The sequence below is a fragment of the Silene latifolia genome, chromosome 1, assembly GCF_048544455.1.
Source record: "Silene latifolia isolate original U9 population chromosome 1, ASM4854445v1, whole genome shotgun sequence".
Classification (NCBI taxonomy): Eukaryota; Viridiplantae; Streptophyta; class Magnoliopsida; order Caryophyllales; family Caryophyllaceae; genus Silene; species Silene latifolia.
Window position 1 is genome coordinate 16264911 of NC_133526.1, and position 72089 is coordinate 16336999.

Consider the following 72089-nt stretch of genomic DNA (forward strand, 5'->3'; position numbering starts at 1 on the left):
AATTTCTCTTCTTAATTCCATTTGTTTACATTTGCTCTTTTCTCTTAAGTTTGTTTAGTTGTTTATGTTAGAATTCCACTCTTTGTTGTTTGATTGTTGTTTTTCTCTCTCTTGTTCATCTTTTCTTTGTTCACCATTGTTGTTTGCACCCAAAGATTAAGTCTTTGAATTTCTTGTGTTAAAGATTGAATCTTTGAGTTCTTTGTGTTAAAGTTTGTGTCTTTTGGTTCAAATCCCTTTCCAACTTAGATTAATTTGTCTTTCCTCATAATTTTGTTGATTAATTGCATGATTAGTAGTATAATTTATTCTTCCACCATGTTTATGCTTAAAGAATCCATCTTTATTATTTTTTTGCCTTTAGCACCATGATTAGTGAGTAGTCTTTTACTAGGACTCGGTTTAACCCAACATGAGTAATTTCACCAATTGATTCACATAAAAGCTAATTGTTGGGGGAGATTGGTAAGGGTAGTCTAGACACTACTACAAATCCAGACAACTACAACGCCCCTTTAACAACGATTATTCACGAAAATCACAATAGACGTTGTAGAATGTATGGCGCGAATTTTACTAAAATGAATTACAACGGGTATGGTTATAAAAACCGTTGTTGTAAGTTTTAACAACGGGTAACACGTGCACAACCGTTGTTAATAATTTGGCGCAAAATTGACGCAAAGTTAGTGAAAAGTAATCACAACGGTTATTTTTGAAACCCGTTGTTAAAACTTATTTGACAACAGGTGTTGTTTTACAACCGTTATTAAAACTTATTTGACAACGGTTGTTGTTTTACAACCGTTGTTAAAACTTATTTGACAACGGTTGTTGTTTAATAACAGTTGTCAATACCTTCCATACTATAAACCACACAAACACAAGTCTGCTACAGCCACAAAACACAAACCTTAATACACAAACACAAACACAGCAGACAAACACAAACACAAACACAAACACAAACACAAACACAAACACAAACACAAACACAAACACAAACACAAACACAAACACAAACACAAACACAAACACAAACACAAACACAAACACAAACACAAAACACACACTTTCTCTCTTTCTCATCGTCTCTTTCTCTCTTTCTCATCGTCGCTTTACTTCTCGCCGTCACTGTTGATTTCATCGTCTAATTATCGTAAATCTCGCCGTCCTTTGTTGGTTTCATCGTCTTTCATCGTCATTATTTTCTTTTTCTAATTATTTCATTTGCATGTGTATGTGTTTTTATCGACCATTATGTTATTTCTTTAAGTATTATTCGCTTAATTAGCTAGTAAAACAAATTAAATAAACTAAAACAAAGAATAAGCAAGATGATAGAGAGGAATGCATGATAAACACAATTAATATATATATATATATATATATATATATATATATATATATATATATATATATATATATATATATATATATAGTAATAAGATCATCTAAGTCCATGTCTTACACTTGAGTCCATGAGTTCCATTGTCTACCCTTAGATCATGTTATTGAATGGCTTAGATTAAAAGTAAAAAGCAACTAATAATAATATTCTAATGGCTAAAATAATTACCTCTCTCCTCCTACCACTCATAGGGTGGGTATTAGCATGCATGCAGCAGGTTGTCAATCAAAACATCACACACACACACGTCCTAAAAACTTCCCCCCACTTACCATCTCTCAATTATTCAAAATTAATTTTCCCCCAAAACATTTCCCCCAAATTAAACCACATTCATTTCAAGACGAAACTGCTCTAAAAATCCCCCAAATTTATCGCTTTTTTGCTACCTTATTATCGTTTTTTTCTCCATTTTCTTTGCTCACTTGCAAACCGCCATTGTCGTCCTTTCAATCACTTCAGAAGGTAATTTTTTTTGGGGTTTTTATAGTTTTATGATTTTTTTCTGGGTTTTTAGAGTTTTATTATTTGTTCTCTTCATTAATTTAGACGTTTTTTTTAATTTATTGGACATTGTTATGCTATTGGACTGTATTTGATCACAGTACTTTGTCACCATTGTTGATGTACTGTTCTATTTGATCACTGTTTTTGGTTTCTTCATTTTGATTAGCCAGTTATTTTTAGCACATTTAGGACATGTAGGACAGTTATTTTTTATCACTGTATTTTGTCAACTAACGTTTTGAGCATATATGTTCATATTCATTAAGATTAGTCATATTTTTTGGAAAAATCCTACTTTTGTTGCTTACAATTACTCTTTCTTTGTTAAAATTACAGTTTATCCATTTTTTGTTGGAGAAATCCCACTTTTGATTCCCTTTTGTTAGAATTACACTTTTGATGCTAAAATAACACTTTATGCTGCTGCACTCACACTTTTCTTTGCTAACAATGTAGTCTGTTAAAATAACACTTTATCTTGTTAGAATTACACTTTTCTCAGCTAAAATCACACTCTTTTCTGTAAAAAATGTCAGTGTTGCCTGTTAAAATAACACTGTATTTTGTTAGAATTACACTTTTGTAAGTTAAAATAACACTTTATTCTGCTACAAATCCCACTTTTGACCCTTTTGTTAGAATCACACTTTTGTTGCTAAAATAACACTTTATGCTGCTACAATTAGACTTTTGTCACTAAAATCACACTTTTTTCTCGTTAAAATGTCACATTTGTTGCATTTAAAATAACACTTTATTTTGTTAGAATTACACTTTCCTCTGCTACAATTACATTTTTGTTTATTAAAATAACACTTTGTCTTTGCTACAATCACACTTTTCTTTTCTTGATAGTTTTCATTTGCTGTTAAAATAACCATTTATTTTATTAGAATTACGCTTGTGGTCGCTATAATTACACTTTATGTCTTTGCTACAATTTTAAATTTTCTTTTTGTCTAATTTTTTTTTGTATGTAACAATTAATTTTGAGTAATGTTAACGGATGTCGGTGGAAATGAGGGTAAATCGGCCAAGTCCAAAAAAAAGCAAAGGTGCTTAGGTTAAGTTGAGTAAGGAGCTTGTTGTTGCCAAACCAGCCAAACCAGCCAAACCAAATAAACCGGACACGAAGAAAATAGCAAAGGTGGTCATCAAGTCTTCGGCCGAAGCAAAATTGGTTGAGCTCGTTGAAAAGCTTAATGATGCACAAAGAGATGCGGTACGGAGGATTGGTTTCGGTGGTATTCTGGAGCTTAAGCTCAAAACATATCCGATGGGTTATGTTAAAGATTTTCTGAAAGCATTCAGTGATGAATCGTATATTTTTCGGGCCAAGGATAAGGAGTTCATGGTCACCAAGCATGACGTGTATGACTGTTTTATGTTACCACTTGGTCCTAAAACTCTTGATCTAGTACCTACGGGCCGCCAAAAGGATTCTCAAGCGCCGGAGAACAAGCAATTGAAAGATAAATGGCGAAAAGCGTACAACATAAAAGGGGTTAAAGAAGGCATTAATTTAGGAATTGTCTTCCAAGATATTTTAAAAAATAAATACAAAAAAGGAGGTCCGCAATTCTGCAGGCTGTTTGTTCTGCTCGCAATGTCATCATTCCTAACTTCAACATCATACAGTGGGGTTGACTTCAAGCTTTTGAGAGCTGTTGAAGATGTGGACTCGATTACGCAGTACGATTGGTGTACTTATGTCTTTGGAAAATTTGGTGAAGGTCATGCAGACATCTTGGTGAAAATAAACGACGCCGCTTCTTTGGGTGTATCCCCTTCTTAATGATTACGTACTTTCAACGTTTCGATTTCCGTGGTGAGAGTTGTCCCCACACCCCGCCCCTCATTAAGCATTGGGACCGTGAGACGCTTTACGACGGACTACATGGTGAGCTTGACAAGAACCGTTTGGGTCGGCTAACTTGGTCCGTGGTCAAGTATCCTCGGTGCCTTCAAAAAGAACTGTTAAGCATTGGTGGGGTGCCTAATGACAGCCAAGTGTTGGCCATTGGAAATGTTTTTAGTGATGCGGCATTACAAGTGACTTCAACTTCAGTCAGGAAGAAGTTCATCGAGATTGAACTCCCTTCTGGTGTTGATGATGACGAGGAGTTGAAAGTTCGGGCTGTAGATGTAAGTGCTATTTTAATGTTTTAAAGTTACTTTTTCTTTCACTACAATTACACTACAATTGTAATTGCGATATTAATCAGTAATTGCTTAAATTACAAGGTTGTCAGTTAAAATTATACTTTTTAAAGTTAAAATTATACTTTTGTATGTTACAATTACACTTTTGTCCGTTAAAATAATACTTTTTAAAGTTAATATTTTACTGTTGTAGCTTACAATTACACTTTCGTCCGTTAGAATTATACTTTTTGACCTTAGAATTACAGTTGTTAAGGTTAAAATTATACTTTTGAATGAACACTTTTGACTGAACAATTGTCCAATTATCTGTATTTTAATGTAGGATGTGCATGAGCTTTACTTGAAGATGCAAAGGAATGCTACTGTCTTCTATTCATGGTATGCAGATGCAGCCATGACGCTCAAAAGGTTAACAGGAGGGATGAACCATCCTAGTGACCCTGTCACTACACAATGCACGCAATCATTCTTTCAAAGCCAAAGGATGAAGGATTATGTTGTGGAAATGCAGGAGATAGCTGAACGAATAAATCGTTCCGTGAAATCGGACTGTTCGCAACAAAGTCCAGGTGATCAGTATCAGAATGATGAGGTAGATGACGACGGGTACGAGCAGCATGTTGGTGACGATGATGAAGAGGAGGACAATGGTGATGAGGACGAGGGAGATGACGAGGATGTTGATAATGGTGACGATGAGGAGGATGGTGATGACATGGAGGATGATGGATCCGATAATGATAAAGAGGTGACTGTAGATGTTGGTACAGACCGTGAAGGCACGGTGGCCGCCTCAATTGTTTCGGATGAAGCAGCTAGTGAGAAAGCACTGGAGGTGTCTACACAACAGATAATGGAGGCCGTGCAATTTTACGGCTCGGCTGAATTTACGGACTCTGCTCACGGAGACGAGTACAGTAAGGACACCGACGTGGATGTTGGTAGTACTCGTGAGATTTCCGTTATTTACAGAAGGAGGAAGGACAATAGAAAGCAGGTGGTTGTTAAAGAACCACCAAAATTTGACCGGGAAATTCTGGAAGATATATATTCAAAAGAAGAGCTTGATGAGGCTGAGAAGAAGTTCTATGCGAATGCTGCGCACCGAAAGGAAGAAGAGCGGACGATGGATCCGGACGTGCATGTGGCGGGGATAGTGAGATAGCCGACGACAATAAGAATGAGGCCGACGAAGAGCGGACGATGGATCGGGCGTGCATGTGGCGGGGATAGTGAGATAGCGACAATAAGGATGAGGCCGACGAAGAGCGGCGATGGATCGGACGTGCATGTGGCGGGGATAGTGAGATAGCCGACAATAAAAATGAGGACGATGGGCCCACCGACGCCGATCCTCCCGTCACTCAACTGCGATTTCGTCTGCGGAGATTATTGAAAGCGGACCGCCGAGCGAAATGTCGGCGAGAGAAGACCATGGAATTGGAGAGGTAAGAGAATTGGTGAATGTGGCCTCCGACGCTACGGGAGCGGTTGTGCATGTGAGTGAAGTTTTGAATGCCGAGGCGGACAAGGATGATGACAAGATTGGGAAGGGTAATGTTGAACCTGGTCTCCAATGTTCAAGTTCAATAGTGGTTTCTGCAACACTAGACGATCTTTGTACAAGTGGACTCTAAATCTTTGGAATTTAGTGGGCCGATGCTGGGAGACGAGAAGGCGGATAATGCTTTGGCGGAAGTTCGAACACGAAGTTCCCCCCTGCCACTCGCCTCCTGTTCTCTCTGCCGAGATATGTGATGCGAGAGCGCGCAGCCAACAACATTATCAAGAGGGTGCGGGAAATGGCGGAGGCGCAACCACCGCCGAGCGGTTGTTAAAGGAAAACGAGCGGCCGGAATCAGATATGCGTTGCGAGGCAAAGGAATTTATGGACGTAGAATGGACAAGTATCATGTATATTCTTCTCATGGACGTAAACGCGTGCCCAGGAGCACCCAATATCTGTGCATGCTGAAAATGAGGAGGGTTGGAATAATGATGAGCCAAATTTGGATATAAGTTCTCGGACAGTGGTAGAGAAGGTGGTGGATGGGGCTCAAGATCTGCAGATCACGGAGGTAATGCCGTGGATGAAGTTATTTAGTTAGAATTACATTTTTCTCTTTTAAAGTTACACTTTTGTTATTTACAAGAAACACTTTTTTTTGGCTTAGAATGACACTTTTCTTTGCTGCAATTAGACAATTGTTAGTTAAAATCACACTTTATTCGGTTAGAATTACAATTTTCTCCACTAAAACTACACTTTTTTAAGTTAAAATTATACTTTTGTAGCTTACAATTACACTTTTGTCTTCTAGAATTAGACTATTTTTAGTTAAAATTACACTTATTTGTGATAAAATAACACTCTATTTTGTTTGAATTATAATTTTGTCTACTAAATTATACTTTCTTCTCTCGCCACGATTACACTTACTTACCGATGATGAAATAACACAATTTTTATTACGATGCGGCGATTGAGGATGTTGCCGGGAAGTCTTCGGAAGGGACTATCGAGAGAAGAGAGGTAACAGGTGACGTAGTACCGAGAGCGAGAGAACGCCGACATTCCTATCCCGGTCCCGTCGTCCCTCACAAAGTGATCTGAGCTACCATCCTTTTTTACTTCACTCGAGTGAGCCCTTACCATGCATGGATCATGTCATTGAGAACCTTGGGTGTTCTATTGATTGTGGGGCACCTAATCCGATTTGTGCTTTGCGACGAGAAACCTAGCATTCATCGTCGGAGCTCCTAGTGCCAATGTTCAGTGACAGGAAATATGTGATTGACTATGCGTTCAATCAGTCGGACGTGTTTAACGAGTTGTAAGTGTATTATTCTTTACAAGAGGCTCTTAACATTACTAATTATATATATATATATATATATATATATATATATATATATATATTTGTTGGCTAATTACATTTTTTGTTGTAGGGAACGATTGGTCCAATTCAGCGAGTTTTATTTCATTACCCGGGAAGATATTGCAACTTTGAACCCTCGGGAGCAAATCATGACAAGTGTTATTGATGGTTGGTGCTTGCTACTCAACCACATCATGAAACCTTCCGACATATCCCGTTCTTTCTTTGGACTAAGTCACACTGTAAGTTAAAATGTTACCTTTGTGTGTTAAAATTACACATTTGTCCGTTAGAATTATACTTTTTAAAGTTAAAAAGTTTGTTTTGTATGTTAGAATTGCACATTTGTCCGTTACAATGATACTTTTTGCCGTTAGAATTACACTTTTGATTGTTTAAATTATACTTTTAACATCTCCCTTCTGAGTTTATTCTAACACTTTTTTTGGTTAAAGTTTCACTTTTTTTTTTATAAAATAGCTCTTTTAATTATCTGTTCACGCATTCAACACTTTTCAAATTAAAGGACCCCGCAAGGTATATTTGGAACGCTCAAAAGCTTGGGAAAGTGTTGAACAAAGACGAAGACATTTATGGTGGCTGGGATACCTGGCTGAAACACCGTCGTGCACCATTCCAAATAGATACGGACATGGTAGGTAACAAAACATGTAATCTGTCACATGGTTTTTAAGTTTTCCTTTTTCGATCTTAGCAACACACGGTGCGATCTTTCGCCCGTGTTATTTGGCGACGGTGATCACTACAGCTGCGTGTGCATCAACTTTCTCACCGAGCAGATTGACTACCTCGACAACCGCAAGTACGATGACCCAATAGAAACGCTCCCTTACGGAGGGATAGCGCGTATTTCGGTAAGTGTCCGATATCCAAAAGTCACCAATTTATATGGGTCGTACTACATTAACACACCGACGTTTTTTTTTCATGTCCAGGCAAATATAATGGGGAAGTATTTGGTGTCTAAAGGGCTGTCTAAGGGGGCAAAGGTCAGCGGGTTCAAGATTGTCAACATTGAGTTCAGCTGGCAAGGTCAAGGGTATTCGAGAAATGACTGTGGTGTTTTCATGATGCTACATATGATGTTCTACCGCGAAAGCCCTTTTCAATGCGACCTCGGGAAAGAGGATGCTATGAGTTTGTACCGTGCTGAGATTGCTTTAACACTCGTCCTCTCGTGACATTAACGATCGAGAAGATATCCTGACGAGGGTTGGTTTTTTCAAAACGACTGCTGGACATCCGTTGACAAGAAAGTTGAATGCTGTTAAGAGGAAAACAGATGGTGACATAGGGCCGGAGTCCACAAAACGTGCCCGCTTAACTGATTTTGAAGAGCCCGTTATGGAGGTGACGCCTGTTGCCATGCGCATTCCATCTGGTAAAGCGCTATCCTCTGTTAAGAGCCATCCCCGTGGAAAGGGGGACGGGTTGGGCTGCTCTCTCGACTGTGGTAGAGGTGGTCTCAACACAAATGTGGTGTCGAAGCTGCTCCGGGGCAATCAAGCGTTAATCAAGGATATTAAAATCAGGAGGAAGCATGTTGCCGACTATTGCTTGTTAGATGACCACACTTATGATGAACGGTCCGTCATGTCGGCTTAATTAACTACTTCTTTATTCAAGGATACTCAGATTATTTTTGAGATTTATTTTACTTTAATTAACGACTTCTTTAATATTACGGAGTGCAAGAATATGGTCCGTACACCCGTCACGCAACGCTTCGGAGAAAAGACATTATGTCCTTGATGCCTGAAAACCTTATGTCGTTAAATGTGATCGAGTGCTGGTCGATTTTGATGAACCATTTGGAGAAGGAGGAATATGGCGACCAAATGAGGAAGTCATTCTTTGCTATACGTCACATGGTAATTCCATGCATCATTGCATAATATTTATGTCCACTTCTATTACACACATTTGTGACTTAGAATGACACTTTTCTTAATTACAGTGTTTTAATGTGAATGTTTCACTTTAGTTCTTTTAATCCACAAAAGTGTCATTCTAACCGTGTGAAGTGTAATTTTAAGGGACAATAGTGTAATTTCGGGTGACAATTTAAACACATTAATCATGTTCACTATTGCCTTTTCAAGGAGTTACTGTTGAGTATGCTCGGGACGTTTGAGCAACCAGACACACAATCGACAAAGAACTATGACGACTTGCACTGATCCGGGACACCTTCATCGTCGACAGTGACCGCACCGTTAACTTGAAAACCGACTTGCTATTTGTCCCGTTCTGCATTGACGACCATTTTGCATGCGTATGTATCAATCACAAATCAAATACAGTCGACTTGTTGGACGGGCAAAGGCATTCTAACTTGAAGAAGTCGCAGTTTGGCAAAGCAGCGCGTTTAATTGTAAGTTATTGTCGATCGCTTTCTTCCGAATGCTATCTTTTTTGTTCAATCAGTTTTTTTAAGGTAATTACGTACATTTGCAGTCTAGCGCAGTGAGTGATTATTTAGAATCACGGGATAAGGAAAAGAAGAACACTAGGGCACGGGAAATTCCTAATTATGTGTTGCGCCAGATACCTTTCAGCGGGATGTCACCAACTCTCAACCAACCAGAGTCGGGTCTGTTCACCATGATGGCGATGCTCTTATACGAGGGTCTTCCTTTTCAGCATGAAGATCTCGAGAAGAAGAAATCACGGCGCTATTTGGTGATCCAGCTGGTAGCAACCCTCGTTCTGGCAGACATGAACATTTTGCGCGAAGGTGTGCTTGAGAAGGTCAAAGCTTTTGTTAGCACGAAGGACAAACTGTTGAAGGTATTACAACGAAGCGTAGACACCCGTGCCAATGTGAAAAAATAACAACCTTAATTTAGTAGTTCTGTTTTTGTGGGAATATTCCCTTGGCTATGTAAACACTTATTTCATACTTTGCATTATTTGCATATGTTAGCAAACTTAATGTAGACAGTTAGTTTTTGTGTAAATAATCTTACGACATTCTATAAAAGAATGCCTTTTCCTCTCAAGCAAGATGCAGCCTCAACTGTCTTTCAATGTATCTACTTCAACAATATAGAGTAATATGTTAGTTAAATCAATCAGAAGAAAGTGTGACTGTAATACACAAAAGTGTAATTCTAACCGTCGAAGTGTAATTCCAACAAAGGCCATATCGGATGATTTACCTTACATTACATAAAATATAAATGTAATTTTAAAAGGCAAAAGTGTCATTTTAGTAGTTTTATTTATGAAAAGATAGTAATGTTGTTTTACCTATCTGAAAGATGTTGCAATAATAACTATGTGTACTTTGAAGAACATAATTTGTCATAATAGTCAAGAGTGAAAATTTCAACGTTCTGAATTTGCACATTATAACTGTGTCGTCTAATAAAGAATACTTCATCAAAATACATTCTAATACCAACGGCGACCACTTGTCTTCTGGCGGTTTGATGTCTAAACACAATACGAAACATCATGTTGTACCTCGTATTTTGTGTAGACATCCCAAAAAATTGTACTACTTATTACGTCTTAAATTGATTATTCTAAGATGCCTTCTTCTTCTTCTTCTTCTTCGTCTTCTTCTCCTTCTTCTTCGTCTTCTCCATCTTCTTCTTCCGACGAGGTTTCGACGATTGCGAGAGATCAAGTGCTCTGCGAATGGGTTAGGGCAGTTCCTTTTGTCATGGTTAGCTAATCGCTTGCAATTTTTACACATGCGTTTTGGCTTCCTTGCCAAAGCAATCGCTTTTTCCTTCTTCGACAACATTCTTTTTCCGCTCCCTTTGTTCTTGGATTTCTTGGGCGGCAAAATGGTTATCTCCTCACTAGGAGAACATCCAAGAATTTTCTCCAATCTGTCGTTTTATTCAATGATGATCCTAATGGTGAGAGTTTCTCCTTAAACTGTCTAATTAGACAAGAGAAGTTATCGACATCATTCTTCAATTTGCCCATGAGCAACCCAACTGTCCGATGAATCTCCGACCACATTACGACATCGCAATCTGTTTTCCATCTATTATATCAACGTCCTCGCTTGCTTCACCATTACAATCGAACATTTTAGACAACCTTGCATCTTTACACCATCTTTTAACAATACATTGTTCTCGAATAATCTTCACTCCGTTTGATGAGTAAATCCATATGACATGCCGCAAAAATAATGCCTTTCCTCTCAAGCATTCTGCAGCTACAAGTGGCTTTCAGTGTATCTAGTTCAACATTATAAAGTAATATGTTAGTTAAATCAGTCAGATGAAAGTGTTACTGTAATACACAAAAGTAGCATTTTAATCAATAAAAGTGTGATTGTAACGGATAAAAGTATAACTTTAATCAATTTGTAATTTTAACAACCCAAAGTGTAATACTAATCAATAAAAGTGTAATTTTAACGGATTAAAGTATAACTTTAGCAACCCAACGTATTATTTTAACAACCCAACGTATAATTCTAACAACCCTAGGTGTAAATCTAATCAACAAAAGTATAATTTTAACGGATAAAAGTATAATTTTAGTAAACAAATGCCACAGAATGATACCTGGGCAGTATGTGACCTCATAATTTCTCTCCCTGCTTGCATCTCTTACAGTGGTCACTTCTAAAGAGCCACACTCAGTGAATCCTCTACTTTTACAAGTACCAATTGAGCACTTGGCCTCTTCTTTAAATTCCTCGAATACTTTATGACTGTACACTTCCGCCCCGTGCACTTCAATAGCTAGATGCGTTGATATTTCAGGAAACGTGTCTGCATTACGGTTGTCAATCTGTTTCGTGTGTGTCTTTCTTTGGTCCATCGCACAAAACGCATCGTAAACTCAACTAATGTGCCTGACTTACTCTCAAATCTCTTAAAAAAATAATTTTCGCTCTCTGATCTTTGGGTTGTCCTCATAACACCTCCCATATCTAGGTCCCTACAATGAGCCATAATCCAGTGCCTCCTTTTAGCGTACATTTCTTGGAACCAGTCAATGTTATTAACATTGTGTTCCCTGCCAATTTCCTCCCATTTTGCATCGAACTCTGTCGGTTCAATGTCTTCATCCCATATTATGGCATTCAATTTCTTTAGAAACACTGAATAATCATCTCTCGCCATTCCATACTTGCTTGGAACCTTGTTCATGATATGCCACATACAATAGCGGTGGCGCGCTTGTCTTGAACACCAACGGCACCGCTTTAAGAATACCAAAGATCCCGATCGGTGATAATATACTTAGGCTCTTTGCCACCCATCGCACCCGAAAACGGGTGAACACCCATTTAAACGAGTCCGCATCTTCATGAGCAACAAGCGCTCCACGAAAGTGAAGTGACTGACCGTTTATGATTATCAACCCCCGTGAAAGGTGTGAATGACATGTCATACTTATTGGTGGAATACGTCGGATCGAATGACACTGCATCCCCAAAAACTGAGTAGTTCCTTCTATCGATCCCGTCGGCCCAAATAGCTTTACTAAGGCTACCGTCAGAATCAACATCATAGTCAAAGAAGAACCCTGGTCTAGTAACAGCCAATTCCTTAAAGTGATCCACGAACATCTGACCGTCCCGTTCATGAATGTAGCATTTCACATCCCTGTGAAAGTTCTTAAAAGAATTCAAACTAGCACCGATGTTTTCAAACCCATTAACATGTTCCTTCAGAATCTTGTAAGTCTTCGTAGCTCCTATCTTTAGCTGTTGATTAATGACAATCTTTTAGATGTACAGATTTTAATCATCAAAAACATAATTAAAACATATACAAATAGAGCAGTTCAAAAAAAGAAAAGTGTTGTTTTAACAATAGAAAATGTAATTGTAGACTCAAAAAGTGTCATTTTAGATGACAAAAGTGTAATTCTAACAAAATAAAGTGAAATTATAACATAAACAAGTGTAATTTTAATCAAGAAAAGTGTAATTCCAATCAACTCAGCCTTGAATTATAAAGGATTATCATTTTGTGATAGTCTGTTATGTTGCATTACAACTTTTGAAACTCTCTATCTCTTGCTGATAGAGAAAACAGATACAAATTTTATAAGTTCAAAAAAACAAAAGTGTTCTTTTAACAAGAAAAAATGTAATTGTAGACGCAAGAAGTGTCATTTTAGTTGACAAAAGTGTAATTCTAACAAATTAAAGTGAAATTATAACATAAACAAGTGTAATTTCAATCAAGACAAGTGTAATTTTAATTAACTCACCCTTGAATTATAAAGGATTATCATTTTGTGATAGTCTCGTTATGTTGCATGCCAACTTTTGGAACTCTCTATCTCCTCGGTCGATACGAGTTCATGGTTGTGCCCACTGTGGAATCACAATTCGTAATTCCCCCTTCATCAAGAACAGCCTAATCCTCGCTTTGCAACCAACACGCCTGACTTTGTGTCTCCTACCTGAGTCCTGCCCGCCACTACACTCCAATTGTCCCTTCTGTTTGAACCCCTCTCGGTTGCAAACCAACAGCTTAGATTTGATCTCCCCTCCACGCCATCTCTTAGTCGTGTACTTACGCACATCAAAACCACAAGCAACAGCATAAATTCTATAAAATGTCACTGCTTCCTCTATTTCCAGAAATTCCTGGCCAACATACGGGGTGAACTTAGCTTCAACATCTTTGCAAAATTCTTCTTCGTTCGGCTTTTGTTTTCCATTGTGCTCAATATTATCTGACAATAGCGTAAGAATTATCAATTGTTTTGCATATATTTGTTCAAATTACACTTTTCATAGTTATAATTACACTTTTGCCTGTTAGAATTACACTTTCTACTATTACAATTATAGTTTATAAACTTGCAGCTTTTCTGTTACAATCAACCCTTTGGTTGTTAAAATTACACTTTTCTGTGTTACAATTATACTTGTTTCTAATAGAATTACAGTTTGAAAACTTACAGAAATTGTCTTTTGCAATCACACTTTTGCCTGTTAAAATTACAGTCCAATCTGTTAGAATTATGCTTTTTATTATTACAATTACGCTTTCAAAACTTGCTTTTACATTTACAATAAACCATTTGGTTGTTATAATTACACTTTTGTATGTTACAATTATACTTGTAATTATTACAATTACAGTTTGAAAACTGACATATTTTGTCTCTTACAATAACACTTTTACCTGTTAAAATTATACTTTTATCAGATATAATTACAGTTTTATAAGTTATGCTTACGATATTGACAATTTCAATTTAAGATACAAATATTACACTTTTGAAATTCAATTCTACCATAATAATTACAATAATACTTTGGTGGCTTACATTCACACCTTTTGCAGTTAAAATTACAATTTCATCGAATTCACTGTTATAAATTTCAAGCCTGACCCTATGATGTTGAACTTATTATTCACAGAGTTCAACTTCCATCATGGAGCAGTTTAACTTATTATTCACAGAGTTGATATTTAACTCCATAATGATGGAGTTCATGATAAAACAGTGGATTTACAGATTTTACATAATAAAAAAACAAGCTTAAAAAATAACCTAAAATACACTTCCTCATCATATTTAAAGAACTGTTAATATCTAACCTAATGTTTTCATAACAATATGATATATAAACTAACATGAAGAAAAAAAAAAAAAAAAAAAAACAATCCAATAATTACCATGGCCAAATGGAACCATTTGCAAATCCGTCATTTTTTACGTTGGACGTTGGTCTTGTTGTTTGTTTCTCAGCTTCGAGGTTAATAATAGAAGATGCTCAAGGATAATAATGGACGATGAACAAGGAAGCTGATAAAGGAAGATGGGAAATGAAGAAAGTAGGTTTTGCTCTCAATTTTCGCCAGTCTGATGAGTTTTTTTTTTTTTTCAAATTGTGTTTTGGTGGAGTATGTCTAAGAAATGTGTTGAGGAAGGTTGATGATTGATTATGCATGTGTTTGTGTGTGCACAGTGGGTAATAGCAAATTGTATCTTGACACAGACCCTTCTCTCTCCCCGCTCACCCTATTTCCTTTTTTTTTCACGCCTATTATGGGCTTAAAGTAGGCAAATCTCCACTCTCCATTCTTCTAATCCAAGGGCCCTAAAAAAGACTTAGGGACTCAAAAGATATTAAGGACTTAGAAGAACTTATCACTATATATATATATATATATATATATATATATATATATATATATAGAGAGAGAGAGAGAGAGAGAGAGAGAGAGAGAGAGAGAGAGAGAGAAAGGTTCTTATAAGGACCTTACATCTTATGAGGCCCTAAGTCCTTATAAGGACCATACACTACTACAAAATAAGTCAAAGAAACCGGTTAAAAGTAGCCTTAGAAACCGGTTTATAACCGGTCTCTAGCTCACAGGTGTCTTAGCTTAAGAGACCGGTTATTTTAACCGGTTTCTTTGATTATTTCAAAGAGACCAGTTGTGTGCAAAAACCGATCTCCTTGATTATTTCAAAGAAACCAGTTGTGTGCAAAAACCGGTTTCTTTGATTATTTCAAAGACACCAGTTATCGGCCAAAACCAGTTTCTTTGATCTTATCTTTGAAACCAGTGACGAAACACAACCGGTCTCTTAGATTTTTCTTTAAAAAAAAAAAAAAAAATACCATTCAATAAATTAAGACCTGGATAATTTAAATCAAAAATTAAAATTAGATTACATCGCCATAAACGTATAAAAATCAGTCAAGTCTCATAACTTTCTGAAATATGATACAAATTCATATGAATGGATCCACAATTATTAAAAAGAAAAAAACTAACAAAATAACAAGTCTATAAGTTAACATTGTCGTTAGATCTAATCTTCACCCAACTGGCCAACTTGGAGTCTTCAAACGAGTGTCGCTGCCCTTGATGTTGTACGGAGAAAAAAAACAAGCAATTTTATATTGACCCGGATTCATCAAAGGAGTCGTTGCTGGCATGGCATCGGTGCTATTAGTGCTGTACGATGAAAAAAACAAGCAGTACTATGTTAGTACTAGATGAAGTTAACTTGTGAGCATAGTTCCACCAAGTTGTTGAGAATTGTTTCCATGTAACTTATATATAGTGAACATACAGACGCAATGAAATATCAGTATATCCCTTCGACTTAGAATTTACACGTAGAGATACCACACTACCTTTACCGTTATGTTAAGTAACTAGGGATAGTATAAGTTCACTTGTTTTCACTAGAAATGGGGACAACACAAATGAAATCGAGGAAGTAATGTTTAAGATAACTACCAATGTTGCGTGTAGTCTCTACATGTCCAGGTGAGTTAACTCTAGTTTTTCAAAAATTTCCATAGTTTAGTCTTGACAAGTATCCGAGAGAGATGCTTGAGTGAAAACAAAGAGTCAATGTCAGACTCGTCTATTTTTATAAGGAAATCTAATTATAATTGCTTGATAAGCGCACATCAAATCCATACAAGTGGAATTCACAACCAAACAGAAAAATGAAGAAGCACGTCCGATGATTACCGGATGAAGTTGGGGCCAATATCGAAGAGCCTTCTCCCATCCAGCACCCACATCCGGGGACCCTCCGAGCAATTGCAAACGGCGTGAGAAGTACAAGAGACAGAGCGGAAAAAGACGAAAGCCAAATTCAATATCATGGCACCCACAAAACCTAAAAGGAAAATCGATTAACAAAGCCGGTTTAAGAAGAACAATTGAAGAACATTCCAACTTTCAAACAGAGCTACGATACACGAAACTAAAAATCAGAAGTTACTATTAACATTTGGTAGGGATTAAACATAAAAATTGTTCACTATATATATGAGTGGTAGGGATTAACATACTTGACAAAACAACATGATGAGATCAGATCGCACGAAGAAATTCCCATGTTACATAAAAATAACAAATAAATTATTTAGAACATGTGAGTGGTGACAGTAACACCAACCTTGCTAAGTTGTTCAGATCAATGCCAGCTAGCGTTAGATTCACTTCACGTTCTTTCTGAGGAGCAGCACTCTGAAATTGAAAAGGTTAGCATATACCATAACGTTTATTTTACTGTCTCTACTACAAGCTATTTCTAACATCTAACCAGCTTGCTAGTATAGCCTATAAGAGAGCGACTATGTCCCTATATTGTTAGAATCATTGGCACACAACTATTAAATTTTTGAGCTCTAGGACCAAAGATCAAAACATGAAGGAAGGCTATACCGTGCAACACGTGAAGATGTATTTACACTTGAGGAGCACACTCACAGGATCACTTCTAAAGAAGACCAGGATTTAAAAGTTAGAATAAACCATACTTTCTTCCACGATGTCCAATCAGTTCCTGGATTTAAACAGATTTAAACAATAAATATCAATGACAATATAAATACACTCTGAGATTGCGGAACATTCATTCTCATACACTAATGGTTATAATGAGATGTCTATTGCACTGCTTGCATACCCAACATGTTCACTAGCATATAGGCCGGAGTAAATAACGATCACAATTTCAATGCCGATACAACAAATGGTCACTACTACTTACAAGTGCGTTCTGCAATGATCCCATCCCGAAATCTTCTAAGCTCGGCTTCCCTTCCCCAAATTTCATCTGTCAGCCTAAATTACGAAAAATAGTAGAGAGCTTAGAGCACAAAAAACAAAGAGTGCTGCGGGCTACACATTTGAAAGCACGTGAAACTAACTATACTTTATGCTATGAAATTGGTAAAATTGAGTTTCAATAGATATTGGTAGTCTAGGTGACTTAAAGTAACAAGACAGAAAGAGCTAGGAAGGACATAGGAGTAAGAACGAGGAGTCAAGGACTAGTATAGTAGTGCATGAATAACGAGGGAGGGAGATGGCATAAGGTCCATTGTACTATATAGTGTCGGAGGTTGTCCCCTCGCTAAGGCAGTGCAAAGAGGCTAGGGATTAGATTAAGGAGGAATGCATTCACTCTGTAAGACTCTAGCAACGAAAGTCGTGAACTGCTATCAATTATATATAAAAATGTGAAGAAATGATGAACTCACGAGTTTATGTCTATCTACATTTCAATTAATTAATTACAAACCAACTGCAACTAATGCTATCAACATTCATCTCATGAAACAACCTAATAATCTAATGCGTTTAATGGAGGAAACATAACTTACAAACATAATTGAAAGAAACAAAATTCATGAACCAACAATGTCGAGATTGACCTCATTTCAAAATACGGATTGCAATCAACCACACACTATCCTAATTCTCCGGTTCTACCATAATCAATAATCTCAAAAATCAAATTTCATACAGGTTGCAACACATTAGTGCCATTATACCTAATCAGCAATGTTTACTAATTTGATATGTCCATCTAATTCTCAACAACCCCATAAATGAACAAATTCGTGGAGCTGTTACAAAAATCGAATTAACTGGTAAGGTTGAGTATTTTACACAATTGGAATTGTGCCTAATTATAGATCAAATTCACCTAATTCTAAATAAAATTAAACAAGAACGGCTAAAGATTTTAAGGAATCAATTGAAATCGAATAAAATTAATACCTACGATTGGCAATGGAGGGGTCAAGATCTCGTCATTGTTGTTGGAAGAACAATGACTCGGAAGTAGCATCGTGGTGATGACGGACTAGCAAGATTAAGAACTGGTGACGTCGCAGCGGTTGTGGGTTGTTGAGCGAGAAAATCGAGTGTGAGCAGTGATGCGAGATTGCGAACTGCGAAGTATCTAAGTTTATGTATTAGGGTAGTTCAGGGTTAATAGAGAAACGCCTCCCATCCATTATATTAAAATATATATGACACCGGTTTGTTCTAAAAACGGTTTCTATATTAGTATAAGATACCGGTTTTGTTTATAAACCGGTTTCTTATACCAAAGAAACTAGTTAGAATGTTAACCGGTTTCTTATTTGTGGTTCCTTTAGGGATTTTTGTAGTAGTGATAGGATGGAGGGGATGAAAGGTTGAGATTAGATCTCAATGGATGGTCAGAAATTCATCTCCTCTAATTAACTCCTCATTGCAATTAAGTTCCTCACTAATCCATTTTCACTCATTATCAATAACTCCTCCTCACTAAACATTCATCCCTCATTATCACAAACTCCTCATATCTCTCTACTTTCTCTCTCATTTTTCTCTCAATAAACAAAACCAAAACAAAAAACAAATCAAAAAAAAAAATCTGAGAAAAAAATTCAAATCCTCCTTCCTTCCTCCTCCTTCCTACTACCGCCCACCACCCCACCTCCGCACCAAACCACCGTGCTGTCGCCTGCCCCTTTCTCCCTCCGTGTTGCCGCCTGCCCGCCGCGCCTCACTCACGACCTCACCGCCGCAACACACACCACGACCTCACACACACCACGACCTTCACGCCGCCACCGCTACAACCACCAACATAAAACCCACCACTGTCAACCGCCAGCATCGACCACTGCCGCTCCTCTTCTCTTCCTTTTTTTTTTTTTTTTTATCTAGATCATCGACCACTGCCGCTCCTCCTCTCTTCCTTTTTTTTTTCCTTTTCGTTCTTCCTTTATCAGATCCGTTTTTCCTTTTTTTTTTTTTTTTTTTTTGTCTAGATCTACTTTATATTTGGTATGGTTTGCTTGGATTTTTTGCTTATTTTTTCTGATTGGTTTTGTTTTATTGTTATTTGGTTTTCTTATTGTTTTTTGGTTTTTGTTATTTGGTTATTTTTGGTTTTTATTGTTTAAATTTCAGATTTGTGGTTTTTGGTTTTGTTCTTTGTTTTTTGTTTTGTTTTTTGTTTTGTTTTTGTTCTTTGTTTTTGTTTTTATTTTTTATTTTTTTATTTGGTTGTTATTGTTATTTGATTTTTTGGACTAAAGTTATACATCTTGTCTATTAAAGTTACACACTGCGTGCATTAGAGTTATAAACACGATATTTAAATTTGGTTTTTTTTATTGTTATTTGGTTTATTTCAGATTTCGGGTTGGGTTGGGTTGTTGGTTTTTTGGTTTTATTATTGTTATTTGGTTTTTTGTTTTTGTTATTATGAGTTTTTTTGGTTTTTGTTATTATTTAATTTTTTTTTCAGATTTAATATTTGTTGATTAATTACGATTTTTCATATTTATTTGGTTTTTATAAAAGTTATACTATTTACGACTAAAGTTATACACTTAAAACATTAAAGTTATACACTGGGTGCATTAAAGTTATACATCTTGTCTATTAAAGTTATACACTGCGTGCATTAAAGTTATACATTTTTGGACTAAAGTTATACAATTTTGGACTGAAGTTGTACTCTTATGGAATAAAGTTATACAATTTTGGACTAAAATTACACAAATTTGGACTGAAGTTATACAAATAAGGACTAAAGTTATACAAATAAGGACTAAAGTTATACAATTTTGGACTAAAGTTATACAAATTTGGACTACAATTATACAAAAAATGATTGAAGTTATTCAAATAAGGACAAAAGTTATTCAAATAAGGACAAAAGTTATTCAAATAAGGACTAAAGTTATACAAAAATGGACTAAAGTTATACAAAAAAGGACTGAAGTTATACAAAAATAGACCAAAGTTATACAAAAAAAGACTAAAGTTATACAAAAATTGGACTAAAGTCATACAACAATGGACTAAAGTTATACAAAAATGAACCAAAGTTATACAAAAATGAACCAAAGTTATACAAAAAATTGGACTAAAGTTATACAAAAATGAACCAAAGTTATACAAAAATGAACCAAAGTTATACAAAAATAGACCAGAGTTATACAAAAATGCACCAAAGTTATACAAAAAATGGACTAAAGTTATACAAAAAATTGGACTAAAGTTATACAAAAATTGGACTAAAGTTATACAAAAATGAACCAAAGTTATACAAAAATGAACCAAAGTTATACAAAAATTGACTAAAGTTAGTCCATATTTGTATAACTTTATTCCATATTTGTATAACTTTGGTTCATTTTTGTATAACTTTGGTTCATTTTTGTATAACTTTGGTTCATTTTTGTATAACTTTAGTCCAATTTTTTGTATAACTTTAGTCAAATTTTTGTATAACTTTAGTCTTTTTTTGTATAACTTTGGTCTATTTTTGTATAACTTTGGTTCATGTTTGTATTACTTTAGTCCATTTTTGTATAACTTTGGTTCATTTTTGTATAACTTTGGTCCATTTTTGTATAACTTTAGTCCTTATTTGTATAACTTTAGCCCATATTTGTATAACTTTAATCCATATTTGTATAACTTTAGTCCATTTTTGTATAACTTTGGTTCATTTTTGTATAACTTTGGTTCATTTTTGTATAACTTTGGTCCTTATTTGTATAACTTTAGCCCATATTTGTATAACTTTAATCCATATTTGTATAACTTTAGTCCATTTTTGTATAACTTTGGTTCATTTTTGTATAACTTTGGTTCATTTTTGTATAACTTTAGTCCAATTTTTGTATAACTTTAGTCTTTTTTTGTATAACTTTGGTCTATTTTTGTATAACTTTGATTCATTTTTGTATAACTTTAGTCCATTTTTGTCTTAGATGAAAAAAAGTATCTCACAAAAAAAAAAAACGAGATTTAAAACACGAAATCTTAAAAAAAACGTATAACAAGAAGAGATTTAAGAAAATGAATAAAAAATGAGAACTAACAAAATAAAAGAAAACTAAAATAAAATAAAAGACAAAAAAAATAATGAATGGAAAAAACAACTCAAAACATACAAATTAACACAAAATGAAAAAAAAAAAAAAAACGAGTTGAAAAAAAAAAAAAGTCAGCGGCGGTGGGGCGGCGGCGGTGGGTTGGCGGCGGCGGGTTAGTGGGTGGTTAGTTGGTGTCGGGTGGGGTGGTGGTGGGTGGTGGTGAATGAGGAAGAGAGGAATGAATGATTTATTTGAGTTTTTTGATTTATTTGGATTTTTTATTTATTTGGATTTTTGGGTTTTTTTTTTTATTTATTTGGGGTTTTTTTTTAGAGTTTGAGAGAAGAGATAAATGAAATGTGTAAGATGAAAGAGAAATGGATGAGTGGAAAACAAATACTCCCTCCTATTCCGAATAAGTGTCCCATTTGGACAATGACACGAAAATTAAGGAATATAGTTAAAATAATGAAAATTATTGTGTAGGGGTAAGAATATATGAGTTAAATAATGAAAAGTATTGAATATGATGGGTTATGGGTGGTTGGGGTGGTAAATAAAGAAAAGAGCTAAGGGTAGGAAAGTAAGAAACCATGTCCAAATATGGCAAATGGGACAGTTATGTGAATAGACGGAAATGGCAAATGGGACAGTTATTTAGAATAGGAGGGAGTATATAGTAAATTAGTGATTAATTAGAGTGGATTAGTGAATGAGGAGAGAGATGGTGAGATTAGCTTATAAACACACTTTTTTGGGGTTGATCTCATCCCTCCATCTCCCTCCATCCAATGGCTAATAATAGAACTTATGGACTTAATATATCTTTTGGCCTTAGTTGATCTCTTCTCTCTCTCTCTCTCACTCTCTCTCTCTCTCTCTCTCTCTCTCTCTCTTTCTCTCTCTCTATATATATATATATATATAGAGATTGAATCATGTGAGGCACCCTTCTTAGGGTGAGGCGGCTGGACCCATCCCTACCATCTGATAAAAACAAATGAATGCACCAGATTGTGCCACGTCCCGCTAATTAAAACCTCACGATGCCCATTCCCCCTAATTCTACAGTCAATTACTCAACTCTTTTTTCACTTTCATCTTTCTCTCTCTTTGTCAATTTCATCTTCAACCTCCAGTTTCTTCAGTTTTTTTTTTATTCTCATCACCATTTTCATCGCATTTCAGTCATCTTCGACGCCTACAACGCATTTTCGAGCTATTATTTTCCGATGATGTTGCCGAATACACCAATGTATTGGGCTAAGATGGTGAATCCCCCGTCTTTGTCGTTTTTTTTCATTTCAGACGGGTGGTATTTTATTTCCGCGACTACTGAGGGTGGAAATTTACGGATTTCGTAGTCGGGTGTTGAGTTAAGGATTTCGTATTTTGGGGTTTCGACTGAGATTTTACCGAATACCATGCCCATTTTGTATGTGATTTGGGTTAGTTTGTGTGATTATTAAATTATTTTGTAGGAGTGATTATTGATTGAATTTATAAGGGAATTGGGGGTGTGTATTGCTTGGGAGAGGGGTAGGAAGTTTGAATAGAAAACTAAAATGCTGTCTATATTCGTGGCTAGTAATTGGGTTGGATTCGTGGAGTCACCATCAGTGGATTGTACAACAAACTCTCCTCGCCCAGTTTCACAAAATTGGGTCCTAGATTCACAAAATTAAGTCCAACATTCACAAGATAATCCCCAAGTCTCAAAATCAAGTCCAAGATTCACAAGATTAGGTCTAGTGTGACTTATAATTGTCTACTTTAAACAGATGACTGCCAGTGTGGTGATGTCACAAGTATTTGTTGTTGACGAGTTTCTTGATCGCAGGAGTGTCTGCTTGAGCTTTTAAAGTCCAAGACTGTAGTATATGTCACACACCAAGTTGAATTCTTGCCTACTGCAGATCTGATCTTGGTGAGAAATCGCAAAAATGTTTTGCTTTGTCATATTGTTGCATATTATTTGTGTGTACCTATTTAATCACTCGAAACTTGTGATATTAAGGTCATGAAAGAAGGGAGGATATTGCAAGCCGGAAAGTACAATGACATACTTGCTTTAGGAACCGACTTCATGGAACTTGTTGGAGCACATGAGCAAGCCTTGTCTGCCCTTGATGCATTGAGCACAAAAGCAAAAAGCCGGTAGTTCATGTGTCTCATAGTGATGATAAATCCTTAAAGGATGAAACCATTACTTCGACGGAGGAAAAGCCGATGATGTAGTTGCGCCTGAAGCCCAACTTGTGCAAGATGAAGAGAGGGAGAAAGGCGAGTTGGACTTTCAGTTTATTGGAAGTTTATAACAACAAAGATATGGGGAGCTTTGGTGCCCTTCATATTATTCTCTCAGATTCTGTTTCAGGTTCTTCAAATCTTAAGTAACTATTGGATGGCTTGGGCAACCCCTGTATCAGCTGATGCTAAACCCGCTGTGGATGGTAAAACTCTGCTATTAGTTTATGTCGGTTTAGCCATTGGAAGTGCCTTTTGTATCCTTGCAAGGGCAACCCTACTTGTGACCGCAGCATACAAGACTGCGAATGTTCTTTTCAGTAAGATGCACTCGTGCATCTTACGTGCTCCAATGTCGTTTTTTGATGCTACTCCAAGTGGGCGGATCTTAAATCGGGTATGTACACTTCCCTTGATCCTCCTTTCTCATGAATATGGTGCAGTAATCTGCTAAATTTTGTTGTATGTGATTCGGGCATCTACGATCAAAGTGTCTTTGTTGATATGACTATTCCGACTCAAGTTGGTGCATTTGCGTTCTCTTTGATTCAACTGTTGGGAATTATTGTGGTGATGTCACAAGTCGCTTGGCAGGTTTTCATAATTTTCATACCTGTCACTGCAATCTGCGTGTGGTACCAGGTAATATGATTGATTAACCTTGAGACTTGTCATCTGCGTGTGGTACCAGGCAACTTAACTTTGTTCATTTTTTCATGCAGCAACATTATATACCATCAGCACGAGAACTTTGTCGATTGAGTGGAATTACTAAAGCTCCAGGTGATCCAAAGACTTTTCTCGAGACTATATCGGGAGCGACAACAATTCGAGCTTCAATCGGAATCAAGATTCTGTAAAACAAGTATTGAGCTTATTAATGGATATTCAAGACCAAAGTTTTACTCTGTTTGTCGCAATGGAATGGCTTTGCCTTCGCTTGGACTTGTTGTCGTCAATTACATTTGCCTTTTCACTGATCTTTCTTGTATCCTTTCCAGTCGGATTGATTGACCCTGGTATGTCAGATCCAAGTGGTACTACATTAATTAATATTGTCATGAAACCCCACTGCTAATTACTAGACGTGGCAAAACTGACTCGACTCAAATGACCCAACCTAAATTTATATTTTTATTCAGGAATTGCTGGTCTCTCTGTCACATATGGACTCAATCAACATGATACAAGGTCAATTTGGGTGATGCGGAATTTATGCAATATGGAGAATAAAATCATATCAGTTGAGAGAATCCTTCAATACACTTCTATATCAAGTGAGCCTCCACTTGTTGTCGAAGAGAATAGGCCAGACACATCCTGGCTTTCTCACGGAGAACTCGAAATTAGAGACCTTAAGGTTAACTTCACTCTCATCTGAAAATTTTCATTTTTGTTAAGCTTTATATTAACATGATCGGAGTTAATGCTTAGTTTACGACTGGAAACCTGTTATGCTCCACATATGCCCCTTGTGTTAAAGGGTATTTCATGTACCTTCTATGGAGGAAAAAAGACTGGCATCGTAGGAAGAATCGCGCGTAAATCGACCCTAATTCGGCAATCGCTTTCGCATTGTTGAGCCTCTTTTCGGACAGATTATGTTGGATGGGTTAAACATATGTTCAATTGGGCTACATGATTTACGATCCAGATTAAGTATTATCCCACAGGATCCTACTATGTTTGAAGGGACTGTCCGAAGTAACTTGGATCCGCTTGAAGAGTACAGTGATGATCAAATATGGGAGGTAACATTTTTCTTTTTAGAAATTACCGGTGCTTAAATGATTGAGACGGAGTAATTGTATTTTTCATGTAGCTAATGAATGTTGTGATTGCTTTAGGCCCTTGACAAGTGCCAGCTTGGGGATGAAGTCAGAAAGAAAGACGGAAAGCTTGATTCAATAGGTTGGTTTCGTAATCAAATTTCAATTTATGGTGAATGTAATCTTTTCCTGATACATGTTCACATTCTGAACTACTGCAGTTTCGGAAAATGGTGAGAATTGGAGTATGGGCCAGAGGCAGCTAGTGTGTCTAGGCCGGGTGCTTCTTAAGAGAAGTAAAGTACTGGTTCTTGATGAAGCCACAAAGATCGACGACACCGCAACCGATAATCTTATTCAACAAACATTAAGGGAACACTTCTCAGATTCTACAGTGATTTATAATTGTCTACTTTCATATCGGATTTGGCCATTGTCGTCTATTAGCTCAAAAGGTAGAGCAATGTGTTATTGCACATTGTGTGGGTTCGAGCCCCACATAGACGAACATATATAAAGCACTAGTTACACTTTGTAGTAACATTAGTTGTTCTATGTGGTAACAATAACTATCGAACAAAGTGATGCTAGCTAAGAATAACACTAGTTATTTGATAATGTAACATTGTTTCGTATATATAATAACACTGTTTATTTGATAAAGTAACACTTATGTTACATATATTGATAATAGAAGCTCATGTAGGAATTGAACCTACATCCTTTGTGCAATTGCACAAATGCTCTACCAATTGAGCTAATGAGCTAGTTTAGTAGAAACTGAATATTCCACCAACACACTACAGTTGATGTAATGGCTAAGTTTATAAGTCACCACTTCACCCGAGTATTCGAGTCATATGTTTCTCATGTTATTCCAAAGAGCGTGTAGTGTTATTCCAGTAACTTGTCATGTTATCACATAGAGTAACCGTGTTATTCTATTAACTTGTTACGTTATTCCATAGAGCCAAATAATATTCTGTGACACAAAAGCCAGGTATTATAACACAATATGCTATTATGATAACATAGTTATAGTTACGGATTATAAAGCGCGAAAAACCAATTCTAATGATCTGAAGACAAACTAGTTCCGTCGATGACCGTATAAGGCACATTATATGCATTTAAAATTTGAATAAGGTATGAGATTCACAAAATAAGGGCTGAGATTCACCAAATAAGGAAAATAGCAAAAAAGGTGATTTTAAGACCAAGTTTCACAAAACAAGTTCTAAGATTCACTAAACAAGATTTGAGATTCACAAAACAAAGTCTGAGATTCACCGAATAAAGAAAAAAGCAAAAAAGGTGATTTTAACCACTTATGATGACCAAGTTTCACAAAACAAGCCCTAAGATTCACTAAATAAAGTATGAGATTCACAAAATAAGGTCTGAGATTCACCAAATAAGGAAAAGAGCAAAAAAACGTGATTTTAACCACTTATGATGACCAAGTTTCACAAAACAACCTCTAAGATTCACTGAACAAGGTCTGAGATTCACAAAACAAAGTCTGAGATTCACCTAATAAAGAAAAGAGCAAAATAGGTTATTTTAACCAATTATGATGATCAAGTTTCACAAAACAAGCCTTAAGATTCACTGAATAAGATATGAGATTCACAAAATAAGGTCTGAGATTCACCAAATAAGGAAAAGAGCAAAAAACGTGATTTTAACCACTTATGATGGCCAAGTTTCACAAAACAAGCTCTAAGATTCACTTAACAAGGTCTGAGATTCACAAAACAAAGTTTGAGATTCACCTAATAAAGAAAAGAGCAAAATAGGTGATTTTAACCACTTATGATGATCAAGTTTCACAAAACAAGCCTTAAGATTCACTAAATAAGGTATGAGATTCACAAAATAAGGACTGAGATTCACAAAATAAGGCAAAGAACAAAATAGGTGATTTTAACCACTTATGATGACCAAGTTTCACAAAACAAGCTCTCAGATTCACTGTACAAGGTCTGAGATTCACAAAATAAGGTCTGAGATTCACCAAATAAGGAAAAAAAGCTAAAAAGTAACAGCAAAAAATTCTACTATAAAGTTCCTGAAATAGAAACTAAGCTGTAAAACATCAAACATAGAATGCCCTCATTCGCCTCTATGCATTTCTCAGTTTCGTATTCGTAAACAATTCATCAATAGCGAATCCATACTCATTTTCTGTCTACGAAGTCCTGCTTGAATAGGTACACCTTATTTTTTTCCCCTTTTGAATGGGTTTTATGCCTAACTTCAACTATTGTAATCAGGATCTCGGTATCTACTCTTAGAATTATCCAAGCCATATGTATTGTTATTTGAAATCAATGTTTACTAATTTGTGACTTTTTTGTAGCCGCTACTTACCAATTAGGCATCTTAAGATAGCATAATTTGATGAAATCTTTTGTAAATCTTTTGCTGAAATTGCTCGAAATCTTATAAAATTACCTCAAAATTGCTCGAAATCGTTTGCTGAAATTGCTTAATTTGATGAAATCTTCTTCTGAAATTGCTTAATTCGATGTTGTTTTGATGAAAATCACTGCTTTGATTCTCCGAAAACGAAAAATTTGGGGAACTTTGCGCGAAATTGTTTTGTTGTTTTTGTAGTGAGAGAATTTGTAATTTGTGTAAACTAAAGAAGATGGTAAAGAATTTGGGCCTGTGTGTGTTTTAGTTTAGAGAGAGGAAGTATTTTGGCCTAAATGAAAAGATTATGAAAGACCCCAAATTTCCGGTGATGAACAATTGGAAATCAGTCCAATGTAACAATTTGGTGAGACCGGCCGCCTCGCCATAATGAGGTGCCTCACCGGATCCGGCCTCTATATATATATATATATATATATATATATATATATATATCTAGGATCCGGTGAGAACGATCACTCGGTGAGAACGGTGAGAACGCACCACTATATACATTTTAGAAATATATACAAGGAACACTTGTTTTTTTTTTTTTTTTTTTTTTTTTTTTTTTACCAAATCTCGGATACACTTTTGACTATCGTAGGTACACTTTTTACCAGAATTCTATATACACTTTTTAATAATGTAGATACGACTTTTTTTTTTCTTTTTTTTTTTTTTTTTTACCAAATCTCAGATACACTTTTGACTATCGTAGATACACTTTTTACCGGAATTCTATATACACTTTTTAATAATGTAGATACACTTTTTTTTAAATTTTTTTTTTTTACCAAATCTCAGATACACTTTTGACTATCGTAGGTACACTTTTTATCAGAATTCTATATACACTTTTTAATAATGTAGATACATTTTTTTTTTTACCAAATCTCAGATACACTTTTGAGTAACGTAGGTACACTTTTTACCAGATTTTTTTTTTACCAAATCTTAAATACACTTTTGACTATCGTAGCAACACTTTTTATTAAACATATCCTAGAGACGTAGATACACTTTTTTCACAATTCTAGATACATTTTTTGAAACTGTAGATACACTTTTTTAACAAAATCTCAGATACAATAAAATGTATCGTGGATGCACATTAGACTTGAATAGATGTTTATACATAAGGAATATTTTTTTTTTTGGCCAAATCTCAGATACGTTACATTTTTTACTTGAGGTTTCTATATACACTTTTTAAGAATATAGATACACTTTTTTCAATTCTAGGTACATTTTTACTCTAATCGATTAATAGCTCATTTTACTATTTAGTTATAAATAATTAATATTATTGCGAATAATTGTTATTATTGAAGAATTTGTCACTGTTCTTTATTATTTCAATTTTTGTAGGAATAAAGACGGAAAATCGAGAGGTAAACAAATGAAGACGGGTCAAAACTAACTACAAGACAAAACAAAAGGGGAATGAAGGTCAACCTTTGACCTTCTTTTTTAGACAAAGGTAACCTTTGACCTTCAATTATTCAAAAGTCTGCATTTCGTTCCATCGTCTCATCATATTCACCATCATCATCAATTCAACCTCCATTAACAAACCACTCGCACCACTGATCGCCACCATTACACTCAACTTCCGCAACTCCTTTACCCATTTGCGCACTCAAATCTCCATCACCATTTCACCCTCCGACATCACCATCATTCAATTGACCCAAAACCACCAGCCACCACCATTTCATGTCACCAACTTCAGCCACATTCGAGCACCATCACCAACCCGAATCCAACATCAGCACCATCATCCTCTACCCACACCATCTCCCCGTCCACCCGTCATTCATCCCCATTCTCATTCACAATCACCAACCCATTACCCCGACAACTCGCCTACCACCATTTAACCACCATCACCACCATTAATCCTCGCTTCAATCACAATAACTCACCCATCAATCAACTCCGCCATTCACACCAACGAGACCACCATTCTCATCATACCAAAGAAGAAAGAACAACCCCCAATTCTTAGGCATCAACACATAAAACCAAAGAAAATTAAGTTATTAATATCCAATCTTCATTTTCAATAGTGCGTGGTTGTTTACAGGGATGCGTCATCGCTTGTGATAGTCGCCGGTGATGTGTCGTCACTTTGTTGAATTGGAACTCGTCGTCGACGACAACGAATATGAGTAATGGTATTGAAATGATAAACAGGAAAGTTGGGGTAGGATAAAAATCCTAATTGGTCGCCGGAGTTAGTGCCGACATTAGGGACGATCGGTGATGACGGACGACTTGCTTGGCTTCTGCGTGCGTGGGGTCTTGAGTAGTTGTGCGAATCGGGGAAGTAGGGAGTTTGACGGAGTTGTTGATCTTTCTCGTCGGCGATGACGGGAGTAGTAGAAGGCGACGGTAGGGTGGTAGGTGATGATGGGGGGAATTTGAAGGGTAGTGATGTGAATAAGATTGGGACAGATCTAGTTTGGTTGTGTGACTTTGTGAGCAAAAGTGACGCGCGTGAAATTTAGTTATGAAGGTCGTTCTCACCGTTCTCACCGAGTGATCGTTCTCACCGGATCCCACCTCTATATATATATATATATATATATATATATATATATATATATATATATATATATATATATATATATATATATATATATATATATAGTCAAGATCGGTGAGAGAACGAACACTCATGAGAACGGAGAACAGAACATACATGAACCATAGGATTAAAAACAATCTAAGGGTATTTATTTAATCAAAATATCCCCACTACTCAACACACTCCCGTCACCCATCCCCTTTAATATCTCACCACCACACCACTCACTCACGGTGGGCCGCACCACCACCCTCATTGGCGGCGACACCACCACAATTCCGGCGACACCATGCACTATGGCAAAGATCACCGGTGCACCGATGGCACTTTGTATTCTTCCCTCCTCAATCCCTAACCTCCCTTCCACAACTCTTATCCCCACTCTCCTCACTTGGCGCCGCCGTTAGGCGAGTGGTGTTGCCGTGATACCTCAGGCGACCACCGCATATTCCCGTGCACTACCGATGACCAACTCCGATCGACCACGGTCACCCATTCGATTCATCGCCTTTTCACTTTCTCCCTATTTCGATCGTTTTCTTACTCGGTCCACCACGCCGTTGGTTACCGGTGCTAGTAGATCCGGGCGTGGGTGGTTCTTTGGCGGATCCGTGGTGGCTCAATTTGGTGGAAAGCCTAAATGCGGGGGTAGATTGAGCGACTTGATAACGAACTTGATAATGAAATGTTGGTCGAAATTTGGTGTGCCTATTTATGTGATTTAGTGTATTTTGAGTTCATAATTGATTTTTGTGATTAGTCAAGTTTCGATTTCTAGATCGTGACTCAATGTTTGTTAATTCATTTAATTGGCTAAAGTCAAATGATTCCAATGCTTCATATTTCTACATTGTTCTCAGTCTTACGTCTTTTCCTTTTGGATACCAATTTACATTGATTTTATATCATTATTGCTATATTTTTCAATGCATAATATGTATTATGTGTTTCTACTAATATATTTAGTGCACCTCTTAATATATTTTAGGTATAATTTTATTTAGGCGAAAGTGTACCTAGGATAGAAAAACATGTATCTGCTTTATTATAAAACGTACCTACAATTTATGTAAAATGTGAACCTAAAATATCACAAAGTTAAGCTAAGATTTGGCAAAACAAAAGTGTATATAACATATACTCCGTATTTTAATTTATCTAATGTGTTCTCAACGAGATACATTGAAATATGTCAAAATACACTTGTTTTTTTTTTTTAACTAAGTTGTAGGTACATTTTCTAACGATGAAGATACATATTTTTTCATCCGAGATACATTTTTTTCCACTTATAATTAATGTATCTAATAGTAAAATTAATGTATCTAATAATAGTTTTAATGTATCTATAAAACAAATACACCCTTAATTATCTAACTAATTCATTATATCGATAATAACACTAACCCATTAAACTAACCAATTACACCCGCCAATCAAACTAACCAATTTGGAGAGGATCACCCATGTGAGAAAATGCATACCTGTAAATGCGATAGATACAGATTTGTACAAAAATCGCATAATGATTTACACACACAGAATGTACTGATGTACACACGAATTTCCAATTACACATTTTCTCGCCGGCATATAATCGTACACACACTGGATGTCGATGCCCTTGACACTACAACCACCTTCGACGACACCGTCAACCTCACTAGACGAGATAAAATGCACCAGAACTTAGAGTAAGAGAGAGGATAATGGATGTAATTAGGATAGTGTCGGAGGTGCGCCAGCATCGAGGATGTTTGCCGACGGTTTGCCGACTTCGCTAGAGGTAACTATCGGCGGCGGCCGACAACGACAGTTAATGATGATTAGGGTTAGTGTGTCGGTGACCGGAGTGGAGATGGAGAAGAGAAAGAGAACCGGGGAGGAGTTGTGTCGCAAAGGGAACGACCGTGGGATGGTGGTCAAGCAATAACCGGCGTCTGATGATGGTGGTGGTGGTCGGAGGTGGCTGGTCGGAATGTTTGCTGGTGGTTGTGATCGGCGGTGGCTGGTCGGAATGTTTGCTGGTGGTGGCGGTGGTGGTGGATCGGGGGATAAGGAATATTAATTTAGGATTTTGTTTGTTGTTAATAAGTGGCAGCGTGTAAATAATTGGGCTAGTGTATTAGTATGTTCTCACCGTTCTCACCGAGTGATCGTTCTCACCGGATCCTAAATCTATATATATATATATATATATATATATATATATATATATATATATATATATATATATATATATATATATATATAGTGTAAAGATCAAGTGAGTCCATGTCTTACATTTGAGTCCATAAGTCTCATTGTGAGCCTTTAGATGAAGAAGTTGGAGGGCTGAGATTAAAAGCAAAAATAAGGGGATTAAAGCTAACAAAACCCACTCTCTCACTACCACACTAATTAATCCTAATTATTCACTAATTTAATATATATACATTTTTCCTCCCACCTACTTATCTCTCATCCACACAATATCCTTTCACACTCTCTCTCAAAACCTCTCACTCTCAGAAACCTCTCCTCTCTAAAAAAAACCAAACAATTTCAAATCCTAAAAAATAAAAAAAATCCCGCCCTCTTCCTCACCAAACCTCCCACCGGGCACCACCCCCCCACCGCCACCCCCACAGCCAACCCTCCCACTCACCATCACACAAACAACCACCACGTACCTCCCCACCACCGTCCCACACACCACCACCCACCCGGCCCACCATTACCACGGCCCACCAACCTACCCACCACTTCACCGCGTCCTCTCCACAACCGACATAACAACCATCACGCTACACCACACCCGACCTCCCTTCTACCACCAACGGCATCCACCAACAACCCCTTCTCCTTTTCCTCTCTCACCGCCCATACCAAACATACTTCCCACCTACCACCAGCCGCCCACCGATCACCACCTTCTCCTTTCTTATTTTCAGATCTGACCCGCGATTTTTCAGACACAACCATCACGCTACACCACACCCAAGGCTGCCGTCTTTTCCTCTCCTCTCGTATTTGTTTCTTTGTTGGTGATGGTGACGTCATGGCGCGTTGGTGGTGTTGTTGGATGTTGATGGAGGTGGTGTTGACTCGTTTTTTCAGATCTCCTTCAAATTTTTTTTTTGTTTGTGTTTTGTTTTTCTGATTTGAGGGCGTTGACTCGTTTTTAAAGATCTCCTTCCAATTTTTTTTTTGTTTGTGTTTTGTTTTTCTGATTTGGTGAATCATTCATGTTTTTAATATTTTTTTTTCTGATTTGGTGGCGGTGGTTCATCCATGCATTTTTAGTTTGATTTTTTAAAATTTTAGATCTCACATAATATCATTTTTTTCGAGTAAAGTTGTGATGGTGGAGTATTGATTTTTTTTGCAAAACAAAAAAACAAATGAAAAAGTTAGATCTAGTTTTAAAATTACACTTTTTTCTGTTAGAATTACACTTTTTCTTCATTAAAATTACACTTTTTTCTGTTAAAATTACACTTTTTCTTCATTAAAATTACACTTTTTTCTGTTAAAATTACACTTTTTGTTGTTAGAATTACACTTTTTTCGTTAGAATCACACTTTTTTTCATTAAAATTACATTTTTTCGGCTAAAATTACACTTTTTTAGGCTAAAATTACACTTTTTTCTGTTAAAATTACACTTTTTGTTGTTAGAATTACACTTTTTTCGTTAGAATCACACTTTTTTTCATTAAAATTACATTTTTTCGGCTAAAATTACACTTTTTTCGGCTAAAATTACACTTTTTTTCTGTTAAAATTACACTTTTTGTTGTTAGAATTACACTTTTTTCGTTAGAATCACACTTTTTTTTCATTAAAATTACACTTTTTTTGGCTAAAATTACACTTTTTTCGGCTAAAATTACACTTTTTGTTGTTAGAATTACATTTTTTGTTGTTAGAATTACACTTTTTTCTGTTAAAATTACACTTTTCTTCATTAAAATTACACTTTTTTCTGTTAAAATTACACTTTTCTCCATTAGAATTACACTTTTTGTTTTTGTTAAAATTATACTTTTTTCTGCTAGAATAACACTTTTTTCGGCTAAAATTACACTTTTTCTGCTAGAATTACACTTACTACTATTGGACTAATGTTACATTCTCCATGGACTTGTCATATTCTAGAGCTGATCAAATGGCCCAAGCCCATTGGCCCTACCCAGCCCGGCCCGGTTTTTTGAAGGGCTTGGGCCTTTACTTTTGGCCCAAAAAAGCCCATGGGCCGGCCTAAAAAGGCCCAAAATATTTTGGGGCCGGGTTTGGGCCAAGCGTTTGGCCTAAATTTTGGCCCGACCCGACCCATATTTATTAATAATGAATATTTTTTCTAATAAAACCTATTAAAGTAGCGTTAAAGTTATACTGAAGTCTTTACAAACTCAAGTATATTTTTTTAGATTTATAAAACCAAGTATACATAACATAAATCATATCTAAGAATGCATGATTAAGCATTCTAAAGTGGCGATTTTTGTCATTATTTTATTTTAGAGAGCAATTAATATGCATTTCATCATATTTTGTGCAATTTTATACACTATGTATGTTTTAAAAGTTGTAACTGGAGTTATTACGCTAATTATTTCCTAGGGTAAGTCGTAAATTTTAGGGCCTGAAAAAGCCCATTTAGGCCCAAAAGCCCGCATTAGCCCATAAGGGCCGGGTTTGGGCTTGCTAAATAAGCCCACACATCTGGGCCGACCCCGCCCAGCCCACACAAATGGGCCGCTTTTGTTAGAAGGGCCCGGCCCAAGCCCGCATTGGCCCGGCCCATGATCACCTCTATCATATTCTCATATTCTCATTGGACTAATGTTACTCTCAATGGACTAAAATTACATTCTCAGTGGACTGAAATTATACTTTTCTGGACTAAAATTACACTTTTCTGGACTAAAATTACACTTTTCTGGACTAAAATTACATTCTCCTTGACTAAAAATAACAATCTCATTGGACTGAAATTACACTTACCTGGACTAAAATAACACTTTTTGTCGTTAAAATAACACTTGTAAAATGCTAAATTACAATAACTTGTGATAAAATGACAAAAATTCAAAATATTATTCGTTAAAATCACTCGGAAAAGATTGAAGTTAAACTTGTATAAATTCTCGAAAATATTCCTTAAAATTACACTCGTAAAATCCTAAAATGTCGAAAACTTGTCTCGAAAAAAAAAAAACGAAAAAAACGAAATAGTCGAAAACTTGTCTCGAAAACAAAAAAAACGAAAAAAACCGAAACATGAAAAATGTTAACAAAATTTTCATAAACTTTGAAGTATAAGACAAAATATAGTGTTAATTGTGTATGATAATGAATTAGTGAATGTATTATTAAAACTAGAGAGAGAAGTGAATTCATTAGTGTTAAGTGTTTTTGCTTTCAATCTCAACCTTCCACCATGCATGATCCAAGGGTTGTGGGAGGGACTTATGGACTCAAAAAAAAAGGGACTTAGAAGAACTTTGCTCTCTCTCTCTCTCTCTCTCTCTCTCTCTCTCTCTCTCTATCTATATATATATATATATATATATATATATATATATATATATATATATATATATATATATATATATATATATATATAATACATAAATTAAAAAAAAAATTACATTAATAAAAATGCAATTCTTATATTTTCATAGAGGGTCTTATTCTCCTCTATGATATCCATCCTCTCCTCCTTGGCTATTTGGATGTTCCGTTCAGCAGTTGCTATATCGTCATATAGCTACAACGGGTTCCTTAAAAAAACCAACCGTTTTTAAAACCTTTTACAACGGACGCTTTAACAACGTCCGCTTTTTTATATAACAACGGTTTTTAACCGTTGTTATAGCCTGTATCTGTAGTAGTGAGAGGATTGATTTGGTTTATGGATTGATTTTGGGTAGTGTCGATTTGTAACCCTTGTCCACCAACGAGAGTTGGTTAGGTTGTGAATTGGATACCCGGAAATTGGTCTTATCACTAACCTAGGTTGAGACCGAAAGGGAGAACCAAGGGAGGGTACCTCTAGGCTAGTGTTTGAAATCGACCTCTAAGAGGAGGAGTGGGATGACCCGGAATACGATGAGTGCTTAGTGACCTTGACCAAATACTTGACTACCTTGGAAAAATGCATGTTTTTGGGGTAGTTGGGTGTTGAGTTAGGGATTCCGACCTTCGAACCCGAGAGGGGGGTTGGTGGGTAGAGCTAGTGTCCTATTATGAGTCCGAGAGGGAGTTAGTAGGCGAATTAGAGCCATCTCCCCCTTACTTGTCTACCCTTATAGTTAGCCTAGGGAATCGCGAGGTGGAATTACGAATGGTTGTGGGAGAACCGAGTTCTAGGCTTTTTAATCATTTGAATTACACCTTAATCTTTTCTTGCTTATCTCTTCTTCTCTTGTTTAATTGCCTTTTATATTGTTTAGCCTAGTTGTTAGAATAATACCCTCACCTTTATATTGTCGACTTAGCTCAGCTCAAGGATTAGAACGATTAGTAGTCTACCAACTCCTTGTGGGATCGACCATCAATAGTGTACGACAACCGTGCACTTGCGGGGTATAAATTTGACAAAAATTATTAAATGTTGTGTTTGACAAACTTTTTTAAAAAAAGGTGGTGTTGGAAATATTTTTTTTTTAAAGGTTGTGTGACAAAAAAACCATTTGTATATGATTTGATCATTCATACCTATCATGATACTCCGAAAAGGGTACGGTTACACTCAGTGTATAGAATCTACTATACACTGCGAGTAATATTATGACACATGACAATTGTGGAGGTATGAAATAGAATTTTTTTCAATTTTCATTTATTCTATTTTGGAAACAAAATTTAGAAAATCAAATTTTAATTTTTTTTTCCCAAATTATTATTAGTATATTTTTATACCATTATTTTTTAAAATAATATTCTCATTCTTTCCTCTTTTACTGATTTTTTCCTTAACAAAAAAGTGTTGTACCGCTGGCTGCGTCTACTACCCATGTCGTCATCCGCTAGCAACCAAATTGAATCATTGGATCATTGACCGCTATTAGAGCAAAACAAATGGAGTAAATAATGTTATTAATATATATATATTCGACGTTATTAGTTCATATGTAATCAAATGAAATCGATTCATTGATGTTATTATACGTTTAAAAGAAGTAAACGACCCGTATGATTGTTCAGTAAGTTTTTTTTTTTTTTTTTTTTTTTTTTTTTTTTTTTTTTTTTAACTAAAGTAACCGTATAACTTTATGTTGATAAGTTTTGGTATAGAAAATTTAAAAGATATGGATAAATATTTTGTTAAGTTATAATATTATCTTTAATTATGGTAAATATATACTGTAATTATTAAACAAATATTAAAACTAATATACTCCTAATTTTTTTTTCCTCCAATGGTGGAAAATTTTCCCTTAAATATCTCCCATATTCCTTCCATGATTAATATTTGATTCCTCAATATGCCGAAATTTGATTGGTGGTGTATAGTAGATTCTATACACCAAGTGTAACCGTAGCATTGTCATTCAATAACATTAACCGTCCCCCTCCTATCTCCTTAATAATTGTGACAAAATCAACGGTAAACAAATGACCGAATTGCATTTGTATATAAGGCTTAACGCCGAAAAAACAATTTCTCCATATATTATCGTTAAGTTTTGTCGGAAGCTTATTAAAATAACCCAAAATTACATAGCAAGAGACTACTCACAAGATTGTAATCATACAAACACATTAACTCTACATGACGTACGAAATACATTATAACTGGACGCTCCTAACAAACTCATCAAAGTTTCTTTGCGACGAGCCATCTTTCTCCCAAGCACTTTCAAGTACATTTTTCACCCTTCTAATTCCTCCCCTAAGTTCTTCACCCATACTTCCTTTCATCAACCGGAGAATATTCTTCGCCACCTCCGCTCAGGCCCGGCCCTAGGGGGTGTCATGAGGGGCATTTGCCTAGGGCCCAACCTTGGAAGGGGCCCAATATGAAAAAAAACTCAAAACTCAGAAATGTGCCTTAGTGCCCCTGCTCCTAGGTATGTAATCTTCAATTTCTGTGTACAATCAATTTTATCAAAATCTTATCCATTTCACCATCTTCTTTGTCTTCAATTCCTTTGTACACAGTCAATTTTCTTCAATCCCAAAGCAAACTCATTTCAGATTTTCCATTAATTTAGCTAATTCTTACGCTAGACAGTGACAAAAGAATAGAAGGGGGCGACCTAAGAAGATGCGATTGATGATCGGATGGTGGTGTTGAACCGTCGACTATAGAGGAAGTGATGGCGGAGGAGGCAGGAGTTTAATTGGAGTTTTGTGCTTGGTACTTTAGGTTTTCAATTGTTCTTTTTAGTCGTGTTGGTATGCTAATATGGAGTAACTTGTTTCTTTTGTTGGGCTATCTTATCTTATTAAGCTCGTTCTATGCTATAGAACGGTCTTATAGAAGAGTAGTTGTTGTTTTTTTATGTTGATTTGGGTCTTAGACTCTTACCAAGATATTAATTGTATGTATATTTATTTGAAACTTTGTATATTTTAAAGAAAAATTCAAACTAAAACATTATTTATTTAAAAAATTATAGTGTGTATAACAAGAGACATTATTAAGGTTTTCGATATTTTTTACGCTAAATAAAATTATTTAGAGGAAAATTTTTTTAAAAAAAATTCAAGCCAAAATAATTTATTGGGGAAAAAAAATGTGCCCCCATGCCTCAAATTCCTACTTCCGCCACTGATCATACATTGTATTTTTTTAAAGGGCCCCAATTCACGATTTCGCCTAGGGTCCCGAGAAGTCTAGGACCGGGCCTGCCTCCGCTTCACTAACAACCTCATCATCACATAAATTAATCCCAATCTTCAAATCATCAACGACTAATTTCCGATTAGTAAATTGATCGGTAAGAAGCGGAAAACACAATAACGGAATAGACCACCAAATACTCTCTAAAATCGAGTTCCACCCGCAATGAGTCAAAAACCCTCCTACAGCCTGATGTGACAGAACCTTAACCTGATCACACCAAGTCACAACCAACCCTCTCCCAACAATCTTCTCCTTAAACCCGTCTGGTAACGGATCCAAATCAGCTGAACTCACAATATCGGGTCGAATAACCCAAATAAAATGTACCTGACTAGCCAATAACCCATGTGCAATGGCTTGCAAAATGTCCTTACTAGTGTGAGCATAACTACCAAATGAAATATACAAAACACAACCAATGTCTTTATCATCTAACCATTTAGTACAATCACTTTCTACCCACATGCTAGTTGCAACTTTATTGTCGATTGGACCTATTGGAAAAAGTGGTCCAATTGCAAAAATTGGTTGGTTTTTGTTCAATGTTAATATTGTGTTTTTCTCTAGCTCTTGAACAGTGTTGATAAGTATATAATCAGCATGTTTTATGTCTTCAAATGCTTTGAAGATGATTCGATGGACGACGGTTGATGTGTCTTGGATTGTTGGTTGTAAGTATGACATTAGGTCTTTGGGTTGCATTGTTTCGACTCCTGGTATGTAATCTATTGTGTCCTTGCGGTTCTCTGTTCATCAAATCATAATACATGTTTGCATCTTAATATCTTGTTAATTAATAATTAATAGATGTTAAACTACTTAAGTAAGGAATGATAGCCGATATTGATGTACCTGATTATATTAAAAATGTTTGACAAACTAGCTAGTTGGAATGATAGCCGATATTGATCAAATAAGTTAGATTATTTATCACATACTATTTTAGCTAGCTTATTTAACAAAATATGTTTGTTACCAAATCCTTGAAAACAAAATTAGTTAACTTGAAATTTTGCCAAATAAACAACTGGGTCAAATAATTAAGTAGGTAAGCTAAAATGTCTTATGAAACAGAGTCAAATAAAAATGATGTATATAAATTTTGCAAGAATTATTTTGGATACTAGTCCATTAATATAATTACACAAAAGAAAATAAGGGCAAAAGGTTGCATTCAGATTCTTTTAATAAATTTATAAAAAATGTTCCCTCCTATTCATTCATTTTGTCCCTCTTTCCTTATCGAAGCTAGTCGGATTTTTGTCTCTCTTTCATTTTTTTGGTAACTTTTGTGTGATTCAAATTTAATTACATGTGGGGTAGAGTGGAATAGAGTGTTTTGTGTGGTCCAAAATCATTTTCTTAATTCTTGTGCAAAATAGAAGGGGGACAAAATGAATGAACAAGAGGGAGTATAAAATACTCCCTCCACTTTCCTATTTTCACCCATTTCCCCTTTTTGGAAAATTATCTATTTTCACCCCATTTATCTTCTTTCCTTATTTGGACTACCTTTTTCATTTTTTAATCATTCTTTTCACCCCACTTACATCTCTATTATTACTTTTTCATTCTTTAATCATTCTTTTCACCTTACTTACAACTCTTTTATTACTTTTTCATTCTTTAATAATTTTTCTTAATATGTGTAGAAAGAAATGGGGTGAAAAAAAGTGGAGGGAGTATAAATTTGTAAAAAAAAATTCTAAAATACTTTTTTTTTAGTATAATCTTTATATTTCTTATTTATTTTCATTATTTAAGAAAATACAAAGTAAACAAATCTTAATCCCTCAAATTTTATGAACTGATGCATAAGATTTGCCCATGGTAAAAAACACGAAAAAGAGTAAAAAAACATAAGAAATTATTTACCTTTAGAACCGAAATGACCATGGCTTCTTAAGAGGTCCAAATGATAGTAAATATTCAAGACTAAAGCCGGTTCAGTCCAAAACGAAACATTAATAAGCTTATACTTCTTAGCAATCATTGAATTCCATACAAAAAACGTATCAGAAATAATTATAGAAACCTTAGGCTCACTTGAATTGACCAAATTGCCCACAAGTTCATCAACATGGGCAGATAATACATGTAACACACCTTCCATGAATTGGTCATGGTTAAGGGACCGGTCGAACCCGACAGGGAACCCGTCGCTTACCGTGGCGTATCGAATATCGAGGCCCGAGTCGCGAGCCTCGGCGAAGATGTCGGTTTGGTTGGTAGGGTTGGCTTTTGTAATTTCATGGTGAATGAAGTTGGTGTTTATGAAGGTTATAGTGAAGCCTATGGATGCAAGTTTTGTTGCTAAATGTACGGATGGTATTACATGGCCTTGGAGTGGGTATGGGATTATTATTGCATGTGATTTCTTGTTTGTGTGATTTTGGCTCATTTTTGTGTTTTGATTTTAAATTTGTTAGGAATAATAATCAGGAATGAAGAGATTTGGGAGTGGAAGTGTTTGTGACTTGTGAGTATGAGTAAGAGCACACAAGATATTTATTTATCATTGACTCGGCGACTTGCATCGAGCTATGACAGCTATCCTCGGGTTAGACCATCAGTAGCGGAGTTAGGATTTGAATTTAGAGGGGCTAAAAATTTTCAGCAAGGACGAACGAGTAATAGGGTAAAGAACTAAAAAAAAAGTTAGAAAATACTTATAAAATACTTTGAAATATTTACCGTAAGCGAACACAAGCGCCACTGATAGCGCCTCCTAGCTCCACCACTATCTCAGAGTCAGACCCTCCTTGATAGGATGGAAGTTTCGTGTATTGTTTTTGTTATGTTTGCATTTTAATTCTAGTGCCAATTTGCGAAAAGAAGACAACCGATTTACTCGACAATAAATAGACCATTGTCTTACATATATAATTCGTAAAAAGAGGTATATATATATATATATTTTTTTTTGACAACAGTAAACTTTCATAAAGAAAATAAACTAGTACAAACCGTTCGTTCAGAAGATAAAGGGGGATTAGAGACCCCCAAGCTACCTAGTGTAACCGAATAAAAGGTACATGAAGATTAGAAAATACGGCTTTTCTTTAAAGGAGGATGATAGCGGGTGTCAAAATCGATGGATTGAAATTCCTTTCTCTTGGTCCTTGTAATCGTAGTGATAGAGTCAGTCATTCGGCCAAAAGAAGTTGCGGCCAAAAGAAGTTGAAACGTTGACAGAAACCAACGTTCGTTCCCCGAAGCGGTAAAAGACCTTTCCCGACGACCTTTTACCCGAGGACGACTGTCATTACGTCTCCATTTGCTATTCAACTCATTTTCCACCTGTGCTGCTACAAATTTAAACATGGGCAGTGATACTTTGCTAACATGAGAGGAATCAGAAGAGACCCGTTTCTTCTTATCAACTTGGAAAATGACATCTTCTCGAACCAACGCAACACTCTCATTCACAGTCACAACCTCTATGACATCAAAGCTTGATTAAAGGTTCTCCAACATGGAAGAAGAAATGAGAACTTCTGCTCACTTTGAAATATCTTTCAGGGGAGTTCCCGTCTGAATAGTTTTAGGGATAAGGGGAGATATATAACTCTCGATCTTATAGATTATCCAATATTTATGTGTGAAATTTGTATTGCGTTAGAGCTGTTTTCAATACTTCTTCTACATGTGAAATTCCTTATCAAACAAATAAAAATACATATTAGACGAATCGAATTCATATCGGTAAAAGATTTAATTTGTATTCTCCTCTCTCGTCCTAATTTCAATAATCAAATTAAGAAAAATAAAAAATACTTTAAATTACCCAAAAAAATCCTTAATTATTGTCTACATCTTTACTGCAATTATCCAAATGATCACACAGATTATCAACACACAATCAACCAATTTCGCACTATTATCGACTTTATGTTCACTCTTAGACTTTTCTTTTCGTCATTGCTCTTTCATATACAGGTTTTACTCAATCATGTACTTTTTTTCATAATTTTTCCAGACCATAACCTTCTTGATAAAAAAAAATTTCTCTTTACCTCTTTTTCTCTTCTTATCAAATGTTTTCAAATCCATCAGTTAAACCAAAATTTTCATATTGACCAAGTAACAAGTTTGTTTTCATCGACTACACATTGATGTTCTGTAACAAATTTATTAAATACAAATTAATTAATTCATTGAACATCTACAATGGGTCACTGAACATTGACGTGTAGAATATAAATCAAATCGATTTTAATCAAGAATCATGGTATAATTATGTGACATGGAAACATATTATGTGTGATTCATTGTGCGACATGCTAGATCTAAAGCAAATTTATGAACCCTAATAAACTTTGATCCCCAACGAATTAAATGGGAGAATTGGTCAACTCCCCAACATATGTGTGTCTAGGCGGTCTGAGCAGTAACTGTGCAGGTGGTCGTCGGTGGGGTGGCCGCAATAGGGGAGGGATTGTGATAGGATGGTGACCGGATGGGTGGTGGTTGAAAGGTGGAGGGAGGAAGTTGAAGGAGAGAAATAAAATGTAAAAAATGGGTGTTAAAAGTAGACCTGGCAAACAGATCAGGTCGTGTCGTGTTCGTGTTCGTGTCAACTTTAAACGGGTCATCACTACCCCAACCCTAACCCGACCCAATTACATAAACGGGTCATTTGTCTCAACCCTAACCCAACCCATTTAATTTTTCTATAACCCAACCCGACCTGTTTAACCCATTTATCTTTTAGCAGGTCATGTTTAACCCATTTATCTTTTAGCGGGCCATTTTTAACCCGTTTAACCCAATAAACCAATAAAATAAACTAAGTTTTATAAGCCTAATATCCTAAAAATGAGGAATGAAAATACTTATTTTTAAATTGTTTGGTTTGATTATTGATTCAACCCAAATATATCATGACACTTTTAAATAAACGGGTTATTCGTGTCGTGTTCGTGTCAAAATAGCTCAACCCTAACCCGACCCATTTAAGTTTCGTGTCGTGTCCGTGTCAACCCAATTACTTAAATGGGTCACAACGTCTTGACCCTAACCCGCTAACTTCGTGTCGGGTTCGTGTCGTGTTATCGGGTCGTGTCAATAATTGCCACCTCTAGTTAAAAGGGGTAAAATGGTCAATTATGTACATGATTAAGTAAATTATGTACATGAATGAGCATCACCCTTTCTTTTTTATCCAGATCTTTTGAAAATATTTGAACGGTCGCCACCAACTTTGACTATACTTCCTAGTTCCTATACGTGTGAATAAATATTTTATTAGACGAGAATATTGTGTAGACTAAGCACAATATTCTAGCCTATTATTTTGGGATTAGTTGCTATAATTTAGCATATTGTTCCTAGTCTTTAGTAGGTAACAAGATCAATTGTGATCATCTTATGTATTATAAATATTGCCTTGCTCATTCAATAAACGACATACGATACAATTCACAAACTATCCTCTTCTCTGCTTCACGTTTCCAACATGGTATCGAGCCTTGTTTAAAACCCTAAAACCTTCAAAATAATCGTTTTTTTTTCTTCTCCTTGCCATGACTGGTGGAGATGCTTCACATACGGAAACTTCCGTTCAAAAAATCGATCCCCTTTCACCATTTTATCTTGGCTCGGGTGATCTCCCTAGCCTCAAATTATCAACTATTTTGTTGAACCATCGCAATTATGATAATTGGAGTCGTTCGATGCGGATGGCTTTAAAATCGCGTCGAAAGTTTGGCTTTTGTGACGGCTCAATTAAAAAACCAACTGACGAATTTCTTCTAGGGCAATGGGAAGTTGTTCATTGTACAATCGTATCTTGGTTACGGGCAACCATTGATACGACTGTTCTGGAAAGTGTGCCATACGTGGAGGACGCGGCTGCTATGTGGAGCGATTTGGAGGAGCGTTTCGCCGTTGTCGATGGTACGTCGATTCATTCTTTAAAAACCGAACTCGGTGAATGTCGGCAAAAGAAAGGTATGTCTGTTACCGAGTATTATGGTAAATTAAAATCACTTTGGGATGCGCTTTCTATTCACGAACCTCCATTTGCTTGTGAATGCGGTAAATGTACTTGTGATATCGCTAGTAAAGCCGTTAAGCGTCTTGATAATGAACGCCTTCATCAATTTTTTATGGGCTTAGACCGTAGTTTGTATGGCACACTCCGTAATCAACAGTTTCAACTAGTCCCCCTGCCCTCCCTTAATCGTGGTTATCACGCCACACTTCAAGCCGAGCGCTTGCTTTTGGACGAGACACCCCCTGATGTTAGTGATATCGTTGCCTATGCGACCCCTGGCTCTTCTTCCCGTACCCCTGATGAATGGAAGAAGGTGCGAGAAAAAGAGAAAGCCGAACGTCGTAAACTTTACTGTTCTCATTGTGAGGTTTATGGTCACGATATCAACTGTTGTTTTATTAAAAGCCAAAACTTTCCGGACTGGTGGGGCAGTCGGCCTCGTACTTTGGCTGAATTACGTCGCAACAGGAAGTCGGGAAGTACCAGCACGAGCACGGGTTCGGGTTCTGGTGTAAGCTCGGGCTCCGGTGGTACGGTTCATGCCAATGCTCTCCAAAATATTCCTTCCGATCGGTTATCTGGTACGTGTGTCTCTTGGATAATAGATACTGGCGCTTCTAACCATGTAACAGGTGACCTCTCTTTATTCACGGATAGCATGGTGATACCACCTCGTGCTGTGGGTTTACCGAATGGGAAGCGGATAATGGCCTCTCAAATGGGGACCGTGAAAATTAACGGCTCTATTACCTTGCGTCGGGTTTTATTTGTTCCTCATTTGACTTGTCATTTAATTTCCGTTTCACAACTAACGGCCGACTATGATTATATGTTGCAATTTACTAAAGACCGTTGTCTTATACAGGACCGTTCCTTGAGGAAGATGATTGGAGTTGGTGAGCTTCGGGATGGACTGTTTATTTTGTCTTCAGTGGATGGTGCAGATGCAGCCGTGCATACATTGGCTACGACGGGGTCTTATGAGCTTTGGCATCGTCGACTTGGTCATCCGGGAGGCAATGTGGTTCAATTTTTACCTTTAGCTCATTCTCTTTCAGTTAATAAAAACTTGGTGTGTGATGTGTGTCACCGAGCAAAACAAACTCGCGCAAGCTTTAATTTAAGTGAGAATATTGCGTCGGATATTTTTAGTTTGATCCATTGTGATCTTTGGGGGCCGTATCGGACTCCTTCTACTTGTGGTGCTAAATACTTTCTTACGATTGTGGACGATTGTTCTCGATCGGTTTGGGTTTATCTCTTACTTGCTAAGACAGAAGTTACTAGTGTGTTTATGCAATTTTTATCTATGGTACACACACGCTCTCGAAACAGTCAAGGTGGTGCGGAGTGACAATGGCACGGAATTTAATTTTATGGCGGATTATTTTTTACAGCAGGGAATACAATTTCAAACATCTTGCGTTGGCACGCCCCAGCAAAACGGGCGTGTTGAACGTAAGCATCGTCACATTCTTAATGTGGCCCGAGCCTTGCTTTTTCAGGGACAACTTCCGAAGAAATTTTGGGGTGAGTGCGTTCTTACTGCTGCCTATCTTATTAATCGCACTCCCTCCAAACTCCTTGGTCATAAAACACCGTATGAGATTTTATTTGGTGTGTCTCCGTCTTATCAAAATATGAGAATTTTTGGGTGTATTTGCTATACTCATAATCAACAATCTCGGGGGGATAAATTTGAACCACGGAGTCGGAAGTGCATTTTTCTCGGTTACCCTCACAACAAAAAAGGATGGAAAGTACTTGATATTGAAACCGGGTCTATTTTTATTTCTCGTGACGTTATCTTTCATGAGGAATTATTTCATCACTTTGATGATACGGGTAACACTCCTAGTATTGCCCCTACTGACCCAATTTTTTCCCAAGATGACCCACCCGAACTCGATCAGTCCGTTCCATCTGCTGTGCCCATTGACACTCCTGCTACCGCTGAAACTACCACTCCCACTGAGCAGCCCATTGACACAACACCCGCGACTGATACGGGTCCTGCTGCTGACAATGCTCCGTCTGAAAATATTGGTCGTGGTCATCGATTGAAGTTTCCCAATTCTAGATTGCAAGGTTATGTTCTTGGCACTATAAACAGTTCATCCACACCCGCCTCACCCGACTCTCCAACATCTCCCTCAGGTACGTCTCATGCTTTAGCTAATTTTGTCAATTGCAATAGATTTTCTACCCGTCATAAGACTTTTCTAGCTGCCATTACTACGGGTGTCGAACCACATTCCTTCAAAGTTGCCATACAAGATGATGGGTGGTGTACAGCTATGAAGGAAGAGATTGCTGCTCTTGAGTCCAATGACACTTGGGAGCTTACCGAATTGCCTCCTAATAAGAAGGCTCTCGGGTGTCGTTGGGTCTATAAAATTAAATATAAGTCCGATGGTTCAATTGAAAGATTAAAGGCGCGGCTTGTTGTTTTCGGCAATCACCAAGTAGAAGGGCTTGACTATGGCGAAACATTTGCTCCCGTTGTTAAAATGGTCACCATTCGCACCTTTCTAGCTGTTGCGGCCGTCAAAAAATGGGAATTACATCAAATGGATGTTCATAATGCATTTCTCCATGGTGACTTAGATGAAGAAGTGTATATGAAATTGCCTCCGGGTTTTTCTCGCGGTCATGATGGCAAAGTATGTCGGTTAAAGAAATCCCTTTATGGCTTGCGTCAGGCACCACGTTGTTGGTTCTCGAAGCTGGCTAGTGCTCTCCGTCGATATGGCTTTCGGCAATCCTATTCCGACTATTCCCTCTTTACTTACTCCAAGGATACCATTCGTTTACATGTGTTAATTTATGTGGACGATTTGGTAATTGCGGGAAATAATTCCGATGCTATATTAGCTTTTAAGGGGTATTTGCACCAATGTTTCAAAATGAAGGACTTAGGCCCTCTCAAATACTTTCTTGGTATTGAAGTCTCCCGGAATTCGGATGGAATTTTTCTTACTCAACGGAAATACACTCTCGACATTATTACTGAAGTTGGTTTATTAGGAGCCAAGCCCGCTTCTACCCCTATGGAAACGGACCACAAACTTAGTCTTACTACTTCTCCGTCTTATGGGGATCCCGAACGTTATCGGCGCCTCGTTGGTAGGCTTGTCTACTTGGCCGTTACTAGACCCGACCTATCCTTTTCCGTCCATGTTCTATCGCAGTTCCTTACAAACCCGAGAGAAGCTCATATGGAGGCGGCTTTACGGGTCGTCCGCTACCTTAAGGGCAGCCCTGGACAAGGAGTTTTCCTTCGCTCAAGTAGCTCTTTGTCGGTCTCTGGTTGGTGCGATTCGGATTGGGGTACGTGTCCTTTATCTCGCCGCTCTGTTACTGGGTGGTTTGTTTTTCTTGGTGATTCTCCCGTCTCGTGGAAGACGAAGAAGCAGCATACGGTTTCTTTATCCTCGGCTGAGGCCGAATACCGTTCTATGGCTGCTATTGTGTGCGAACTCAAATGGCTTAAGGGTTTGCTAGCTAGTTTGGATGTTGATATCTCGGCCCCTATGCAATTATATTGTGACAGTCAGTCCGCGATACATTTGGCTCAAAATCCGGTTTTCCATGAACGTACTAAGCATATCGAGATTGATTGCCATTTTGTACGCGATGCTATCACTAGTGGCCTTGTCAAGCCGTTCCATGTTTCAACTACTGAGCAGGTTGCAGATATTTTTACCAAGCCTCTCGGGGTACGACAGTTTCAGTACTTACTCCGCAAACTGGGCATTCTCGATCTTCATGCTCCAGTTTGAGGGGGTATTATTAGACGAGAATATTGTGTAGACTAAGCACAATATTCTAGCCTATTATTTTGGGATTAGTTGCTATAATTTAGCATATTGTTCCTAGTCTTTAGTAGGTAACAAGATCAATTGTGATCATCTTATGTATTATAAATATTGCCTTGCTCATTCAATAAACGACATACGATACAATTCACAAACTATCCTCTTCTCTGCTTCACGTTTCCAACATATTTTGTACTGACCTTAAATGATCAACTCAACTTTATGTTCACTCTTAGAGTCTTAGACTGGTGGCATTATTATGCGGTTCTCATCCAAAGACCAGGACTCCAAGAGGCATGAGGCATCTTATGGTCTTTTTATTATCTGAGATAAACATTGCTATTTGTCATTGTATGCAATCTTCGAACTACTAGTACTCTATATTAAATAAGGTATACAAATTGAAATAATGCTATTTTAGTCATGCATACAATGTTTTTTTTAGTTAAATTGTTACTCTGTAGTCTGTATGATTCTTGTAATTAAGTTTGAGAAGTACATCTGCTATTTTATACTCCCTCCTATTCTACATAATCCGTCCTATTCAAGGGAGGCACAAAAATTAAGGAGGGAATTTAAATAAGGAAAAGTAATAAAGTGGGGGTATGTGATAGGAGAGAGGGTGTTATGATTTAGAGTGTTAATTGCATAATTAAAATGTTAATGACTCCCTCCTTTTTTTACCCTGCAATTTCGTTCCCTCCCTTTTCATAAACACACAGCTTTTCATAAACACACAGCTGCAACTCAGAAAAGATTCGAGACGGTTTCGCGTAAAATTAAAATTGTGTTGAGTTAAAAATATTACACATTCTAAATTCTAATTAAATTACAGTACATAATAAAATTACACAAACTTAAAATAAAATTACATTAAACTCTACAATTACATGAACTCGAATCAAAATTACAGAAACCTTATACTGAAATGAAGAACAAAAACAGCAGCTATGGACTTCAGATTAACCATAGATTTCCTTCATCTTATCTTCATTGGCCCATTTGAGTTGTCCCATAAACTAAGTTAACTAAAATTGTCAGTCAAATGTTAGATATTCTCTTCACCAAGTCTGAAAATTGGCACCAAAATTCAAATATTGAGCCAAATTACAAACAGGTTTCAATATTGCACCTAAACCAAAATTTCAAAAGTGTGCAAAGTTCTTTATCCTATAAATAGATGGGGTATTTACTAGGGTTCATTTATAAGCAAGTGTCCAAGAAACACCTTTCACAGAAAACACCTTTAAAAAAAATCATTCAATGAAGAATCTCACCAACTTAGAAAGATCCAAAATCATTGAAACAATTTTAGAAAACAGCCATAATGGAAAACCAAACTATGGTATAATGTTGTCACTGGCATCAAGGTATTCAGTTTACAGGAAGACAATAACTGACCTGTGGAATGTAGCACAGGCACAAAGGAGACGATGCATACCCGTGAGTGTCAACCGCAAAAAGAAAGGAAGCAGGAAAATTGGGAGGGTCGTGTTAGATACTGCAAAGCTGAAGTCTATTGAGCTACTCAAAAGGACCACCCAACACTCACTTGCCGAAAACATGGAGGTAAGTCAGTCAACAATATCAAGATGGGTGACATCAAAGCAGATCAAATCACATTCAAATGAAATCAAACCAGGTTTGAATGAAAAAAGCAAACTTGCTAGATTACTTTTCAGTCTAGCACATTTAGACTATCATGAAATAACTAAACGAGTGGTTTTCAAAGATCAAAGCAATATCATTCACATGGATGGGAACGAAATGGTTTTCAAAAACAAAAGTTTCTACAAGGTTTTATTTGAGTAAGGGTGAAACTGAACCTCATAGATGTGTGCAGTCTAAGAGTTTCATTGAGAAAGTAATGTTCATGTGTGTTGTGGCAAGACCCAAGTATGGGTCAAATGGTGATGTTATTTTCGATGGAAAGATAGGTATTTGGCCGTTTGTTAGCAAAGTACCAGCACAAAGAAACTCAAAAAATAGAGTAGCAGGAACCTTAGAAACCAAATGCATAGAGTCTATAAACAAGCAAGTAACTAGGGATATGGTTATAAACCGTGTACTGCCAGCAATAAAGGCTAAATTGCCTCCTAATTTGAGTAAACATCTAATCATCCAACAAGACAATGCTAGACCACACTTTACAAATGATGATCCTGAATTCAGGAAAGCAGCAACATCAGATGGCTGGAAAATTGAATTGGCTTATCAAACACCTAATTCACCAGACTTGAATGTCTCGGATTTGGATTTTTTTAGGTCAATCCAATCTCTCCAACAAAAAAAAAGCAATCAAGTTGGATGAACTAATCCATAACACTGTCACTGCATATGAAGAACAAGATGTTCTTAAACTCAACTATGTGTGGATAACATTGCAGGCATGTATGCTTGAAATAATGAAAAAAAAAGGTGGCATTGATTATCCTCTACCACATATGCATAAGTCTAAACTAGCATCAGCAGCTGGTTTACTGCCTGATTACCTTAATGCAAATATTGATTTAGTCAAAGAATGCATACAATATGTTCACAATGTTGGTGATGCAAGTACTATAAGTGAATTGGTGAATTCACTTAGCATATTGTAGACACCTCGTTTCTGCACCTCCTTCAAACCACCCGGTGATGATTGGACCGCATGTTTGATACGCGGAACGATTTGTTACAGTTCGTAAGATTATCGTCAAGTGATTGCTCAAATATTAATGTTTACCTCTTAGTTGTCATCTACGTCCCGATACGGTCGTTTTAACAGTAATTAGAGTACATTCGGAGTCCGGGCCTAAAACCGTCTCCATTTTCTGATAACCGTTAAATCCCGAGTCAGAATGTTCTGGAATGTTCCGGATATTTCTATTCCATATTTCGTAAATTTTATCTTTTAGTAAGCAATTTCCCGTAATATTCACATAAGATATTAAGGAAAACCGGATTATTTCCGTCCTACCATAACTCAAACACGGAAATCTTTCTTCAGCAGGAGGAAACCACTTGAGAACAGACGCAGCAGGTGTTGCGCCTCTTCCAAGAGACGCAGTGGCTGCTGCGCCTCTTCCCAAGCCCTTTTCTGCATGTTTCTCGTATCTTTTTCATATCTTTCCGAGATTCACTTCCAAAGAGTCTCCGAAACCCTAATTCCTCCACGTGATTAATATAAATAGGAGCCTTCGCTCCTCATATTTCTCACGCGAGTGTCCGCCCTTCTCTTCTCCCTTTGCATTCTAGACTTTGTTCTTACTTTTTGGCGTCTACGTGTTTGAACATTCGACCACGTAAGCTCGGATCCTTCTGAGTACCAGCCTCCCCGTTTGCATGACCGACCAATTTGACCACTACACCAATAATAAACTTAATTAATTAATCGTTTTCCTCTTACGAGGGCACTTTCTTTGCATTCGCGTCGAGCATCACTAATCGATATCTTAGTCCTTCTCGTTTCGTCAACATGTAAGCCTGAGGGTGTAATCTCTTTTTATTGTATTTATTTATTGTATAATCAATTGTAAGGTTTATGTCGAAAATACCATTAAAACCGATTTCTAAAACCATGCTTTAAAACCTCTTTTTACGGTTTCCGAGATAACAAGTCGAGAAAGGACGCAAAGAATCGCTGCGCGCCTCTTGAAGGAGCGCGCCTCTGCTGCGCCTCTTCGTGAGGCTGCCGCAGTTCCTGCTTCCTTTCTTCTTCGTTCGTCCTCTGTTATTCGTTCCAAAATTTGTTTCGTTTGTTTCCTGTTAATTCTTTGTACATAACATCATAATTATTTCACATGTATATTATAATCATCATCATTAAACATGTTTTAATTCGTCATAAATCCGACTTAAATCCCTAATAATCCAATATTTGCGGGTTTTCGTCATTAAATTCATTCCGGGTTGTAGAGATTCAATTCATCAATATTGGGTTTCTAGAATTCGTCTTTGATATAGTTTACATCTGCTTATTCACATGTTCATCATATATTCGTCGTTAATCCACCGTATTTAACTTAATTAATTGAATTAATTTGTTTCACTCATTAATATTTTTCACTTCTGTCATTATTCCATCATGTATTAATCCGTTTAATTCCGTCTCATCCATGTTTATTGCTTTTATGACCCATTCGTATGTTAAATAAACTATTAATCACTTTCATCCGAGTAAATTTCATTAATCGATCATTAAATTCACCAATTAACATTAACGGCTTGCAATTACGGCTTCACAGCCAGAACTGAGCCAAGGAACAGACGCAGCGTCTGCTGCGCCTATTCCAAAGGACGCAGCTCTGCTGCGCCTGTTCCTGGCTGAATTCTGTCCCTGAACTCCGTTTCTGCATTGACCTAGTTTAATTAGTTTACGTATTAATTAACTATTAACCGTAATATCACGCTGTTCCTGTTCATTAATTTATTTATTTCATTCTTTTATTCCGTTTTATCAAAATTATCCGTTTTAAAGGTATTTTCGACATAAATCGCCTATTCCATTGTAATTATTGTAATTTTTATTATTGTAATTTATAATTATTGTATTTCTTTTATTGTTTGTATGTTTTCACATGTAAATGAGCATTAAATCCTACTTCGACCCAATTGTTTGCTAATTACGTGTCAACCGACTTAGTATTAATTCTCACATGCTAGGATTAAAACTTGGATGTTGTATTGCATGCATATAGCCGACGATATATCAAGTATGAATAACTTCCCTAATCATTAATAGAGGCCGCTATCGAGGCGGGCGGGATTAGGTGTTCGATCAAAAGAGCTTCCTAATACGTACCCTCACCCCTTACTCCAGATATCTGTGAACACCCGTGTTCATTGGCATCCACGAGAGTCATTCTAGACATAGAATGCTAAGGGTAACGATTGCTTAGTGTTCATGTCTCTACTTTGTGTCTTGACATGACACGAGGTACTCGAACGGTTCCAATTTCCCATAAAAATTGGTGGCGACTCCATACAAAATGCAAACGCTTGTTTCCCAAGCGCCCCCGTGGCCCCCTGCTGTCCACAGTTTGGCGACTCCGCTGGGGATAATACACTTACGTGTAGCCAAAAGGGTGAAACTTGAACAAGGTTAGGGAATAGTTTGTACAAGACAATTGTCGGTTTTCATAACTCGGTCTTCCTAGACCGTTTTACTCGGCCTTCCTAGGCCCAACCCAACCCATTCGACCAATCGTCCCGTCTAAACGGTCCTAATTCTTATTTGGGCCTAAGGATGGATAGCGATTGACATCATCCATACCATGATGCTTACTCTTGTTTGTATCAAGGGCCTTCACTACTTGAGGAAATGGACTAGGAATCGGCCTTACTCTTGTTTGGTACGAGCCTCTCCACATACTTCGGGTTTGATGGTTCGGTATGGCAACCCACCCTTTTAAACCAAAACCTTTCTAAATGCACTCAGCATCCCGTTATAATGCTTGTATAAATGTGTATACCTTACATGATCACCATTTCTAAACAAAACCATGACGATTTTTCAAAAAAAAAAAACATCAAAACCCGTTTTCAAGCAAAATTTCGAAATGGGCTCTTAATTAGCGCAAAATCCGGTCAAAACTCTGTCCATTTGTCGTGTCAAAATTCGGGCCACAAACCCATTTCAAAACCTCACTTCGAGTCCACTCCTACAACTACACTATAGTTGACTAGGACACACATTTTCAAAGACCTTGTCTTTCTTCGAAACTCACTCAACACAAGTGGCACACACCCACTTCACGAGTCAAAACTTTTCCTCTTTTAGCAAGTGTGTTAGAGTGGTCGATCGTGTTTTGATTCGTCGCCGATATCTTATCCAGTTTTCAAGATGCCCGGATCAAGTGATGAAGCAAACTTCAACCAACTTCAAAATAGTAATGATCGAATCTTAGCCGCGCTAGCCCAAATGTAATCAACTCAAGAACAAACCTATGACCGCCTTGAGCTCATCGAAGGCCGTATCTTTGCCGTGGAGGGAAGGTTGCCTCCTCATGAAAGTGAAGTACTACGTGACTCTGACAACGAATCCAAGGACGAAAATCCTCTCATGGGGATGACTGTAGCTGAGAAAAGGCTCCAATACCTAGAGGAGCAATTGATGTACCTTAAGGGTGATGACATTTATAGGGAGAACAATCGCAAGTATGAGGCCGTCAATTCCAAATTGCCAACTAACTTTAGTATGACGGATATCCCTAAGTTCAAGGGACACGAGAACCCTTTGAACCACATCCGTGCCTTCAAGGATTACATATCTATCAAAGGCATCAAACCCGAGATGTTCTTAAGGATCTTTCCTTCATCTCTTGATACCATCCCAAGGCAATGGTTCTACTCTTTAGATCACAAGAAGGTCGCTACTTGGGAAGATGCCGCAATCGAGTTCTCCAAGCAATATGCGGATAATGCCGAGATCCAAGTCAACATGCGTACTCTAGAGGTTCTTACCCAAAATGACAAAGAAGGATTCACCGACTTCCTAAGTAGGTGGAGGAAGACTAGCACTCAACTAGTAGAACGCCCGGACGAGGCCACTCTTGTGGAGAAGTTTGTGGATAATCTCAAGCCCATCTATGCCAATCATTTGAGATACCAAAACATCAAGACTTTCAAAGACTTGACCGTACTAGGGACAAGGATTGAAGACGACATCCGTAAAGGACTCTTGTCCAAAACGGTAGGTCGAGGATACCAAGGGTCCACAAGTCGTTCATACGGCTCTACTAGTAAGACCGATGAAGTTAACCTTCTCGAGCCATCCAAGAAAACTACCCCACCAAGGAAATTCACAAACCTTGGGGACACTTACTCCAATGCTCTAAAGAGGTTAATGAAGCAAGGTAAACTCCAACCCATTGGACCTACTCCCGAACCCGAAAGGAAGTCCAAGTTTTGGGACGAGAATTCGTACTGTGAATACCATAGGGGCAAGGGGCACGACACAGAAAAATGCTACAAGTTGAAAAACGTGCTTCAAGACATGATTGAAGATGGTCGACTCCCAATACCACCAGGAGGTAAGCCCAACAACACTCAGAATCCTCTTGGAGTTCTAGTGATCACAAGTGATGAATCTACCTTAGATTGCTCACACCTCATTTCTCCCATCGAAAATGAAATTCATGCAATCGAGAATGAAGGACTCTACTCTACCATCTCCCCTACCATTTCCAACTTCATCACATGGGCAAGGAGTGTAAATAGACAAGTTTGGGAACTAGAAAACAGGGTAACAACTTTACGCAATCCCAACGCAATACCCGAAGAACATGTGCCACTAATCTTCTCTCAAAATGCCACTATGCAAGAAATAATCACCGTGGTTGATAAACTAGTCGATCAAATCATACGACTAGAAGATGATATCGTGAGAATGAGGGAACTAGCTGCAATCAATGGAGTTTGGGCCGATGATGATGAGGACGAATATCTCATTGAAAACTCCCTAGTCAAAGAAATAGTCCAAAATGGTGAAGACCAAGATGTGGACCACCTAACTCGTTCGGGTCGCCCATATCAAAGCACTACTCAAAATGGTCCAACTAACGTCGTCACACCAAATGACAACGAAGATGACTCCACTGATCATTTGCTCAAGCAATTAATGAAAACAAAGGCTGATCTTTCAGTCTGGCAATTAGTAGCAAGCTCATTCCCACATCGCCAAGCTTTACTGCAAGCTTTGGCCAAACTAAATGTAGCACATAACTCCACTCCTGAAGATGTAGTCAACTTGGTCTTCCAAGAATCACCTAAGCTAAGTAATCCTATTACTTTCTCAGACGAAGACTTGCCACCTTTTGGCGCTAGTCACAACCTTGCTCTATACATCACTGTCATTTGTCTAAAGAAGAATGTGCCAATGACCTTGGTAGATGATGGCTCCGCGGTCAACGTCATACCCCTCAAATCGGCATACAAGCTGGGCATGAAAGAGTCGGATTGGACCCCTACCAATCAAGGTGTGCGTGCATACGATGGTACACGACGAAAGGTAGTAGGACTTGCTAACTTAACCGTAGCCACGGGACCAATCGAACGAAAGGTTAGCTTCCAAATAGTCGACATTGAAGCTTCATTCAACATACTTCTGGGAAGGCCTTGGATTCATGCTTCTAAAGCGGTAACATCCACCCTTCATCAAAAGATCAAGATCCCACTAAATGGCAAAGTAGTGACGATCACTTCGTCACCCATCAAGGCAATAATCGAAAAACAGTCGAACAATCAAGTCCTTGCGGATCCCGTATACGAACTTGGGGGCTTCCAAAGTGTAAGCGTCATAGAAAGTGAGTTGGCACCCTTATACTATAATCCCTACTCTAACTTGGTGGTCAACCACATACTCAAATCCCAGGGATACTTCCCTAGAATGCCTTTGAACCCTATTCGGAAGAATACCTTCGCACCATACAAGGAAGGCAACTCGACAAGGATACCACTTGGACTAGGGTACAAACCTACAAAAGAGGAGGTTCTCGAAATGCTCGCCCAAGTCCAAAACCGCAAGCGCGTAGGAGTCCAAATGAGGCCCTATCTCCCCACTTTGAATGGGTACTTTGTTCAAGAAGGAAGTCTAGAACTCTTTCACGGATTTCCTGAACCTTGGCATTATCTCGAGAGGAAGTTAGCCGGAATCGAGATCTTTCACGATTGCTACTTCATCCCTCCAGAAACGGTTCCTACCGTCAAAACCCGTCAAGCACCTTGCTTAGACGAACAAGCTGTTAGCCTATTGTTTGGAGAAGATCGATTCGTTAGGGCCGCACAGGATGAGATCATTACTATGATACTTCAAGACGATCACTTCAACCCCACCGCGTTAATCACAGAAACCGACGGAAGACAGCAGAAAGGATGGAGAAAATCTATCAAATGGACCAACAATCAAGGAAGACTCTTCAAGCTCACCACTGGAGAAGGAGAGATGTTCAAAGGAGAACCAGAAGACGATGAGTTCGAGTCGGAGTCGGAGTCAGAGTCGGAGTCTAGAGAAGTCATTAGAGAGTCTACTCCTGTCGTCATCCCCACTCCCTTCGTTTCTCCTAGCTTAGTCTCGAGTAGTCACAGTAGTTCGGGAAAAGCCCCAACCACCGTCCCTTTGCCGCCACTGACCATGGATCAGTTGGCTTCTTTGTTTCAACTTTACTCAAATTTTAATATGAATAAATCAGGTTCTGCTTACTCTTTATGTTATCTTGAGTGCAATTCTGTTTACGATGATACTGAGGATGACCAAGACCCAGACTTAATCGAAATACCTCCCTAAATAGCCAAAGAAATACTACAGGAAGGGGAAGGGGGACCAGTAATAGAGGACACCGAACCCATCAACGTAGGAACCGAACTAGAACCCCAAGAACTTAGGATAGGGACTACCTTGAGCTCTACCGAAAGAGCCGATTTCATAGATCTCCTAAATGAATTCAAAGACGTTTTCGCTTGGTCCTACAAAGACATGCCAGGGATCGACAGGGATATCGCTGAACATAGGATTCCGATTAAGCCGGGTTTCAAACCTGTGAAACAGAAGCTTCGACGAATGAGAACGGAATGGGCTCTAAAGATTAAGGAAGAAGTTGACAAACAATTCAAAGCCGGGTTCATCAAAGTTTCCGAGTATTCTGACTGGGTAGCTAACATAGTACCCGTACCCAAAAAGGATGGGAGAATACGTGTTTGTGTTGACTTTAGGGACTTAAACAAAGCAAGTCCAAAAGATGACTTCCCTCTACCTCATATCGACATATTGGTAGACAATACTGCGGACCACGCATTACTATCCTTCATGGATGGGTATGCGGGTTATAACCAAATCAAGATGGCCATGGAAGATATGCACAAGACCGCGTTCGTCACCCAATGGGGAACCTACTGCTATACGGTAATGCCGTTTGGATTAATCAACGCCGGAGCTACATATCAACGCATCGCAACTACACTCCTACATGACATGATGCACAAAGAGGTTGAGGTATATGTAGACGACATGATTGTCAAATCTAAGGAAAGAGAGGGACATATCGCGAACCTTCGCAAGACTACGAAAGTACAACATGAGGCTCAATCCTCAGAAATGCACATTCGGGGTAACATCTGGTAAACTCCTGGGATACGTTGTTAGCCAACGAGGTATAGAAATAGATCCTTCCAAAATCAAAGCTCTGATTGAAATGCCACAACCCCAAACAGAAAAAGAAGTCAGAGGATTCCTAGGAAAGGTGCAATATATAAGTCGATTCATATCGAAACTTACGATGATTGGTGAGCCTATCTTCAAGAAACTTAAGAAAACAGACCACACCATATGGGATGATGATTGTCAAAAGGCATTCGACCGGATAAAGGAGATATTGGCTAAACCACCAGTGCTCATGCCACCACAACGAGATCAACCTCTTGGTTTATATCTCACAGTAACCGAAACGGCCATGGGTGCCATGCTGGCTCAAACCGTAGGAAGTGAAGAAAGAGCTATCTACAACCTTAGTAGGAAGTTCTTGGAATACGAGTGCAAATACTCACAACTCGAAAAGACATGCCTCGCTCTTGTGTGGGCAACGAAGAAGCTATGCCATTACATGCTTAGCTACTCCGTCAAAATATATTCCAAAATGGATCCAGTCAAATACCTCTTCGAGAAACCCGTCCTCAACAGACGTCTAGCAAGATGGACCTTGATGCTCTCAGAATTCGACCTCAAATACGTGCCACTGAAAGTTATAAAAGGTCGCGCCGTCGCCGAATTCTTTGCAGAAAATCCTATCAATGACGCACAAACAATAGATACTTGGTCATTTCCAGACGAGGATATACTCCAAACTGATGTAGACTCCTAGGACCTGTACTTTGATGGAGCATCAAACTTAAGAGGATTCGGAATAGGAGTGTTGCTCATTTCTCCTGAAGGTGAGCATACACCAATTGCTGTCAAACTCGACTTCGAGGTGACAAACAATGCTGCAGAATACGAAGCTTGTCTCATTGGACTACAAGCGGCAATGAGTTTAGGCATCAAAAACCTTCGAGTGCATGGGGATTCATCACTAATGTGACACCCTTAAATCTAGTCTTAATTATAAACGTAAATTCTACAGAAAAACTGGTAGGATATGTTTGTAAATGGTTCAACTAGTCCAAAAACCTGCAATTTCAAAAATTTCCTAACTAAACCATTCACAACCAATTCCAACTCAAGAAGAGTGTCAAAAACCCTGCAACAACTGATAAACTAATTTACATACATAACTAAAGACGCGGAAATATAAGGATACAAACCAAAAATAGAAAAGGGAGACATATGTCCCTTCAAATAATATACAAACCAAAAGTGTAAAAGGTTACTAATAGAATAGCCAAAACTAGGTCCAAGGTTCCTTGCTCACTAGCCCGTCTGTGACCCCAACTAAGCATCAACAACCTGTCAATCGCATTTTATACAAACACGAAAGCCACAATTCAGTGGGGAGTAACTTCGAGTCCTCCCAGCCACGAATCGTCAAAATTAATGTAACATGTAATGTAACATGTAAACAATTTGATAAACCATTTACTTATCACGTATTCTAACAAATGACCCCTAACTGACCAAACTAAACTATCATGTGAATCATATAATTCAAATAGTAATCCAAACATTATCAACTGTAACCGGCTTACATCTCACCTATTACAGTTCATAAAATCACCATACAAGAAAGGGCAATATATCAAAGACAGGCATAAGTTCTTAGTACGGTCAATAGTCACTTTGTAACTCAAGTCTATACCACGAGGTAGGGAAGGTAATCGAACCGGTATCTTGGCTCAGTGGTTACTATTAAGAAAACATGGCCAAGAGACAACACAACCCTAGCCTAAAATCTGCGCAGACCTAGACATGCGGATACACACCACCGCACCCAAGACCCACAACTTTTTTTAAAACAAAGTGAAGTGAGTACCCTAAGGACACCACCGAAGGGTTGGCTAGTACTTAAGCTGACCCCATACTATCAAAATAAGTACCTGAGGTCATGCCCCAACTTGGATAAACATCCACTAGTCAGGAACACAAAGGCTATCAAGCAGTGAACATATACTCGTCAAAGACTATAAAGACCTATCTATGATGGAGGCCGAAATACTCACCTAGGACCTAGTCCCATCTAGTCCCAGCTTGATATTTTAGCCCACACCACACAAGACTCACCACACAAGTCAAGTAAGACACCCACTTAACCTTAAGAGGGCAAAAGTCCTACTTATCAACATAAATTTTAGCATTCTATCATGTGAAAGGCTATATAAATATCTATTTACAGCATACAATCCCAACAGTTCCTCAATAAGTATTCAATACTAAATCCCAATCCTAGCAATTATAACAATGTAAAAGGCTTTAGGGGAAACTAGGGCCATTTTTACAAAATAAGAAGTTATTTAAATTCAACTAACTAAATGAGAAGCTATTTAAATTCAATTAACCACACATGTGAAATAGAGATATAATAAATGGCCTAAAACAAGAAAAAGGCCGATTATCTAAATCATTCAACCGAATTTTTACCCGCAACCCCAGCCCTGCGACAGTGCGGGCAAATTGCGGTGACCAATCACTCAATTAACTGACATCGCATCAGTCAAAGGGACTAAGGCTCAGTTTTCGGCACAATCAACAAAGCATTACAATTATCGCTATACAATTCATTCTGAGCCTATTATTTACAATTTCATTTTGTAAACTATCCTAACACGTGATAACTATTAATATAAGCATAGTTTTACCATTAACATAATTTTTATTACTTATATGATTCAATTCCTAAAGTGTACTCATACTAACTATGTCATTAATAAACCTGAAATGACCAATTTTGCAAGGAAAACCGCGAAACAAGCAACGGACCGACCCGGGCCAACCATGGGCTAGCCGTGGGCCTGCCACGGGCCTGCCACGGCCTGCCGGCCTGCTGCCCCACCCTTAATCCCTTTTTTTTTTTCATTTTTGTTTAGTAAAAGACCGTCTGAACATTAATTAATCGTCCCCAATTCAACTTTGATAATTTAAACTAACAAAAGGCATAATTTAAGCATGCATGCAACAAATTTTAACAAGTGAAAGCTACTACACAAACAAAAATCACCCAAACATACAAAAAATTAAAGATTGTGACGATAATTCGTCGAGTAACTCGAAATATGTTACCTTTAGCTAGAGAAAGAGCAAATAGCACCTCAAAACCCAAACCCTAACTAACAACTATCCGCTATTTTCCACAATATACGAGTCCCCAAACTCGTCTTCCAAATCTTCACCTAATTAAACAATAAAAAACACAATAATTAAGTATATAAACCGAATTTCCGAAAATTGGTCTTAAAACAACTTCAAGAAAACTGAAATTAAATTATACCCAGTTGTAGATCTCGGCGAGGGGATTCCGGAAAGGTAAATTTCGTGAAAATCCGATAAGAAATGAAGGAACTATGGCCAAAACAGCTTGAAATTGTGTTAAAATGGTGTTTTTGTTTTGATTTTTTTGGGAAAAGTTGAAGATGAACATGAAAAATCAGAAATAGGAAGGGGATGGGGGAGGTGCTGCGTGAAAGGGAAGAGGAAAGGAGGAAAGACGGGTTTAAGTCGGGATTTTTACGAGTCGGTTTTGACTCGTTTCAATAATAATTAAATCCGTAAGTCAAATGCAAATTCCATCAAGACCAAAGTTTTTAAACACGAGATTACAAGAAAATTGAATATTTATACTACCCATTTCCAAATTCGTTTACCCAACGTTCAATAGAATTGTCATTTTCCCCCCGATACGCCCTTATTTCGAAATAAAATGTTTTACACGGCTTAAATTATTTTTATACATTTCGAAACTATCAAAATAAATACTTTTCTTCAAAATATAATAAAATTATATTTCTTTGAATTATTTTTACTTTAAATACTTAAATATCAAATTTTATTTGATTAATAAATTATTTTCGAAATATATTAACGGTCCGAAATTACGGGGCATTACAATCACCCCTCCTTTTAAAAAGTTTCGCCCTCGAAACTTAAAAGGAGAAATTATAGTTATAAGAAAATATAGGTATCTTTTCAATGAAACGGTGATACTCTTGTTGATCAGACAAGAACATCCATATTCATATCAAGATATAAAAATATTTCTACACCAATAAATGAGAAAACCCATTATTGGGACGTCTCCAACAACGAGATTTAACATTCACTAATGTTAAAACCATTGAAAATCATAAAAGCATTTTCAAACTTTTAGTTTAAAGTTCTATAATAAGAATAATAATCAAAGGAGCTGTATGAATTTCATGAGGTAAGAATTGAAGTCGAACCTAAATGGGTGTCAAAGACGGAGTTTCATAGGTTACCAACACCAAACTTATGAGAGGAGTATGATGAAGTAAGGAAAAGAGGTATGAGCAGTAACGCTCATGATCAAGGAAGAAGGAAAATCAGACAACAAGGAAATGCCAAACACTTTTATCACAAACTACAACAACACCCAAAACGGTTCCAAAACTTCCTAACAATAAAACTCATAATCACATCCCTCCTAAGGGTTTCCTCAATTGCTTATGTTACCTCATCCTAATCTATTCCCTGTAACAAGGTATTCCACTATAAGCGTGATCTCATCGTTCCAAATCCTCAAACATTCAGAAACAACTTCCACAAGCCTAAGGTCATAACTTCCAACAAAGCTATATTCATATCCAACTAGTGTCAACTATGGTTTCCTCAAAAAGTAAACCTTCATTCAAGAATCCCAATACCAAGCTATAAACTCCAAGAGCAAGTTCCTCAAATATTCCACAAGATTCTCATTTCAAAACAAGGTAGTAACATACCAACCCCAAACTCTGAAAAATCAATAGGATCTCAAGTTTTCTATCCTTTTGCTTACTAAGGATTGCCGAAAGCAGATCTACACTCAGCTACAACATCATCCCATCATCTCAAGTACTCAATGTGACCTCAAGGTCTATAAATCTATAGGGTTAACAAATTCCTCTTAACACTAAGTTTCTCTCAACTAAAGAACTCTCAAGAGTCAACTAGAATGCCAAATCACATCACCAAACCATTATGGTCATCCACATCTCAAGGAATATTCTTTCAAATTTGACATCCTAAAACTTACTTACCATCAAATTCCCAAGGAACAAGGTCTTAATTGTAACAACACTTTATCTCCTCAAAGTTCCCAAAACCATAAGTGAAACTATGTTCTTTAACCTAACAATTGGTGTCAACCAAACCATTACCCTTTCTAGTTACCAAAACAAATGCTAAGACTTCCCAACAATGCAGCTTACTCTCACTCTCATAACATACTTCAAGTAGTAATCAATATCACTCACTAAAACCAACAAATAATCCCACAATTTAACATTTCCCACATGATAACATATATATTATCAAACCCTCATATCCCAAGTGATTATGGAAGCCAAACCCAAACTCGGCTACTTAGTCAATCCTATATCCTCAAATCACATTTCACTAACTCTGTAAACATGGTCAACAGGGTACCAACTATACTAAGGAGATAAGGAGGGATAACGGGATAGAGAAACGGCAAAATATTTTCAAAGGGTGCATGAACCTGACAAGTTAGGAAACTAAGGAGTCAGACCGTAAAGATAACGGTTGACAAAAATAAGAGGTATTCGAATTAAGAAAATATCTAGGGCAAGAAGAAGATACGTAAACTATGGCATAAAAACAGGGTTCAACAAACGTTAAAGAGAAGGAAAGGAGAATAGAAGCGGCACAATGAAAGGGTTCCCGCTTACCAAACACTCACCAAAGCTTATGATCGATATGATAAGGTTACATCACTAAGGTGCTCAACAAAGCCCCAAAAGTCTACCAAATTATAAGACTAACAAGGACTCCACAATGGTAGGTATTCCTCAATTCAATTGGTTCTACGAGCCAAAATCAATTCACCACACAAATTCATTTGTTACCACCCATGTCCCAAAGTATTTCCTTTACAATCCTCATCATTGAACTTCACTTACCATGTCATCCCCAAGTACCATCGCTTGTCTACTCCATCATCTCAGCACTTAATACTTCTAGTCTCCGATACCATAAATTGGAATCACATTCTTGAACTCACGAACTACATTAAACAACATTCCACCATAATTCCCAAATCCAGATATGATTACTAAGATCAACCACGTGTTCTCAAATTTCGAAAGGTCAACAAGGGCTACTCTATACTAGATTTGGTCAACTTAAAAGGTTTAACAAACTAACTAATTCCAAAGTACAATACCAACCCATTAAGCAACCTCAATGTCCTATTGTATTCCTTTCAAGGCCTACAAGGATTAGGGCTAACTATCATACCTTTAATTCTCCACAAGAAATATCGAGACTCTCAAATGAAGTAGTTTAGGTTCATTCCATCTTATGTGCTAAGGTAGTACCCATGCTTAATCATCTATAACAAACAAGCTCTCTATAGACATAAATCCCAAGGTATTTCTCAATTCACTAAATTCTCATATCAAGCATAACTAACAAGACTAACCAAAGGATCCCAAATTATATTCTCCTATACAACTCAAACCTTAAACAATCAATTTCTCCACTCGTTCACGCCCTCCAATGATACATTCTCTCAAAACTGGGTTCTCTTGAACAAGGGAACTATCCTGCGGAATAAAAGGAAGGTGTCCTCAAGGACCCTCATTAAAAGAAGAAAACGAACCAAGGATGAATCGGGAGAAAGAATAGAAGAATAGTTACCTAGGCGAGAGAAGAGGAATTAGAAAGACGAATAGGCAACGAGATTGAAATAAAGGATAAAGAGGCACCAAAAGAAAAACAAAAGAAGTTTTAGGAAGAAATGGGAAAGAGGAAGAGGAGCTTGTTGATTTTGTTGGTTTTGGGGAATTTGAGTAAGAACTAGTAAGATAGCATCATCAATGTCTCTTCTTGGCGGAGCCATCTTAAAAAGAAGAAAATTAATTAGTACCTAACAATTAGCAATCACAAACAGACTACCACATAAAATCCTAATGCTACCCATCCTACCTTTCTCTCAAGTTTATTATTCAAAGGTCAAGTGATTCTAAGTGGGGTGCACAAACGTGCGTCGGGAGCAATAGGCTCTGATACCAACTGTGACACCCTTAAATCTAGTCTTAATTATAAACGTAAATTCTACAGAAAAACTGGTAGGATATGTTTGTAAATGGTTCAACTAGTCCAAAAACCTGCAATTTCAAAAATTTCCTAACTAAACCATTCACAACCAATTCCAACTCAAGAAGAGTGTCAAAAACCCTGCAACAACTGATAAACTAATTTACATACATAACTAAAGACGCGGAAATATAAGGATACAAACCAAAAATAGAAAAGGGAGACATATGTCCCTTCAAATAATATACAAACCAAAAGTGTAAAAGGTTACTAATAGAATAGCCAAAACTAGGTCCAAGGTTCCTTGCTCACTAGCCCGTCTGTGACCCCAACTAAGCATCAACAACCCACAATCGCATTTTATACAAACACGAAAGCCACAATTCAGTGGGGAGTAACTTCGAGTCCTCCCAGCCACGAATCGTCAAAATTAATGTAACATGTAATGTAACATGTAAACAATTTGATAAACCATTTACTTATCATGTATTCTAACAAATGACCCCTAATCTGACCAAACTAAACTATCATGTGAAACATATAACAAATAGTAATCCAAACTTTATCAATCGTAACCGGCTTACATCTCACCTATTACAGTTCATAAAATCACCATACAAGAAAGGGCAATATATCAAAGACAGGCATAAGTTCTTAGTACGGTCAATAGTCACTTTGTAACGCAAGTCTATACCACGAGGTAGGGAAGGTAATCGAACCGGTATCTTGGCTCAGCGGTTACTATTAAGAAAACATGGCCAAGAGACAACACAACCCTAGCCTAAAATCTGCGCAGACCTAGACATGCGGATACACACCACCGCACCCAAGACCCACAACTTTTTTTAAAACAAAGTGAAGTGAGTACCCTAAGGACACCACCGAAGGGTTGGCTAGTACTTAAGCTGACCTCATACTATCAAAATAAGTACCTGAGGTCATGCCCCAACTTGGATAAACATCCACTAGTCAGGAACACAAAGGCTATCAAGCAGTGAACATATACTCGTCAAAGACTATAAAGACCTATCTATGATGGAGGCCGAAATACTCACCTAGGACCTAGTCCCAGCTAGTCCCAGCTTGAATATTTTAGCCCACACCACACAAGACTCACCACACAAGTCAAGTAAGACACCCACTTAACCTTAAGAGGGCAAAAGTCCTACTTATCAACATAAATTCTAGCATTCTATCATGTGAAAGGCTATATAAATGTCTATTTACAGCATACAATCCCAACAGATCCTCAATAAGTATTCAATACTAAATCCCAATCCTAGCAATTATAACAATGTAAAAGGCTTTAGGGGAAACTAGGGCCATTTTTACAAAATAAGAAGTTATTTAGATTCAACTAACTAAATGAGAAGCTATTTAAATTCAATTAACCACACATGTGAAATAGAGATATAATAAATGGCCTAAAACAAGAAAAAGGCCGATTATCTAAATCATTCAACCGAATTTTTACCCGCAACCCCAGCCCTGCGACAGGTACGGGTCAAATTGCGGCTGACCAATCACTCAATTAATCGACATCGCATCGATCAAAGGGACTAAGGCTCGGTTTTTCGACAATCAACAAAGCATTACAATTATCGCTATACAATTCATTCTGGGCCTATTATTTACAATTTCATTTTGTAAACTATCCTAACATGTGATAACTATTAATATAAGCATAGTTTTACCATTAACATAATTTTTATTACTTATATGATTCAATTCCTAAAGTGTACTCATACTAACTATGTCATTAATAAACCTGAAATGACCAATTTTGCAAGGAAAACCGCGAAACAAGCAACGGACCGACCCGGGCCAACCATGGGCTAGCCGTGGGCCTGCCACGGGCCTGCCACGGCCTGCCGGCCTGCTGCCCCACCCTTAATCCCTTTTTTTTTTCATTTTTGTTTAGTAAAAGACCGTCTGAACATTAATTAATCGTCCCCAATTCAACTTTGATAATTTAAACTAACAAAAGGCATAATTTAAGCATGCATGCAACAAATTTTAACAAGTGAAAGCTACTACACAAACAAAAATCACCCAAACATACAAAAATCAAAGATTGTGACGATAATTAAGTCGAGTAACTCGAAATATGTTACCTTTAGCTAGAGAAAGAGCAAATAGCACCTCAAAACCCAAACCCTAACTAACAACTATCCGCTATTTTCCACAATATACGAGTCCCCAAACTCGTCTTCCAAATCTTCACCTAATTAAACAATAAAAAACACAATAATTAAGTATATAAACCGAATTTCCGAAAATTGGTCTTAAAACAACTTCAAGAAAACTGAAATTAAATTATACCCAGTTGTAGATCTCGGCGAGGGATTCCTGAAAGGTAAATTTCGTGAAAATCCGATAAGAAATGAAGGAATTATGGCCAAAACAGCTTGAAATTGTGTTAAAATGGTGTTTTTGTTTTGATTTTTTTGGGAAAAGTTGAAGATGAACATGAAAAATCAGAAATAGGAAGGGGATGGGGGAGGTGCTGCGTGAAAGGGAAGAGGAAAGGAGGAAAGACGGGTTTAAGTCGGGATTTTTACGAGTCGGTTTTGACTCGTTTCAATAATAATTAAATCCGTAAGTCAAATGCAAATTCCATCAAGACCAAAGTTTTTAAACACGAGATTACAAGAAAATTGAATATTTATACTACCCATTTCCAAATTCGTTTACCCAACGTTCAATAGAATTGTCATTTTCCCCCGATACGCCCTTATTTCGAAATAAAATGTTTTACACGGCTTAAATTATTTTTATACATTTCGAAACTATCAAAATAAATACTTTTCTTCAAAATATAATAAAATTATATTTCTTTGAATTATTTTTACTTTAAATACTTAAATATCAAATTTTATTTGATTAATAAATTATTTTCGAAATATATTAACGGTCCGAAATTACGGGGCGTTACAACTAATCATTAACCAAGTTACAGGATCTTGGAAAATCCGAAGCGAAAGGCTCGCACCTTATCAGGCTAGGATAGACCAAGTCGCTCAATTCTTTGATCACGTAACCTACCTACACCTACCTCGGGAGGAAAATCAATTTGCAGACGCTCTTGCGAAACTTGCATCATTGATTAATATGCCAGACCATATGGTGGAAATGCCTTTGTGCATCGAACGACGGTCAGAGCCGGCTTATGTCCACCAAATCACCGATGAAGAGGAAATCGCACAGGAACCCTGGTTCCAAGCAATCCTGAATTTTAAGCTTAATGGTACATATCCACCAGATATGGACAAGAGGGGACAACGTGCTATACGCCTACTAGCTTCCCAATACATTCTCATGCAGGGAGAATTATACAAAAGAACACCTCTTGGTGTAATCCTACGTTGCCTTGATCATTCACAGGCACGAAAGGTGATGGAAGAAGTCCATGACGGAGAATGTGGTCCTCACATGAGTGCGCCCATGATGGCAAAGAAAATCACACGTTTGGGATATTATTGGACCACAATGGAATCCGATTGCATCAAATACGTAAGACATTGCCACAACTGCCAAATCTTCGGGAATGTACAACATGTCCCTCCTTCATTGCTCTACACAATGACATCCCCTTGGCCATTTTCTGCATGGGGAATTGACATAATCGGGAAGATAACCCGCCGGAACAGGAGGTCACTGTTTCATTCTAGTAGCAATCGACTATTTCACCAAATGGGTAGAAGCGGCTTCCTACACTGGTCTTACGGCTAAAAATGTGGCAAAATTCATACAAAACAACATCATCTGTCGATATGGTTGCCCACATGAGATCATCAGCGATAATGGGTCACACTTCCAAGCCGAAACCGATCAATTGCTAGCCAAATACAAGATTAAGCATCACCACTCTTCACCCTATAGACCACAGACTAACGGCGCGGTAGAGGCGGCAAACAAGAATGTTGTCACAATCCTCAAGAAAATGATTGACAACTATAGAGATTGGCCGAGCAAGATACCCTTTGCCTTATGGGGGTATCGTACATCCTGTCAGGGACGCCCACCGGGCTACTCCTTTCTATTTGACCTACGGCATGGAAGTCACAAACCAAATCGAGCTAGAAATACCATCCTTGCGTATTCTACTCGAAAGTCAAATCCCGGAAGCCGATTGGAAGAGGGACATATATGAAGAGCTCATCCTCCTGGATGAACGTAGGCTGCGCGCCTTGCATAATGTCCAAACATATCAAGCACGTATCAAACAGGCTTTCAACAAAAGGGTTAGGCCAAGGAACATCAAAGAAGGAGACTTGGTGCTTAAATCGGTTAGAGCTCTCTTACCTGTTGACCCACGGGGAAAATTCAAACCTAATTGGGCCGGACCATTTCTAGTCAAATCCATACTCCCAGGGGGTGCGGTTAGGATCACAGACCTAGATGGGAATGAGTTTTCAAACCCAACAAACCTTGACCAACTGAAACGATACTATGCCTAGAATAGGAATGAAAACGCGCCTCGCGTAACCCCACGTGTCACTCTTGTGGCACTAAATAAACGGCCCTTGGCCAAGCTGAAATAAGCTAAATATCACTGTGCTCTTGCATTTTGACAAATTTGTCATCCTCGTATCATCAAACAAACTAAATTCGCACCTTCAGAGTAAGCAAAAGCTCATGTTTATTTTCTACGTTCATTACAAGCTCTTGCTTCGAACGATTATTCTTTTACATTTACTCGAACTATGCGCAAGGGTTTGATTTCGCTTTTTAAGTGAATACGTAGGCAATCCTTCACGGGATTCAACCCATCATATCTAAAATGTAAATAGAAGGACATTTGCATTGCATTTGAAATTCGACAAGAATAATAGATAGAAAATCACCACGGTTTCATATAACCACTTAACCTTTTTATTTAATTCATTTTCTTCTAATAATAATACGCTACATAATAAAAAAATAGAATAGGCTAGGATTCTAAAAATCCCTCCTTTGCCTCGCACCTTATCAGGCTAGGATAGACCAAGTCGCTCAATTCTTTGATCACGTAACCTACCTACACCTACCTCGGGAGGAAAATCAATTTGCAGACGCTCTTGCGAAACTTGCATCATTGATTAATGTTTTAGCAGGATTTTCCTGGAAGGATCCGGCTTAGTTGTATAGTGATCAGGGTATCTAGTTCTATAAGATTAGAATGGTATGAATAAATGACAAAGAAAGAAATGAGTATAAAGAATAACGTTTTTATTGTTTAGATATACCGGGCACAATGTTGAAAGAATATTCAAATGCTCAAGAGTAAAAAAAGATAAAGTATAGATAAAATTATGCAATAATGAATGACTTTACAATTGTTGGAAATCTCCTATTTATAGTTCTCTATCCCCCTGCCAACGTTACAATGAATAACGTTATAGATGTATAACGTTTTCCTCAAAGGCAGGAGTTGTTGCCGGAATAATAGGGCATGCTTCCTATTAGTTCGCTTGACTCGTTCTCAACTCAACCAATCTTCAGCTTTTTCCCTTCTTTCCGTCCAGATTCATGGATTAAGTAGTTTTAGGTTTGGACTTGGTCTTCCTTGAGAATAGGGTATGGTTATCTGGCTTATACAATCGCATTTCTTGTTTATCTGCTTGATCCAGGCTATATTTAGTACTCCGCCAAGCTATGATATACTGACTATCAGG

The 72089-nt window shown here is 37.3% G+C and overlaps 2 protein-coding genes and 1 pseudogene across 2 annotated transcripts; 2 read left to right on the forward strand and 1 right to left on the reverse strand.

The window, feature by feature from the left end:
- The first annotated feature begins 23361 nt into the window (after positions 1–23361).
- Positions 23362–26113, forward strand: LOC141641129 (ABC transporter C family member 3-like; annotated as a pseudogene).
- A 12121-nt stretch (positions 26114–38234) lies between these two features.
- On the reverse strand, positions 38235–42293 carry LOC141600012 (UDP-glycosyltransferase 86A1-like). Its single transcript, XM_074420164.1, has 3 exons — positions 41322–42293; positions 39453–40192; positions 38235–38542 (listed from the first exon to the last, which is right to left on the reverse strand). Exons 1-3 carry the CDS (start codon positions 41845–41847, stop codon positions 38387–38389), a joined length of 1422 nt encoding a protein of 473 aa, XP_074276265.1. The 5' UTR covers positions 41848–42293; the 3' UTR covers positions 38235–38386.
- Positions 42294–45127: 2834 nt separating this feature from the next.
- LOC141641136 (uncharacterized) lies at positions 45128–46798 on the forward strand. Its single transcript, XM_074449810.1, has one exon. It carries the CDS (start codon positions 45128–45130, stop codon positions 46796–46798), a length of 1671 nt encoding a protein of 556 aa, XP_074305911.1.
- Positions 46799–72089: the final 25291 nt, after the last annotated feature.

Coding starts and splice junctions, on each gene's coding strand:
- LOC141641136 (XM_074449810.1), top strand. CDS start 45,128: ATGGCTTTAAAATCGCGTCGAAAGTTTGGCTTTTGTGACGGCTCAATT.
- LOC141600012 (XM_074420164.1), bottom strand. CDS start 41,847: ATGAGCCAAAATCACACAAACAAGAAATCACATGCAATAATAATCCCA. Junction 40,193..41,321: donor TGGTCATTTCGGTTCTAAAG/GTAAATAATTTC, acceptor TTTGATGAACAG/AGAACCGCAAGGACACAATA. Junction 38,543..39,452: donor AGGTTGTTAGTGAAGCGGAG/GCAGGCCCGGTC, acceptor GCCTGAGCGGAG/GTGGCGAAGAATATTCTCCG.